Source organism: Hirundo rustica, chromosome 2, assembly GCF_015227805.2.
Source record: "Hirundo rustica isolate bHirRus1 chromosome 2, bHirRus1.pri.v3, whole genome shotgun sequence".
NCBI lineage: Eukaryota > Metazoa > Chordata > Aves > Passeriformes > Hirundinidae > Hirundo > Hirundo rustica.
The window spans coordinates 58,435,817-58,507,905 of record NC_053451.1 but is presented as its reverse complement, the minus strand read 5'-3'; the positions used below and the strand labels follow the sequence as shown (position 1 = coordinate 58,507,905).

Here is a 72,089-nt window from a genome sequence, read left to right as displayed (position 1 = left end):
GTTCTTTTTATCCCAAAACCACTTTGTTGTTCTCTGAAATTATACATACAGAAAAAATGACAGCTATTCTTCATGGCAGTGATATGAAGAGAATTTGAGTATATTTGATATTAGACTGATTTCTGAAACATACAATATAAGTAGGGTCTTTCTGTATTTAATGAACACTGCATTTGTAGCAAGAAAAAGGGAAAACCTGCAACATGCAGCCATTTCCCTTAGTGCTGCAGTGCTATGCTTAGCCTGAATGGTCAGGGTTTAAAAACGTGTGCAGGCAAGTTGAAGAAAGTTAATATGCTAGTGCCCCTAATACACTAAATAAACTGGGTTAGACCAAATACCCAACGCTTCATCCCCAACAATGGCCAGCAACAGATGCAAATGGAAAGGAGTGAAATAGGTTAAGCATGCAATGATGCTTCCTCAGCCTCCAGCAACATGTGGCTCTTGGCTTTCCTAAGCCAGAAATGTCATTTTGAGGTGGTGTTTGGGGCCAGATTATTAAGAGCTGGGGAGCTGAGGGGGAAGAAAAAGTCTTTAAAATTGAATGTTTGTACTGCAAAGCATCTATAATAAATTTCTGTCATACTACTCTAATTCAGTTTTCTTGTAGATTGTTTACTACAAAAAAACTTACAGGAGCCTGCAATATTTATTGTTAATTGAGGGTGGGGAGGTGTTAAATTATGCAGAAGCAACTAATGTTTTCACTAAGCTGTGAAACCTCTATGATATAGCTCACAGTACCTCAAGAAAAATTACTCCCTTGCAAGTTGGTTGCTATTCACATGTACTGATGCACCTACTCTTGTGGGCTATTGAGACTTAGAAAAATTATTGAAAGAAATCCTGAAATGCCACAGATCTCCAAGTTCAGAGCACCAGAGCCACAAAACATTTAACAGGTGAAAAAAATCCCAACCAGCCAAAGAAACCCACAACAAAGCAAACAAACAAAACCACTCACCAAGGAGCAAAATGAAAATCAGGCAGAATGCTGGACACACTGTATTGTAACCCTTCCACCCAATTCTTAATTCCCCTCACACTCTACTTCTTCTGTGAAATTTTGTTCTATGTTACAACTTGATCACTGAAAACTCACCTAAGGGGAAGTGGTCTCAAGCTAGAATCAGCTTCTTGGAGACATAACCCCACAAAGGCATAGTGGGGAACATTAATAGATTGTTGGATACACATTACATGCAGGATGAAAAAGAAATCATAGTACCTTTAATGCTAATCAGCGGGGTTTAATTGGAAACAGATCTCACTGACAGGAGCTATGTTCTCTTGAGATAACAATTATTAAGAAGCCATCTAAGAGCACATAATTTAACACAGAAGTTCATCACATTCTGAATAATAAATTTGATATATTACCAAAAAAATTCATTGTGGTATATATTCAATGAATTAAAAATGGCTGATAATCATCACCTAATAGGATTATATTAGTCACATCTCACCATGATCTCTTCTTGCTTCCACACTAGTCATATTGTTATCAATTACCTGGAAGAAAATATCATTAATTGTTAAGGTCTATAGATTGCACAAAACCAGTAAAGTGGTAAATTAGGATAAGGACAGGTGAGTTTGACAGAGCAGTCAAGTTTACTTAGCAAGATGAGACCATCTGAGCACCATGCTTTCTAAAACAATTGAATTTAAGGACAAGCATCTGTGAAAATGAAATTTAGGTCAAAGTTGAAGGAAGGAATGGTTTTTGAAAAAGTGTTGGTTTTGAAGTGATAAATAGTGTTTCCAACATGACCTCCTGGTAAAAAAAAAACAAGCTGTATTCAAAAATATTCAGCCAGGCATATTCAGAAATTAAAAAAATAATACTAAGAGTAATTACAAACTATTTACTCCACTGTATATATCCTGTATAATAATATTAATAAAAATATAAAAAAAAAAATCAAACCCTGTTTTCTGCAAAAGAGGATCTTAATAAATTGTAAATGCTTACTTAAGATGTAAAAGGGCTACCTAAGACCTGGAAAATGTCACTTTTCTTAGGAGCCTAGAGCTGTTAATGTATGTGGGAAACATTATGAGTTGGTTTGATCACTCTGCAAGTCAGGGAAAAATTTCTGGCTAGCAAACAATGATAAAAAATCTTCCACTGGTTTAGAAATTAATCTAGACAAATTTAGAGTATCAATAAATGATTTTTAACAAATAAAGCTATCAGCTGGTAGCAAAAGGTATTTTGCAACATGGTGGAACCTTTGTTACTTTAAGGCCCCACCTCCTGTAAAATATATTCTCCACTCTACCCAAACTTGTAGATCCAGGTAAAAGTATTTACAGAAAAAAAAGCTCATCTGTACATGAGTGATCTGAGATGTTGTTATAGATGAAAAAAAAAAAAAAAATTAGAAAGAGAGAAAAAAGATGCATACAGTGAACAAAGAGAAAATACCTTTCTTGAAATATAAAATAAGATTACTTCACTAATGCTGATAAGATACATCAGGATAACCATTTCAACATTTCTCAACATTTTACACCTCAGTATTCATCTCTGCAGTTCTAAAAAAGGCTAGTAGCAGAGGGAATAACTTTAAGCACTACCTGGCCACAGGAGAGAAAGGGACTCATTTGTTGGAAAATGGATTGCTGTATAATTTTGGACAAGTTTGCTGCTGTTATGACACTGAGAAAATGAATGTCCAGTCACCTGTGGTTGATGACCCTCAGCCAGCAGTGCAAGTGAAAAGAAAGTGACACAGGGCAGAGCACAAGAGGGAAGAATCACATGCAGGACTGAGTCTACACAGGGTTGTTGTAGGGTTGGATAAACATTTTGCACAGTATGTACAGTATTGTCACTTCTGTGCACTTTGTCCAAAACACACTGAGCTCAGCCAAGAAAGAGAAAATTTGCACAGGTATTGAAGGGGTCCCCACAAGAGGTGGGCCCCTATAAGATGTGTAGTAATGCCCACCTGTAATAGGTGAGCGGCTTCTGATGATCCAATCTTCTCAATCAGTCATCAAGTAAAATGGTACCATCACAGAGACAAGTCAGAGGCTTGTGTATCTCATGCATCCCTCAACTTTCATATTGTTGCCATGTTTCTGGTCATGACTTGTGAGAAAATGTAAATACTTCCATATTCATATTCCACAGACAGATTAAATCATCATTTTATTGTGAGAATGTTATCTTGTTTCCTTTTATCTTCTAAATCAGAGTACCATGCCCAGATATAGGCATTCTACTGATCTCTAGGATTTTATTTTTCTGTTACTATCTCCAAATCAAGAAGTTTTGGTCTATTCACATAGTCTACAAGAGCCTTACAATTGGATTATCTTTGATGATATTTACTTAATGTACCCAATACAGGTCAAAAGCTCATAATAAGAAAGCAACCTGACTCTACATCATACTCCAGACAGCAGAACTTTGCATACTTCAGGCTGCACTGTGGGTTTGCATACACTTTCCCTGAAAGCCATGTATCAGCCAGTCGATGTTTCCAGCAGCTGCTAATTAACACCATTCCAGACTGGGCTGCATTATGAGTCAGTGTCACAGAACAGCTCAGGACAGCCTGTTTGTGTGGCAGGAATGTGTTCTCAGCAGAAGTGCAGACTCTGCCTGATGAAAGTTTCCTAAGTATTCGAGCATCAGTGTACCCATGGCAAATAAAGCCAGGTGAAGCTGTGTCCTGTTTATAGCTGCAATATATAAAGGTCAAGGAGCACAAGTCTTAGAGAAACCAGTTTGCTCATAACTGGACAAATACTTATCAAAGCAGCTGGTTTAGACAGACAATAAAACTCTCTGAGCATGACCCCATCTCTAAATGCCATAATACTTTTGAGAATACTACTCCAACTCCTGACCTAGCATATACTGAGGCAGCTACCCTGCTGCCTCCTACCTTGCTAGAGTATGTAAAGCTTTTTAAGCCTGCTAATGACTATTAGCATCGTAACGTGGAGGGAAAGAAATTTTTGCCAGACACTCAGATAAATATGTCTTTATTTTCAGGGCTAAGAAAAAGCACTTTCACTAACAGCATCTTCCTGGGGGTTTTCAGCCTGGTCGGAGTACAAGCTCAGCACCCAGAAAGGGAGTATCTTCCATGACTGTGAGCCTGTAACCTAACGTCACAGGTCTCCCAGCAGAGCAATCACTAATACATGTTGTCTCTTTGTGCCACATAAGTGCACACTCGCCCTTTCACTCCATTTTTCTGTGTTCAGCTTTTATTTCAGAGCCATCACTAGTAAGAGTGTTTATAATGGACTAAGAGAAAGTATCCTTGATCCATCACATAATTTCTATATGTGACTACTGAGGGTTTCTAAGCGATCTCTCTTTTTAGCAAAACCTGCCTTAAGCACCTCACTGGTATCTCTGGTAACACAATGTGAAAAACAGTGTCTGCCTCTGTAACACAATAAAATTGACCTATAGCTCAGCCTGTTTCTGCTAGCTGAAGGTTATTTTGCTTTGACATATCCTTGCAGTGTCCTCTGCTTTAATTAATAATGTTTCTGCCACGTATTATGAAATGTTGCCATGTATTATCACTCTTTTGCACATACTGGTATCTTTCCAAATTAGGCTTTTTAAAGTTTAAGTCTTAAGAAATACATGGAGTATTTTCAATCAAAAGTCCAATCTATTTACATGCACAAAAGCTGAAAGTTTTTCATGCAAGTGGTTGTAGTCTTAGGCTTTTATTATTTCTGCTTGAGCAGAAAGTAATAAATATGTCTTGAGACAAGGGAGAATGTTAATAAAATACTGTCCTTTTCTCTTTGTGCTAGATCCTGTTTTAAAACCGGCTTGTCTTTCATGAGCAAATTAATTGGATTAGCTCTGCTTCAGCCACAAAGGACAACACTGTGTCACGAACATATTTGTATAATGAACCGTCACTGCACTGGTATAGTAGGGGACTGATCCTGAAATTGTATTCAAACAAACAAGTATTATTACTAGCATTAACATTACAATTCTATTTGTGGGACACAAATAAGAAGAGACACAAAATTTTAAAAGTCCCTGCACGAGAGAAATAATGAGTGAAATGAAAAAAACCTGTATGGTGAATGAGGGTGCAGAAGGGAGTCTTATCCTACATAAGCCATCTAGTCAGAGGGAAGGTCCTCACTGTCAAAAGATATTAGAATAGTATCCCAAGAGATATTGTCAATGAAAATTTCACTCTGGTTGAGAAGATGTCAACAGAAGGAATAAGACTTTATAAAAAAACTATGAATACTTTCCCGAGGTAAAAATCAGACTGCATTCTTGGAAAATTATTTTTTTATTTTGAAAAGAACAAAATAGCCATCTATTTATTCTGTTTCCCTTCATAATGTTAATAAAATTTTAAGCTGAAACTACGACAAAGTTAGTTTTTACCCAACATTGCTCATTTTTTGTTTATGTAAATGGATTTACCCATCTCATAATGGTATGCACTCCAGCCTCTATCCTTTACAGCTTTCATTGATCCTCATTCATGTTTTATAAAAATAACTTGGGGGGGGTTTCTGAGTGTTTGAGAAATAGCTCAGAAAGGGTGTCTATCTGCTACTATAACAAGTAAATTAATAAGAAATAGTATAGTCATGGAGGAACCTAACCTATGAAATTGAAATGGCTGTAGTTTATACAAAAAATAAATTTCTCCTTTAAAATTTAAAGTGATATTTTGTTTCTGTTGCTGGTTATTCTAGGGCTGGCTGTTGATACTGTAAGACCTATAAAGGACTACTTTCCAGGGTATTATTATGCTATATCCTATGTGGACCATTTATCAGAAAACTTTATTTGATGCTTTGCTTAAATGTTCAATAATCAAGATGCTTAATAAGAAACAATTGGAATTTGTTCTTAATTGAGTTCCCAGTAATTTTTTTTTGGAAGAGGACTAACTTGTCCCTTAGTGGTCAATGAAAATTTGCCTGTGAATTAGACCATAAGGACAAATGTTTTCTCCAAAACATACAGAATGTCTGGTCATGGCAGATTTTGTGTAGTGTGAGAAGTTGATTTCCCAGTGTTATTACTATCAGTTACAGCTATTTTACCTTCTTCCAAGGGCAGCAGCTTAAAGCAAAACCATAACTTCTCATTCTGGGTGTTGTACAAACATCCACCAAGAAGTAATGAAGGTCCCAAGAAACTTCCAGCTGCAGATTAAGGAAGAGCATGTGTCACTAGTCAGTACATCCTGAAGTTATATATTTGCAGCTGCTGCTAGGTGGGAGGGAGTTTGTTACACCTACACCTGGCCTGAATAACTATTCACACATTCCACCATGCATGATGGAAGATACTGTACTGTAGTCCTCTGCATCCAAAGGAACAGCTCCACAGAGCTCCAGTCTGGAGCTGGGCCTGGAAGATTGGGCATTCTTTAAAGAATCTTTCTATGTAGTCACAACCTGAGGCTTGCATAGACTCTTTCTTTCTTCTTCCTATGTTGTTTGTGAAGAAAGCAGGGGTGATGAATTTCTAGCATCTGAATATATCCACTTGTAGAATCTAGATACACCTTTCAGTTATGAGAGGCATAAATCCTTATTAACTATTAGCTACTGTTATAGGTAGCATAAAATTATTCAAGCAATAAAAGAGTTTATTTTTTCCCTTGGTTAGTTTTAAATGAGCCTAGAGGGAGCCCAGGAGTTCTAAGTTAAGCTCATTTCATACTTGTAGCAATAGCTTTAAAACCTAATCCTGGATATGTTTATACATTTTTAATAGGACCCCAATTTTACATACAGTATCCTCCAGTGGCTTCTGCTGCTGTAGAATTCTCCTGAACAGTCTTTTTACTGTTAGGCTCAGCAGGTTCAATGCTTGATTATCTTCCCTCCAGTTCAATATCTTCTCTTTTCCCTTTGTTATACATCGACAAGGGGACTATATGCAGGTTCTCTGTGGAGGATGCCTTGTACGTGAACATGCAAGCAATGTGGAATTGATCTGGCTGAATCCAGTATTCAAGGAATTTAATTGAATTATTGAAATTCAGGGTTGAACCCCTGGGACATTGATCCTGTATTGTCAGCCTCAAAACCAAGGTGCACTGGCCGCTTGATAATGTGTTCATGCAGTTTGCAGTAGAAGGGGTGGTGAATCAAAGCAGTGACAGTATCGCTAACTGACAGAAAACAGAGGAACTGATGCTGAATGCATTTAAAAATAAATCAATATAGACTGGCCTGATTGAACAATTCTGGCAATGTGTTGTGCTGGCACGGCTGCTGACTTACCAGTTTAAGAGTAGGCTCAGGATTCATGGTAGCTGGAAAGCTGGAGAGGCCTGTTGCTGCAGCAATGCATTTAACTTCAAGACAGAGAATATTTGCTCATCCGTTTTCCTTGCCAGAAGCTAGAAACTATTGCTGCAGCTGCCAAGTGAAACAAAGCAGGATTAAAAGAGAAATTAAATTATAAAATAATGCCTAGAAAAAAAGTAAAAAAATAAAAATCCAAAGAAATAGCTTTCATTTATACTGATATAAGTGTAAGTGCTTTGCTTATTTTCCTCAGATATTAAAAAGATCATTGAGAATTTGAGGCTCAGGTCAACTAAAAGAAAAAAGAGATAACAAGAACAAAAAGAAAAAAGAGATAACAAGAAAGGAGTTTAAAAACATTAATGGAAAATAATGCTCAGCCTTTACCATCTCTACCGAGACCTAACCCACATCCTTCCTCAAGTACAACTGCTGGAAAAAGGAGATAAAGCAGATACAGCTGCAGGACTATTCTGCCCCATTGCATGTTCTTTCTTCCATCATTCTCTCTCACCAATTCACCTCCTTCATTCAACTTATCATTGCCTGCTTCCCTTGAAATAGGACCTGAGAACACTTCTCTGAGCTGGATTGCATGGTTGTTACTTTAGTTGCTGCAAGAGGGCAGCTTTATGGCCTTTCTGCAGCCTTATTACCTTTGGGGGGAATAGGCAATAGATGGCCCTTTCTTCTATTACCATGACATTCTGAAGCCCTGAGCCTGCCTGCCTTCCTTTCTTGCTTCCTTCCTTCCTTCTTTCCTTCCTTGCTTCCTTCCTTCCTTCCTTTCCTCAGCGTGGCCTGTGTATGTCAGTGGCAATATCAACTCCAGGCCTCCAGGGCTGATTCCTCCAAGGGATGTAATGCTCTCTATCCCTGTGGAGTCAAGGGGCTCTATGGGACATTGTGCATGTATTTCCCTGTACTCAGACTACTCATGGGCATTAGTGCTGTGCTGTATGTATAGGAACCCTGATTCCAGTGGGAGCCAAGGTCACCCAGCAGTGCACTGGATCATTGCCTTACAGAACGGCAGAGTGCGGGTATGTACCTACCTAAGGCCAAGGTTTTGAGGAATAGAGTGAAGTCAAGGAGACAAAAGTTAAGTTCTTGGCACCTTTCACCCTCAGAAACCGCCTTTCACTTCTCAATCAAAGGTGCATGTGGATGTATACAAAGGGAAAATTAATCTAAAGCCAGAAAAGATCCTGTCTCTGAGATCTTTGTGTTGTAAACCTCAAGCCAAAAGCCAAGTAGTTACACTCTCTCCATTAGGATAACTGACCATGTAACATGAGAGGTAATATCGGGTCAGAGTCCCTCTCTCCACACCCTGAAATTCCCCATCATGCAGATCCCTCTTTCCACCCATGAATCTAGAAGATAGAAAAACTCCACTGTTATTTTATACAGAGCATGAATTGCTCTGTATTTGTTGAGATATTGGGGCTGTCACTGCTTTTCAAGCAACACCACAAGCAAGAGGGTATTTTAAAATCCATTTACTTCAAAATGTATTCCCAAACAATTTTCAGTTTTCATCCTTTCTTGTTTGTTTGTCTGCTTCATTCTACCCTACTCATATTTTACTGTGAATTCAAAATAATAAATTAATTTATTAGAAAAATGACACTCTGTAAGGGCTGACAGAAGACAGAAGAAACAATGTTAAAAATTATTCAAAATAAATAATCAGTGTTGTGTCAGGGGACACTACCTTCTGTCCTGGCAAAGCATTTGCTATCTTGAAATGATTAATGTTATGCCAGTTTAAAAACAGGCAGCAGTTTTGGCAGCAAGAATGCAGAAAAGCCTTCTAAATGGTAAAGCACTTAGTTTTCAGAACTCACAGGGCATGTCCATACTGGTGTATGAGATGAGTCAAACTGTCTGCTCGCTGGTCATGAGGGGAAGTGGCAGTGCAAAGTCAGCACCCCCACAGCTGGGAAGGTTTCTTCTTGCGAATGGAATGGCTCCTCTGTCCTTTGCACTCAGGGCCACTCAGATCATACCCATGCTCATAATCAAGGAATGTTTCAGGGAACATAAAAACTATGGAATCAGGTCCAGAAGTAGAAACAGGACTTGTGTCCTTCCTTCAGCTCATGGGAATTTCAAACCCTCTTATTCTGACCCGGGTAAATAAACTGCGTGAGCCTCTGTAACATAGACATTCCTGCAATTCTGAGGAAAAAGAGCTTTGGTTTCAATGTATTTGAATTAAAACAAATTAAAACAAAACCAAACATAAAAACAAGCAGTCAAAGAAATAAAAATAAAATAAAAATTTAAAAAAAAAAAAAAAAAAAAAAAAAAAAGCAACAACACCTCACACAACAAACAAAATCCCAAGCAACAAAAATCCCTCCCAACAACCTTTAAGTAATTAGTAATTCCTGGTTTTTTTCTTTCCACATAGCTCTCTGGAAGGTAGGATTATACTTTTTATGGTAATAAGTTTTGTTTAATAAAAGCTGCTAATGAACCTCAGTATCTTTTTTTCCACTAAGGAAAAGAGCTACAGCTCAGTGAAATCAGTGGAAATGCTCCTGAGGAACTTAACAGGAAATGGATCCAACCCTCTTGATCTTTTCTTCCCCTGCAGCGTTTTTCTTTTTCTGTTGGTTCCTCTTTCTCTTTTTCACTATCATCCAATTACCATCTTTATTAAATAAATCAAATAATAACATATGATCAGTGCATTCAAGTAAATACAGAAAAATACACTCAGATGTATTCACAAATGTGAATTCAGAAAAATTAAATAGGTTGATTTGTAAAAGTTAACTTTGCTGACACCTCAGTAACTTTCTATTTAGAAGAGATTTTGCTTTTGGAGAATGCATTAAAACATTTCTTGCATGTTAGGATTTTTTTTGGTTTATGTGGAACCCATTATTGTAGTCCACATACAGGAATTCTGGGGGGTCTCTAATACACCAGAATAATCATGTAAATCTTCACTGGGAGGTAAAAAGACATTCTGAGAAAAAGATTTGGACTGGGACAGTGCTATAGCAATACACTGTTTATTTGCACAAATACAATTTCTTTTATTACACTCCAGGAGGGAGAAGAGAAAGAGAAGAAGCAAAAAATATCTTTGTTTTAACTTCGTTGGTCTCAAGCATTGGTTGCTGCAAAGGAAAATGAATTCCCTTTCCCTCTTTCGTGCAACAGCACAGAGGGAAATTACTAGGAATGTGAATCATTTCTGTACTGCATTTGCTGAAATAAGAGTGCTACTGCAGGGGAGCGTGGACCAAATAGAGCTATGTGGAATATTCAAAGCAAAATTTAAAACACACAGGACACACACCATTGTGGCTCCTGGGACTGTAGAGGAATTGCAGTGCTCTCTGCTAACCCCGATATATCCACCAGCACTTTATCAACACTCAGATTGTTTCCAGCAGTTCTGCATGCAAAGGAGCGCTTCAGCATATTGTGAAGTGCTTATGTCTTCAGTGATCCTAAATGGTTCCGATTGCATGCTCAGAAGAAACCATTTGGGTTTCGTGGGCTTAGATATTTTATGGGCTGGTATTGACAGAAGGCATCAATGACCTAGCAGGCATCTGACAGAGACTTCCAGAGTGCTTCCCAGCTGCGGGGCTCCTCTGTATATCCTACCCAGATCCAGATTCCTTGTTCAACAGCCCTCCTGATGCCCCTCAACACTGAGCAGAACTGGATTTACAGATTAAAAAGGACAACATCAAAATCTTCCTAGGTTCCCAGACAGGAAAATATTTTTCCCTTCAAAGAAGTAATACCAGATTATGAAAATATTTTAATTTCAAAGTTGCTCAGGCCAAGGCCACCTGCAGGGGAAGGGGATCCAGAAGGTTGGGAGGTGGCAGGGCAGGCACAGGGCGGTGTCCTGCCCATCACAGTCACAGAGCAGCAGTGCCTCAGCCAGGCCAGCAAAGTGGGAACATGGACAGACAGAGACTGTGAGCTGGCCCTCGGGCCTGGATAGGGAGTGGTGCCCGTGGGGCCCTGAGAATTAGCTTAGGTAGGTAAAACAGCGTAGAGGGAGATCTACACACAGGTATACCGCCCTACAGGTCACTGATGTCAACATAGCAAACTATAGTGAAAATTTCCCATTGGATAATTTCTTTAGCATTTTTATCCTTTTTGTTGCTTAGTCTTCTGCAAGGTTCTGTCTCATTGCTCGTTGTTTGCTGCTTTTTCCAGGTAAATATTACTTTGATTTCAACAGACCAGATCTATATGCATAAGGACAAGGAAGGTCTTAGTAAAACCAGTTCTTTTTTGGCTTCATTTTCCCATCTTCAACATGAATTCTCTTGCTCTGGGACACTTTTCCATCATAATCAATCTCATTATCAAGCCCTTTTCACTGATAACATTAAGTATTTAAAGTAATTTGGGTTTTCTGGCACCACTACTTCTATTATAGGATTTTTATAGAACATCTTTATTTTTCCAACTTTGTTACCACATTTTTTAAGTCCAATTTAGGTCAAAAATGTCCCTTACCTTTAATGGGCATTCTTCTACTTTTTTATGCTTTTATCATATCTTTATACTAATAGACCAAATAAACTCTGGTTTTTATTTCATTACATTAAAAATTTTATTGAGATTTGGGCACAAAATAGGCCTTCTGTTCCTACAGCACTACTATTAGCTCTTTTCCTCTCTCCACCTGCTCCATTAGGAGTTTAACTTGTTGAGTTTATATGACTGGAATTCTAAACTCCATACCAGATAATGTCTCAACAGTGCAACTTATAATTAATACTTAATGCTTTCGTTTTGCAAAGGCCTCACTGGATACATCTGAGAATTGTATTTCCATTTTTTACTGCTACATGCACCTAGGTGGTGCATAATAATTCTTCAACTGACTAATACCCCTAAGTCTTCCTGTTTCAACCAGTGGGCCTTCTGATTGAAGAAATTCTCATTGCTCCCTATGTTCATTACCTCGCATTTCAAACTAATTAAATCACATACCTTGTTCCAGTTCTAAAGCCTATCCATTTCTTCCCATGTGATATTCTGATCATCTTCCATATTGTCAATGTCTGCTACATTTGTATTTCTCGAAAAAATATTAACGCTTTCCTATATCTTGTATTCAAGACATTGCTAACATTTTCCATAACATTGGGTTGGATTCTGATCCTTGAGGAATTACAGCCAATGATTTATTTTTACTTTAGAATAAATTTTTGTAGTTCACGCACTATGATCTTGTGCTAATCTACCTTTTATTACCAATACACAATTATTTTCCTTGCACGTTGAGTCCAAGTACATTAAGTGCTAAAACAAACTCTTTAGCCCAGTTCAGTTATCAAAATTCAGTTAGATTAGCAATCCAGTTGCTAATTTAAAGGCCATTCTATCTTTTTCATTCATCTCCATATATTTAAATATAATACAAAAGGTGTCCTTAATCTTCATATACAACTAATGTAAGTTCAGCAGGTTTTATTGGGCCATTTCTAATACCTTTCTCAGACAGACCAAGTATGGCTTGGCTCTACCTTTATCTTTACCACAGGCTAGAGTTACTGCTTCCAGCTTCTTCTGGAATTTGTCTGCTATTCTCTCTCCTGAGGAGTCCCTGGTCCATGCCGGAGGGGTTCAGTTGTCTCAGCAGGATACACTGAGCACCAAGGCATCCCCTAAAGGCAGCCCCAGAAGTGCCAGGCTTTCTAAGGGGGAGCCATGAGTGAGCAGGTCTTGCTGGTTCAGTCAGGGATTAGGATTTCCAAAGAGGCTCAGCAGCCCTTATTACTCTAGACTGAATCTCCTAGGAAACAGCAAACTGAAGCTGTATTATCTTTTCCCTGAAGCCTGCCGATCTCCAGTCTTACAAATAGACACAGGCAGACATGAAAATATAGACTCTTGCGTGGACCACCCTGCCTGCAGAGATGCTGGGAGCACAGTGCAGGGTGAACCCAGCCAGACATTCATCTTATAGATGTTGGGTTTGCCTCTGGAGGGGGTGATCTAGCTCTGTGTTGTCAGTACAGAAAGGAAAGATAAATGCAGAGCGGAGAACACCTCATGAAAGGCAGGTCCTGAGAGCAAAGCTCTGTGGGAGGTAACACAGCTTTGTGGAAATGTTGTGCACTGAGTGGAGACTGCAAGCTCCAAGGATGACTATCCTATTTGCAGAGAAAGGAAATTCTATTGAAGCTTTTGCTTCAGCGTTTGGATAAAACCCATCTTTTTCAAAGCAGTTATTGAAAATATTGGAATATTTATTAATTAATATGGCTTTTCTGTTCAGGGATGTCATCTTATCATGGATGATAGAATGAAATAAAACAGAAAAAATATTTTAATCATATTTTTGTAGATTACATCAAATCCAAAACATAATTTACATATACCATAAAAACTAGATAGAATTGATATGATTTTATGAACAGGAAAGGCCAGTTTTTATTCTTTCTTTTAAAAATACTTGCTTTGTTGAAAAGCATCAATGCAGTTGTCACAGACACCTGTTTTTTCTCTCTGCATGTGAGTAATGACAACAGGGCCAAACAAGAATTTTCCAACTCTTTCATTTTCCTTGTGTCCACCCATAGTTTATGAATTTGTTCCAGTTGCACCTGGGCTCATTATGTGGTCCATAATCCAAAGACTCTTGGTGTCACATTCACTTGGCTCCTGAGTAAGGTGTATCCACCACTGTGCCAGGTGAACGTTTATAAACGGGGGGAAAGTAGGATGTTAAATAAAATGGATGGCATGTGCAGAGAACATAAAAAAGCGTTCATTTTGGATATTCCCTGCCAGGAAATCCTAAAGACCTTCTTGCTGCAAACAGCTTTGCATTTACGTAGCTTAACTGTGTCTCTACCCATTCCAGGATATAGCCCAGTCCATAAAATTATCCGTGTGCATAAGAGTTGATGGTTTTAGAACAGCAGAGGTAAATGACTTATAAATAGATCTCACAGATGGCAAAACTGTTCAGAGAAGGTTCTTTTTCTCCACTGGTGTGAAGTTGACTCAGAGATACATAGCTGCTGAAGCCTGAGAGAGGGCTAGAGAGAAGATAGGAAAAAAAAAAAAAAAAAGAGGTAGTGGGCATTTCTGCCTGGCAGCCTGAGCCCTTCCCGTGACATACAGCACACCATCCAGCCAGAGTATGCAGTAGGTGTAGGCTCCCAAACTGAAAATATACATAATTTGGAGGTGTTCAAAGTTGGAATAGTAGCTTTTACAGCAAGGTGATCCACATTCTGCATTTAATTTCAGGAATTAAATGCAGTTTTAGAGTGAGTTCTGTTGAAGAAAGCCCACTATGGGATCCTACAAAATAAGCATAAAAATTAATATTGTTCAGAAAGTGAGAACAGGAAGGAGGGAGAGACAGAGAAGCAGTACATATACATATGTAGTATATACTGATAGAGAATAAACATTGACTGTTCTTAGTTTTGCAGCAGAGTACCACAATCATTTTCCTGAAAATATGGTTACCACAAAGAAAAATAACATGAAGATGCAGTGAGATTTACAAATGCTTTTTTACCTGATTAGATTTACTATTAATTCCCCAAGGCCTCTCTCTGCTTTAAGGTCTTTTTACTTTCAACGATAAACCAATTGCATTGATAATTTAACAATCTACATGATTTCCTTTTCAGAAGAAATAAAGTCATATATACAAACTTGAGGTTTCATTACATTTAAAAATTATTAATAAATAAAATCAGGTTTGGAAATCAGAGAAAGCGATGTCCATGAACTCCCCTCATTATCATAAAACTTTATGTTAAAAAATAAAAAATAAATTGCAATGTGCAACACTGGAAATATTTCTGCGCTTTCAGTTCAAGTCACAAAATATATATTTCCTCATTTATCCTCGCTATTTTAACAAACAAAAGCTCAGTAATATGGGGAGAGCATTCATGCATGAGCTTGCAAACATAGCACAAAATAAGAAGATTTTCAATGTTCCAGGCAAGTATTTTGTCAGCTTCTTCAGTTTGCATGTTGTTCAGAGAGTTAGGCATTAAGATTCTGTGATAATAGGCTCTACATTGGTGGGAGGGGGAAACAAAAAAACTAAGAAACTATCTAGCTAACTTTGTGGGAGATAGATAGATAGATAGATAGATAGATAGATAGATAGATAGATAGATAGATAGATAGATAGATAGATATGGGGTTATTGATGTTTTCAAATACTTTTTTACTTTTGAGGCTTTTGTTGACTGTTCAGCTATTGTCATAATAAATGGAAACATACTGTTTCCAGTATGTGTTATGTTACAGATTTCTTAATTTGATAGCTTGCAGGTATTTTAAAGACAAGTCCCTAGGCCCCGGCACAACAGTTGAGAGTTAAGAGTAATGATATGACTTCTAGAATAATTTTGGCTTGAAATTATTCAAGGGGACAAACCGGATTTTTATAAATCTGGAAATTCTTTTTTCTACAAATGTTGGCAGTAGCCAAGTATCCATGGAAAAATATTAAACCAGAGACCTCAGTGGTATGGTTTCTCATACATCTCTAAATATACCTAAATCTTTTTCTTTTTTCTAAACTAAATCTTAAACACTGGTTATTAAGCAGTAATTACTAACCTAGAGTAGTTATCATATAAAAACAAGACCCCTTCCTCTTGTTGCAGTTACAAAAAATGCAACAGCCTGTTATGAATATGTGCTGCTGAACATCAGCACTTTTGGACGGTATCTTTGTTCAAAAATTATGGCTATTTCTGTGTAGCAGGATATCTGCTAACAAGAGTAGCCACCCTACTCTAACAGGCGAGCCTTTTGCATTTTTATACTATTCTTAGTGTGCGACAGCTAAATGAGGCCACCCCCTGGCCATTGTTCACCTTCAGATAAAAACATCAGTGATTTTTGTGCTTGACTTATATTGCACTGAGACATAACTAAGATAGGACAATCTATGCCTTTGGTCAGCCTGCTTAAGGCAGCCATTGGGGTGGCATACATAGTAACCACAGTGTCCTAAGGACACAAACAAAGCAATTTTTGTATGGACCAATATATTTTACTGCGATCTAACACACTTTGAAAAAAAATCCAAACCCCCAAGCAAGACATATGCTCATGAGCCTGAAACAACCTAAAGAAAGACTACTGTGCCTGGAAAGCTGCCTGTTTTGTCCATCTAATAAAGAATATTTTCTCTTCCTAATATCTTTGCATTACTTAGAAAGAGTGCTTTTAGTTCAGGAGTCTTCCCAATCTTTCCAATAGCTAGGAAGTAGTACCAGGTTTCATTTGTACCAAATGTTCTACCCCATCTTTTGTCTAAAACACACTGCATCTTTCTGCCAGCCTAGGCAAGATGTTATATCTCTTCTGGAAATTGCTCATATCCAAAAACATGGATCTAACATCCTTCTTGTGATATAAGCTTATGCTAAGCAATGTCTCCACACTTCCCAAAATTACATGTGCCTGTATCTTTATGTATTCTTTGATCACGTTGAAAAGATGAATCCATTGTGCTTGTTTATTAGCCCCAACAACTGTGTTCAGTACATGGGTGGAAACATTCTCTTCAGCACGTTAATTACAAATTCACACTAGGGGTTCCTTTGTGTTCTGAGAGAATAGCGTTCTTTGATTACACAAGACCTAAGTGGCATTTCAGAATATCAGCATTAATAACTCATTCCTACTGATCTACCAGGTAGAATTAAAATTAGGAAGAAGGGTTATAACTTGTCAAACTATGTTTCTAATTAATCGAGTTATGTTACAACAACTACTTGCTCCTTCACAGATTGCATTGTTTTCCTAAATGCTGTTGTTCTGATGTCACACGATGAAAACCTGCAGTTTTGAAAATCTACCACTATGAATTTATAGGTGAACATAAGCAAATATATTAAAAATATATAAAATCTGCCAAAAAATGTTTATTGCACAAAATTTTTAAATATCTTTGTGCAGAATGTATATAGACATGAATTATTTCAGATTACTTAGGTGGTATAATGTAGCTCTTCTTATATGGAATTAATAATAATTTCCCTAAAAGGTTTATGTTGAAAAAAAAAAAAAATTGTGATTCTTATGGAGAAGAAAAATATTCTCACAGACAGAACAGTGAGCTGAATCTTTCTGTGCTCCAGTAGTATGGGTGTGTTTTACTCAGAAGCTATTTAAAAAAAACACACCCTTTCATTGTTTTTTAATCATTTTATTAGTGAAGGTGGGTAATATAAATCCTCTATGGGTGAGATTTATCCCTTGTAAATCAGGTATCTAAACTCCTATTGTCTAAGTACAGTCTATTTCTTGCTTTCCTTGGAGTTATTGATGTGTAGTAAGCACATCCCAGGAAGTACTCAGCCTCAGACAAAAATCTAGCAAAGACCAGATGAATTCTTCCTTACAGATGTTTGTGTCTTTCTATTAACTACAAAAAGACCTTCGGGTGATGAGCTCAGGTTTTAACTTGCCACCTTCAATATGCATGGCAAACATTCCTTCACAAATCCACATAATTACTGTCAAATCACTATTTACAACATGACTCCCTGGTGAAACCTGCACGGCTTACAGACAATGGACAAGCTGTTAGCAAGCTCAGACTTCTTCCTCAATAATTTGTTTATTTTGTGGTTATCTTATCCACCCTTTTGTCCCTGGTGGATGTTTTACACACCTATGTGTACTTTGCAAATCCAAAAGCAAATCTTGACTATGTAGAAAATGGCAGGGCCAGGATCTTAGTCTCCCTCAAATATCATAAGAGGTACAGAACAGTTAGGTCTAAGTCCTTAAAATGGTTCACTAGTCTCTACATATTATTGCTCAAACCAAAAATCTACAAAGCACATATAAATAGACTGATCAAATAAAATAACTGTGACAGTAAGATCAGCTTGTTCTGCTTCTAGGGAAAAAAAAAAAAATAATAGGAACAAAAACCCCACAAACCAAGACAGAAACTATGCAGTGTAAAATGATCCTTTCAATGAAAATTGAGTTTTTATGGTTCCTTATTAGAGACTTCCCTTACAACTAATTATATTAAACTTCTACATTCTCTGCTTTTTCTCATCAGTAATCTCACAATCTCCAAATCTGTGAAAGTAAATGCTTAGTCAGTGTGTAAATTGAGGACAATTATCATTATGACCACACAGTAATACAAAAATAATTAGACCATTGCTTGCAGCAAAAATATAAATCAAATCAGTTTGTAATTGGAACATTAATAATTTGTTAAAGATACAATCTATTGCACATGAAGATGGGAAAGCAGCTGAGATGAGCTGCTGAGCTGAAGACAGCCCTTGTTTTGAAATAAAGAGCAAAGTTCAGTGTATGTGCATCAGTGATAATCTAAGGGTGATTGTGTTCAAGAGAATTTACAACCTATTCCAAATGCGTGAACTCAGTGGAACTGGGAAATCAAATGGCTGAATAGTATTTATTATGCTACCCTTATCTTTGCCAAGGTGGAGAGAAAGACTGGAACAGTTCACTTTGCCTCCAGGCATCCAGTAATGAGCCAACCAGTGGTGCATTAGGAAGTAGTGGGCAAGTGGCATTATCATCAGGTGCATTTTTAGTAGCAGAGTCAAGTAGCACTGGGAGCATTATAAGTAGTGCAGTCGAGTGCTAGAGCATTGGTTATTATAGCACAGAATGCACAATGACTGGAAAGCTTTGGGAAATATAACAAGCAGAGTTAGGCCCGAAACATCCACTTTAAATACTGTCAAACTTTGAACAGCAGCAGCTCTAAACTCAGACTTTCCCTTTGGCACCTAGGGATCAGTCTAACAGGCAAAACCTGGGTCTCAAATTCAAACTCTCCCAAATCCTAGAAAATCCTGGATGCATTTCTGATGAGAAGTAACATGGTCCAGATTCTTTCAGACCACAATAGAGAGTATAGCTGAATGCCACAGTGAACATTTCAAAAAAGAAACTATTTGGCGTGGTAAGCATTAGTAGTTAGGGAGCCAAGGAAATACCAAATGTGCAATCTAAAAATTATGAAAGAATTACTTAATTACTAAAGTCTTCCCAGACAACAATACCCAGAAAAACTCTTCACAATGTCAGGGATAAAAATAAACTCTTAGGCAAAGGGTCAGTAGGATAAGACTTGAGTGGAAGGAGGGTCTACTGCATCACAGTAAATCTGTATTATCAGGTTGTCAAGACCTGTTCTGAGGGAAATGCATGCCAGGTGGAAGTTGCAGCCCAAGGACTACCTCCCAGTCCATGTTTTTCTGCTACCTTTGCCCAGAATCATCCCTTTCCCACATGTTCTCCTCCAAGGACCAATTGACGTAAAATGCACAGTGGGTCTGCTCCAGCATTTCACTGACAAAGTATAAATTTTGTGCATCGGGAAGAGGATGAAGAGTTCTGCCCAATGCTAATCTATCTTTCTTTTCGGAGTGGTTATGAGAGGTACTGGGATGAGGGAATAATCACATGGTGAGGTGGCACGCAGCAAAGCTAGTCTAATAATAACAGAATAAAGCAAAACAGAATAAATGTGGTATTGTGAATGTTGTTACAGTATTGATATATATTTTGGGTAGGTAGCTACCTCACAGAGAATCAGACAATCAGTAAAGTTGGAAGAGACCTCTAAGATCATTGCTTCTGACCTTTAGCCTAACACCATCAATTTTACCATTAAAGCCTGTCTCTGATGGCCACACCTACGCATCACATCACCCTCCAGGAATGGTGATTCATCCAAATTGCATCAGCTTGAACAGCACGTATTTCGACTCAGGATATTTGTGCACTGGGGGTGTATCATCAACAGAAACAACAGTTGATTGGTATGAGATCTGGACTTTGGACTTCCAGTTCAACACCACCAGTAAGGTCATAGTAATGCTGTAAATTGTTGATATGTTCTGAATGGGAGGCATGGCAAAGTCTCCATATCTTTTGCTGTCCTCATTTCCAATTCTACACAAAGCTGTAACCCTTCAGAATATTCCTGATTCTGCAGCTCTAACCTGCTAGGTCAGCTGACAGTTTAAGGTCAGAGAGCAGGGTAGATGAAACATCTGAGTCCTCCAAGGAAAGTCTGTAAAGACTCTGAGGAGTTCTCCTCACTCTCTGAGGTGATACAGCAGTGAGCAGCAGGAGGGCTAACCAGGAAAGACTACTTAAAGGTACGTGCAAACTGTCTTTCTCCATGTCCTCTGACAATTAGTGGTATCTTGGTGTAAGTATAGATTTTGCCTGCATTAAACCCTGCAGACAGGGGTGAAAACTGTGCACACTGAGAATTTCAGAGCAAGTAATTGAGAGTCCACTGTTTATTAAGACTTTCCCCTGTGTTTGGTGACAAGAAAAGGCTTTGGTGGTGATATCAATTGTAATATGCAATGAAAATGTGGCCGGCATCTTCAGCTGGCCTCATGGGGAGATCTGTTTTATCTGATGTAAAAAAGTATATGCTAGCCACATTATCTATGCTCACAGAGCATGGGAATATTTCTCTGCAGGTAGCCAAGAGGTGACTCCCTTGTAAGAAAACCAAAGACGATGAAAACTAGGCACTGAAATCTCAGCCATTTAAGTGGGAACTAGAGACTGAAATCTGAAAATGCTAGCAAATTGGTGCAATTATGTTGAATCAAATCAGAAAAGCAGCTCATAACACATTAATAGAATTACTGTAATTGCTTCAGGAATACAAGGAGTCCAAAGGACATTTTCTTCTTTTTTCCTAATACAATAATATTTGAAATCTGTCAAAAATAGTTTCTCTTTTAAAGAAAAAGAAAACCTTCACTGTTGCAGCAGTTACTGCATTTCCCACTTTTCTTAATGTTCCATTACTTTCAGCCAAAAAAAAAAAAAAAATTAGAGAAAAACAAGCATGTCATTGGAGATTGTCTTCATATGAATGAAAATTTACTATTAATATGCATTACATTACAAGCAAGCAGCTCTTTTGCTCTCTATTCTCTCTATGCTCTCTTTTAGAGAAAATTCCTAAGAAATTTGCAGTTTAGTACAATGCTCTTCTTCTGTTTTACTTTTGTACTGGCTCATATAAATATATTTGCTCTTGTAAGAGGATTTCTGCAAGGCTGCTTCAGGGAGAGACCAGTGCCTTTGCCGTGCCTGGACTGACACTAAAATCCAGTCTGGATATGTAACTGGTAAGAAATTGAGCTGGTCCAGCAACAAATGTAGATTTATGCCAAGACAACTTACATTTTCTCATGTGGAATTATCATTTATGGGGTATGCTGCTTCTTCGGGTGTTGATCAAAACTAATAATGTACTGCAGCTCTTGTATTTTCTGTCCTGGAATTTTGGATGTTGTTTCCATTATTCAGCTATTTTCCACATTTGTGCTGTCTGCCTATCTGTTTCTGCTGACAGCAATTGATTAGGGCTAGTCCTTTGCTGTGCAAAATGGAGACCTTTCTCCTCTGAACTTTTTTTAAAGGGTGTCACTCAGAACACTTTTTCCTTATGGTACCTTTAACTGTCTGCAGAGTTTTTCTCCCATTTGTGGTGTGTTTTGACTGATGGGTTTGGTCATTGGAATCCCTTTGTTAAAATAGAGGTGATAATTGACTTTCAGCCATGTTTTTCTCTCTGTTACTTGGGCCTCTGTTCTCTACATAGATACCCACATTCATGAAATATGAGGGTATTTAATTTTTACCTTTTTTTTGCCATGTTAGACTAAAATTTACCAAAAAAAAAAAAAAAAAAAAAAAAAGGATATCTTGTCTTGAGAATGAAGTCTGAAATATTCCACCTCAACAAGCCAAAATGTGCTATTTGTCTCTGAGTGGTGCAGATAAACTTGCATATGTCTAGGCTCCTGCTATCCCTCATGAGAGTTTTAGTGTGCTGATTTCCTGTTTCTTTTATTGTTCTCCACTAAGCTTTATTCCCACAAGAGCAGGGGGAGTGGAGAAGACACCACTCAAAGCAACAGCCAGAGAAAGACCTGTCAGTGCATTGGGAAGTCTTGCCCAGGGGAGGGCATTACACTCTGAATATTAGTCATGCAGATTAGCCCTTCTCAGGGGGAACTCCAGGGAGACTAGCTTGCAGCAGTCTAACAAATGTTTTCTGGTAGTTCCACCACTAGAAATAATGTTGTCCTTTCAACTTTACAACACACAGCTTGAAATGAAGAAGTTTCCATGTTTTGACCAGGGTTAAATAACATAAGAATATTATGCACACCTCAATGTGTTAGTGTAAGCAATCATCTCCTGAATTAGGATTTATATTCTCAGTGAACATATACAAAATTCATTTGAGATTTTACACATAGTTTTTAAAAGAAGTTTACCGAGTTTTCCTTTCTGTTTATCAACATTTTTGATATTTGTATCTTTTAATTCAAAAACACTATCATCAGATTTTATTTTATTTCTTGCTATTACCTGTGTAGTAAAGAAACATATTAGAGAATAGTTCTGGAGAAGAAGAGTAAAGAGCAATATTTTCTGTATTTTTTAACTGCATTGTGTGAATAGTGGAGAATATCTAAGTGTCTTCATATATGGCTTTGATTTACACAGATATGTGGTGAAACAATCACAGATTGCCAAAACAGAAATGACACTACATTCTCAAAACATAAATCAATTAATAAACTTCAATTATACCCTAAAATCTTAAAATCTTGAGGACATGAGAGGTGTAATTGCTTAAAGATAATTTTTTCTTTAGTGAAATAGAAATATTTACATTTATTTTAATAAATTTCTAATCCAAACCCCATTGTAACCTGAGTCACTTCATTAACTTCAGTGAGATTTAAGGATCAGGCCATTTGAGCAAAAGGATGAATAAACAGACTTTGACATTTCTTCTAAAGTGCAGGGTATGTGAGTTTTTTCTGGGTCTTCCCCTGTAAATGCCCCTTTTGTGAAACCCTGAGATGTAAATTCAGGGACTAACACCTTCAGCGCTTTGTTTGATCTCCAGTGCCATGCCATGATTTAAGAAGAGGCAGTTTCTAAAGTGCACTTGCAGCTGACTCAGACAGGCCTTTACAGTATTGATTGCAGGTAATGTTTGCTTTATGTACTGTTCAGTACGGTAATCCTAGATATATTGAAAGTGGGATCAAGGATCAGCATAAAATGATGTGACAATGTTTAGAAAAAGGATATTCCCCTACAAGATCTTTGTAATTACAATACAGGGAAGTTTGATGAGCCCATTACTGCATTAATTCAGTCTCTATAAATGTTAAAGTTAAAAGGATCAACAAAATCACCATTTTTAACAGGGAAGACTTACATTTGGATCATAAGTTTCTTTAATAAGATCCCCAAGATTTCTCATTGATTTGTTTAGACGGATGTCTTGAGTCATTCAGAACTATTCCACTGTTTCATACATAATGAGGTCTATAGCGTCAATTATGTGTGTAATTTCATTAGAAGAAATGTTCTTTTGCAGCTACATTTGCTACATTTATTCACACTACAAGAGTTGCCACTTTTAAATCTATCAACATATATCACAACCATAACTGAATACTGCACTGTAAGAACCTTAAGCTCCAGCACAAATCTGCACTTTTTCCATCAAAGCCTGGTCTCCGTCATACTGATAATAGTCCTGATGTGCCTATTTGTACACAAGTCGTAGATAGCGTAAATTACTAGCAATCAATATATGGTGGAATTATTTTATTTTCCTCCAAGATTATGCTTAGAGCAAGGACTTGGTATTAAAAAGAAAAGATCCCAATAAGTCAGAAAAGGTGAATTCTCAGGAGGCAGAGAATCAACAATAAGTTTTATATAAAATTATGTCTATACTTCCCAGCAGACCTGGAGCAGAAACCTCCCAGTTCCTTCATCCAATGTGTACAGCTGGGTCCCTACACAAAAATTTGGTACCTGATCCATGAATAGAATGAGACAGTTGCAGCTTCTCTTGCTGTGAACCTGCCAGTGGAGAAAGAGATGATAGACGGCAACACTCTGTTAGAGCTATTATACAAGCTAATATGGCTGGAAAAATGCACAGTGGTATGTATAACATTTACAGAGCTGGTTTTAGTGTAAGATTACTCAACTATTCTAGGATTTATAGCTGTTGAACTACAAATATTCCCCACTGTGGACAGAGTTGTGTCAATATACCAATTCATTTGGGAGGTTTTAAAACCATTAGGGAAGGTTTGTAAATGATATACCCTCAAGATTCACTGTGTTTTACCACTGTGATTTACAACTTGAGATGCTTTAGCAGGGGATAATCCAAATGCTGTTTAAAGCTCAATCACTTGAAATTAACTAACCTGTTAATTCCTGACTGATCTATGTCTAACCCCTTTGCACTGCCCAGGATGGTTTTTCTTCAGGATCAAGAAATCGTATGGTCATAGGAACAAAATACTAGTGTGGCTGCTAAACAAAATGAAAGAGTGCCTAAATTACAAAGCTTTAAGTTGTGCTGGTATACACAGTAAAATGCTGGAGGTATACACAGTAAAATGCAACTACTTTTTAGTGGTATCCTTACAAGTAAAATTTCAATGTTCAAATGAGAGGATGAAATGGATATTTTCTTAGTTCAATTACATTGAAATAATTGATTGTGATATAGTCCAAGATTTGGCTTTATTTCTGCTTAGTCATTTTTTACCCCCAGTCTTCCTGTTAAAAATCTTTCTGTGACTGATTTTCCTGTGCAAATTCCAAAAGTCGTTTAAAATTCAGGTTGCACGCATTTTGATTAAGTAGGTCTTACTGTTTACAATTTCAGCATTTGGGAAAGAGTGCAAACCAAGTACAATAGGTTAGAAATGGTATTTTACAAAGGGGGTCTTTTCTCTGCCAGCAGCTCTGGCCTATATTCTTGCTCCCACATTAAGTTTTGGTGTGGTTTTCAGCTTCTGATGTCATTCATTCTCCATCTGAACATACCTGTGCTATTCCTACCAGGGAATGCCTGTTGAACACCCCCTGTGTTGTCATAAGTGTCCATGATAGAATGTAAAAAATTTAATACATTCTCCATATGAAACAGTCACTGCATTAAAAAAAAAAAAAAAAAAAAAAAAAAAAAAAAAAAAAAAAAAAGGCACGCCACCAAACCCCTGAAGAGCGTCTGTTAAACCCTGGGCTGTACTAAATTAATTATGTTTGCTGTCCCATGGATCTCATCACCTTTAGCAGCCTGGTAGCACAGCATCAGCAGCGAATTGAACTCAGTTCAGGGTACCTCATACCCTGGAAATGAGAGGTTTTTGCAGGATGTAGGTGCACATGTGCCCGGCACGGGCACTTGGGCTCCAATCATCTGCATATTTGATACCTGCAGGGATTTTGGAATTGTGTCAGCAGCTGCACTGTACATGCACACAAGCTCCAAGCTCATCTTTTCCCCCAAGTCTCTGAGGAAGAAGAAAAAATTTGATTTCAGGTTCCTGTTGCTCTACCTGAAAGACCTAACCCACCTGCAATACAGCCTTCAGGATCAGAAAATACAGGGTGAAGTGCTGTACTGATGGAACTAAGAAGCAGTGGGAGTGTTATACCCTATATTTTCTTTTGGGAAGCACAGCTATATACACACACTGGCTGTTCAATCTGGCAGTAAGGCCCAGGCCCTCGGGGAAGGCAACCAGTGCCTCAATCACCACTCCAATTTGCCATGCAGAAACTCTCTCAGAGCTGCTGCCTGACCACACCTTCATGGTGGTTCTGCACAAGATCCAGCCAGGAGTACCACAACTGCTACAGGAGAGCAGAGCTTTACCTTGATCAATCCTTTCTTCCAAACTACCCAATGTATTGTAATAAGGCAGCACAGAGATGCAGTGGTGTCTAGAAAATCCCTGAATTTGAGGACAAAGGTGATTCCTCGCATGACATGCTTCACAGAGGACCTATAACCCCACTCACAGGCAGCAGTCCCCTAACACATCAGGGAATCTGGTTTTACCCACCAGTTCACTTGCCAAGCTCTTTTCTATGCTTTGAAAGGACAATTTTTGTTTAAATGAGTAATCAAACAAGTTTATTTGCGAAGCTCTCCTCTCCTCAAATGCTTGTTGCTTTGGAAAATGTATTTTATCACAAGCTACAGGGTATAATTTGGTGGGATCCCCCATACTAATCTATTGGCAGTGTATCACTGAAGTGTATTTAAAATTAGGCTCCACTATGAAAAGCCGTGTGTTGTTTAAGCACTGCCAGCGCACTTGCCACTGCCTTGAACATAAACAAAGCGAGTCCCTGCCCCAGCGCGGTCACAGAAGGGGCATTCCAGAATCAATCCCTGTGCGACTGGTGCTACTATGCTGCAATCTGCAGTATGCCAAAGAAGGTGCGTGCCGTGCACGACATATTGGGAGAGGGGTGCCCCACTTTTCTCACCCAGAAACTTGTCAAACCCTACGATGTCTCTAACGAGGCTGCAAAGGGAGCTGCAGGCAGAGAGCCAGGCAGTGACTGAACGCCGCATCCCCAGTCACACACGCACACCAGATGTAACACACGGGCACGGCGGTGAGAGACCACACTGGCAGCTTCTCCCTGCGTCCCTTCTCCTAGCACCACCACTTACAGGAGCCTTTTATGTCTCTGCATCGAGCTGTTTCTGCCGGGGTTTGGGAGTGGGAGTGATGAGCGTAGCCCAGCTCCGTACCTGAAGGGGTCTTCTCGCCTCCATCACCGTTTTTCACTCTGGCCATTTCTCCTGCTTGTTTTTACACGACTCTTCGCCCCGGCTGCAGCGGTCCCGAGCCAAGCCCCGGTCTCGGCCCATGCCCATCTTGATCCCGGCGCCCATCCCCATCCCGATCCCGATCCCGATCCCCATCCCCGGCCCCGGCGCGGCTCGGGGCGAACTGCGGGCGGGCTGTGCCACCTTGTGGCTACGAGGGGGAAAAAAAAAACAACAACCCGCTGCTCGCGTTACAAATTAAAATCTCCTCTCATAAATATCAACTTGTTAAACTCTGACTTCGGTTTTAAAAGGCAGAAAATTAAAATGTATACCTCTGTCTCAAAAAATTCGGTAATTAGACATAATCCACAGGTGTTATTTTAATGATGCCAGCTCTTCAGACGCACGGGCTGAGCAAATGCAGTGTGTTGTTAACTAATTATGTCGTCTTAATTTGCCAATTTAAAAAACTTAAATGTCCTGAACAAATAAAATCATTATCTGGGATTTCTTCACCGTACCCGCTGCCTCGCACCATCTGATGCCTGGCACTCCGGGTTTGGCAGCACGGAGCAGCATTTGGAGGGTTCTGGGAGGCTCCAGCAGCCCTCCAGCACCAGACAGCAACTGGGTTTGCAAACCGGGGATGCTCACACCATCCTCACTAACAATATCTGATAGTGGTTTTAAAAGCCGGCTTGTCTCCCTCTGTTACTTTTCCAACCCATATCTTAATTGACCAGGGGGAAAGCGTCGCTCAGGCAGCGTCTGCTATGGCTGAGCTGAACTGTGCTGATTCCCCCACCCTCCCTGCTTTAGACAGCAGGCAGGCATGGGCGGCATCTTCTCCTTCAAGGAGACACTTTGCATCTCTCAGTGCCGCTGTGGCCAGTGACAAACTTCCATCTAACTTTCTCTTCTCAAAAATGTAAAGTAAGAAAACAAAATCTATGCATCATTTAAAGATGCCTCAGGATAGCTTTGAATTATGCAATCCACCGTTATGTGAGCTGCTGTTTAAGGGATTCTTTGGCTCTTTTGTGACACTGATCAATCCTCTCTTGGTTTTATTTAAAAGACCCAGTCACTGAAGCATTCAAACCACATTATTCACATCTTTCATTCACATGCCTGGAAAATAATGCAAATAAACACATAAGGAAGAATGAAATATATGCTAACTAGCTACACTTTTCACAGGTTGGCCCCTCTGTAGAAATCATTTTGAGAGGAAATAATGGGAGGATTAAAACCAGCTTTTCAGTCTATTTTAATCCAGGTTCAGGTCATCGCCCTTGTCATTCAGAGGATTTGTTCCTAAGGTGCAATCAAATTGCACAGGTTGAGGCTGTTGTGCAGAAAGGTCTGTTGCTTTGTGAAAGGCATTCCCTTGGCCTGTGTCTGAGCACTCCACAGACTGTTCTAAATTACCCTGGCCTTTAACATCCTAAGGTGCCCAGAAAAGAGATCAAGCACCTGTTTAACAGGGCACATCAGCCACCACACCATTTCCTCTCTCATATCTCTGCTTACCAGTAGTCAGCAGCAGGACCCAGGAGTGGAGTGGAATGCCAGGACCAGCCCTGTGTGACAAGGATGTGCCCGGCCCTCTGGCCACTAATTATCTCAGTACACTTTAAAGTGATCACCAGAGAATGTGCTCCCAACAAGGCTGTGTGTCAAGGACTGACAGTTCAAGCAATTTTCACAGCAATTTCAACCCCGCAGCTGGTGTACTTATACAGGAGGATTTCAGAGCCATATTAAATTACCTGCCTTGGAAATCCTGGTGCAGAATACAGACTAGGGTTATTGATTTTGGAGGACTCCAAACACAAATTCTACAGCCCACCTTCAGTTAGCCTCCTCCCCTGGGATCAGACATGGAAAATTATGCTGTCAACCCACTGCCCAGAAGCAGCTTTAGCCCTTTGCCTCTCTCCTCTCCCAGCAGCAATCTGACTTTTCCATTGCTCATCCTGCAAGGTTATTTACCACTGTTGGAAGGACAGCTGGGAAAAATTCCTAAGAGGGAGACTATGTCCTAAAATCCAGATTCAACTCCCCATCCAGCAAATTTTAACCATCCTGAAAAGACAAATGCCCTCTCACAAACATAACCAAGGCAAATATACGGCAATGTACCCTGGACTGGTATTCTGTGGACCTGGACTGAAGCCTTGTTCTGCCTCTGGCTTACTTTGTATGCAGTTTCTCCACCTTGCAGTCAATTTTACAGTAGCTTCTAGCTCAGGCACTTAGGTATTTGAACTGCCAAATGAGGTTTTGAAAGGTGTGCTCACATTTGCATATATTTTCCAAGAACACGTCTTTATTTATGCCTCTCTCTAGTACTAAATTTTAATTCTGCTAACAGCAGGAATAAATGTAGTGGGCAGAATAAAGTAGACTCTAGGAGTCTGACTTTTTTTTTCTTATTCTCTTCAGACAATATATCACCTTTCAAGCTTGCCTTTAAAGGACAAAAAAACCTTTACATTGAAAAAGGCTTGCCTTTTTTTTTTTTTTTTTTTTTTTTTGCTAAGCCATAGACAAACTTATGTCCCTCTGCAGAAAGGGAAAAAGAGATTGAAACAGCCTTAAGACAACTGAAGTATCTTTTATTTCCTATACTATTTAACGATGGTTGCTATTACTTTCAGAATCTAGTATTTTGCAGGTAATAAAAAGAGTGAAAAATCAATCAAAACAACAGAGCTCATTCCTAGAGGACAAAAAAATCTTCAATATATAACTGACTGCCAGAAAGCAAGTGTTAAAATATCCTGCATCAGGTAGAAGTGCTGCAATAAGGAATGGAGACAAAACACAGAACTAGAAAAGAGACAGCTCACATTTTAATTGACAAGGCTCTGTGCTCTGCTCCCGTGGACGCTTTCAAAAGGCCGAGCTGCAATGCATAACACCCAATTCAGGCTGCAATGCTCCTGAGAGGGTTCAGGGACACAAACTGCTTTTATTATTGTCAGTTAGGCATCAGCAATCCACTGAAAGTGAAAATCAGGCTTTCCCCACCAGGCACGCTTGGGAAGCTGACACAGAAATCTTACTAGAGAAGGTACAGAAAGGAAAAATAAGCAGGAGGTTTTACAGAGTCTTAGTGAGAAATTATTGTCGTTGCTTCTCAAAGCGAATGAGGCTGTCTTTAAAGCCCCAATTCTAATGCCATTAAAGTCGTTGGAAGTTTTAGAGATACTGGAATAGAAGAGGGAATGTTTTCCCTTCTTCAGTTTTCCTTGCAGATCCAATTAATACAAAAAGAAATTGACTGATTCACCTATTGTTCAGGTCTCGCTTGCCTTGTCGTATGTAAAGCTTGCTCCTAAGGTCTGCAGAGCCGTATAGCATTATCACACTTGCGAGCACTCCATAAATAAGTAGTATGAACTGTAATGAGAATACTAATGAAATGTGTTGCTTTGTAATTGAAAAATCTGCTTTCTTGAGTTGTATTTTTAAAGGAAAATTAAAGGGATGATTTTTAGCACCTGATGTCACAAAGCCTCCCAAGCTAATATATTGGTTGCCGAGACACAATATTATGGAAACATTGATATTTTCTATGTGACACAGCCTTGTTATTCGAGAGGTATTCCACTGCCAATTAAAGATTCAACAGCTGCCACTGGCTAGGCAAAATTTCATTTAAAAAAGAAAAAGAGAGAAAAGATGTGAAAAGGAGAAATGTAGCACACAGGCAGAGGTAGTTTCAACATGCTTCAGAGGAGCATAGAGGGGATCCAGCAGGGCACATGCAGCTGACAGAGGAGGCTGACAGAGGGGGGAAGGCAGAGGGCTAAAAGAGCTGCTGATCCCAAATGCTACCTTCAAACTGAAAACAGGAATTGCCATGTGGCATATCTAGTAAATGAGGCTCAGAGGATTAAAATATCACATCTGAGGCTCTACAAAGAATTTCTCTGGATGGAATTAATGCCAGAGCTTCTGAGCCCTCGTGGTGCTCTGCTGTATATCTTTCTCATGTAGCAAAGAAAAGGGTTAAATGAAATCATAGAAGCAAGTGACTTCAGCAGATGTCTGACCTACTGCAGAGATTGCTGTGGAGATCTGCCATGGGAAAATATATCAGGGCACACAGATGAGGCTAATTGCTCGATGAGGGACAGAAGCCAGAAAATACACATACATTAAAAAAATATAATAATAAAAAAAATTATTGCTTTCTCATATTCTAAATCTGGCCAGACCCAAGGGCCAGAGTTTTCCTGGGAAAAAGAAAAGGGAGTCTGTAGAAAATCCTTTTGCCTTGCATTTGTTTGAACTCGGGTTTCAAGCAGCTTTTTGCATCTCTTTGAATTCAGGCTGCATTAACAAGCACTTTGACTAACATTTAGGCAGGTAGCCAGTAGGGATCCTGACATATTTAATGTCCCTTGTTCCTTATGTATTTTTCACTTTTTAAATATAAGCCTATGAAACCAAGCATGTAAGTATTTTGTGCAATAAGACCATAAAGTCTTATTATCTCTGCCTTCCATTGCAGAGCCTCTTCATTTCATGATGTTGCTGTGGTTTTGGATTATATCATAGTGGAAAAATCTTTGGAGCAGAAACACCATTGCTATGTGTTGCTAGGCTCCTCAGCACAGTGGATCTCTAATTCCACTGTTATCTCTATGTTTGAATTTTTGGGACAGCTTTCTGCATATACGTGTTGACAGGTGCTGCTCTTGTCTTCCACCCCTGTTGAGTCATAGCCATAAAATAGATATTCAGCTCTAAACAGCTGGATGCTGATGGGAACCCATGTTTCACGAAGTGTTTTTGGAGCACAGTTTTAAATTATGAGTTTAATAACATATAATGGCATAGGACTTCTCTTAGTTAAACAACACAGCAGAGGAATTAAATGTATCCTTCTCAATCAGCCCTACAGCAGCAGAAAGCATTTTATATTCAAGTTTTAAACAACCTACAGAAATTATCAGGAGATTCTATTAGACTTGGTCAGGAAGGGCTTCGGCACTCACTAAAAAGTTAGCAAAGCAAAATTTAACTGATTTAATAATATTGCAGTTCTTCCTCTAAAACATATGTTGTTTAACAACTTTTGATGCCAAATTTTATGAAAACAAGCAACTTTTATTTTCATGAAAACATGAAACATTTAATTGCCACATTTTTCTGTGAAAATTTTCACTTTGATAGAAAAGCAGCTTTTGGTTCAATGAAACTTGGGAATGCCTCAAAACAGATGTTTGCTGATAAATTAATCTCTATAACTGAATAAACCTTCTCTAAAGCTATTGATATAATAATTAAAATACATAAAATCCTATTATAAACTGTTCCTACATTGAAAATCCTTCCTCTAGCACAGTCTACGTTTTGTTTTAAAAACTTACCAGTAAAGAAGGTGGGTGACATGAAGCAGCTTTCACTGTCATTGTTTTCCATTTTCTCCCTTTAAGATTGAATGAGAATGTTCCTTTCATGCCAGAGCAAAATTTTCCTGTCACCATTCTCTTGATAATCTCCATACTGTCTGTTCAGTGACTTCAACACTAATTCTGTAGTTGCTTCATTTCTGGGACTACCTCCATTTAATAAAGCTTCTGGGACTGTGGCTGCAAGAAACAAAGAAAATACAATAAAATTACCAGTAAATAATTAAAACTAAACCTGGACTTAATACAACTAGACTACCATCTTCTAAATACATCTATAAGCCATAGTTATGAAAAAGTCACTTCTCATAATGCAAAGGAAAGTAAGAGACTATTTAAATGTCCAAGCTCTTTACTAGAACTATGTGTATAAGGGATTACAGCTGTGTAAAATTATTCACAGGTGTAAATTTTACTCAGGTGGAAGCTTCATATTATTCTTGATCATGTCTCGTTCTCTCTTTCATTTAGAAATCTCTTTTTAAGATTCATTTCAATGATCAATCTTTTTATTATAAAAATTAAAGTATTTGCTGTAACATTAATTAATTTTTCCCTGCTGTAATTATTAGAACTGAGCAAATAATTCACAATGAATAATTCATCTGCTGAATGTAAGCTCATTTTCTGCTTGCTGAATATCCAGTAGCAAATCTACTTTCCAGTTTATTTGTTAATCAAAATCATCTGATCATTTTGGTAAATATTTTTTTTTCATGGATTGAACCTGAACATTTCCCTGTGAGCCTTTGATATACAGTGCTTGCTACCTGATCTGCATTGGTAGATCATAATTGGTTTGGTAAAGCATGTGACTTTGTTTAATTTTCTCACTTAGGTGAGTGTTGCACTCTGGGCATGCATACATCCATATGTGAATTTAAGTACTGTTTTCCAGCCAGTAGAACTCAATTATTCAAATCTCTTTGGGGGAAGGACCCCCTAAAGGAAACGTGGATATGTGAGTCTGTCAAATGCTGAGCCAGTATCTCCAACAATTTACTTGCACTCTGTTTTGAGCAACTATTACATAATTGAAAGAGAAAATCAGTAGTATCAAATTCTGCAGCCATATTTTCTGACCTCCAATTAAAATGGGAAGTGTTTCCACATCATGGTGGTATTAGGGAACACTTTGTTTGTCTGAGAAGTCCTTGCTTGTCATAATGAAAGAAATTGTGCAGATGATGAATAGTGCATCTCTATAGATTTATTGCCTAAATTGGAGGAACTGGATAACATTTTGCCAGAAGTGAGAACATAGGATAAATGTTAAGAGGTGACTTCTACTTAAAGCAATCTATTCCTGACTGAAAGCCAGTAGGTACTTTCAAATCTCCTTATTTTTCAGTTATGGTTTTAAGGTGACACTCCTTACCTGAATGATGAACCGGATGAATCTTATCTGTACAGTGGTGGAGGCCCATCTCCTGTGTACCTGTAGGGCATGAAAAATATCACCTTTCCAACAAATGCGCCATCCTCAGCCATACCCTGACACCCAGAATAGCTGGGTGGCTGATTTGTGAGGAGAAAAATATCTTCTCCTCTCAGCTCTGCATCTTTGCTCTCTGCTTTGATGGGTTTTGTTGTTGTTTCTTATCTTGAAAGACACATTAAAGAAATAGTGTCTCTGCTCACAGAATTCAGAGACACCCTGTGAAATAATCCAAAGGCCATTTTCTTCACTGTTACAAAACGGAAAGGAGCAGGTCATTATGACATTAATTCAAGAAAATGCTCTACCAAGCAGAGTTATAAGCTCTTCACAGGAAACGGCAGAGGATATTGGGCTAATGGGCAATGTGTAGCTGAGTTCTGCCTACTTGATTCCACAAGAAAAACTGTTGTTATGCTTGTTAACTGGATTAATGAGTTTTTCTTGATTGGCACAGAGTTCTGGTAAGGCAAGAATTTAAAAAGAAGTTGAAATTAACATTACCATTTCTTTAATGCAATTGAAACAATTGCCTTCTCATTCTCCCAATAACCTCTGAATATTAGCTTTAATACAATAAGATTCCAAAATTTTAAATAGTGTTGTATTACATTCTCAGTTTAATAAAATAACTTGGCATGTAACAGTACAGAAACAAGGAAGAGAATATAACACCAGCAGGGTTTCTTGTTCATTAAAGAATTGACTTTTTAAACACTCAAGGAGATAAATTTGCAGCTTCACAGCAATAAAGCAAAATGGTACATTTTGTGCTTCAAGATTATTATTATTTCTCAATAATCTTAAGTCACATAATAGGACATTTTACACAGCTGAATGTTTATTTCCCTTTCTGTTTTCTTCTTTTTATCTTCAGTTTTTTGTTTTTCCACTACCTTAGAGTTTCTCAGAATCAACGTTCTGTAAAGCAAACCCTTCCATTGCCTTGCTAACCTTCTGTGCTCTGAACAGGTAACAATAAAAGAGGGAAAACTTATGAAGATAAGACACTTATAGTTCAAAGAAATTTTAAGAATTATATCTCAGTTGTCAGGCAAAAATCTTAGGGGGGCATCCTGGCATAAAATAAGTTTAATTAAAATGGTTCGAGTACACCTGAGGTACTGATGCCTACATTTGAGCCGAGAACAAATGTTTCCTTGAGAGTCACTGCCAATGCACAATCCACATCAACATATGTTAGATATCAAACCACCAAAGGTCTTCCAGAAATGTTCATTTTTGTGCACTTTCTTTAAAGGTAATCTCTATGACTAGGTCAAATGTAGGATTTCACATAGAAGATTTATTATAAAAGGTGTCATATCAAGGTCCAGGTAGGTAACTGTAGTGCTTTCTAGGTCTCTAGTCCTATTCTCAGGCATAAATTGACCATGAAATTTCAAAGGGCTATTTTTCCTCAGGTTAAATTGTTAGGAGCCACTGCTGTTTCTCCCTTATTCTGAAGTGTGGGCAGTAATGCCAAGATGTAGCTGTCCTGCCGTCCCTCAAGAGCAAAAGAGTGGAAAAGGACTGTGGAATGTTATAATCTGGGCCTTTAGCTAATATAGGGTTGTTGGGAGGCATTTTTGGATGACAGGTATAAAGATGTGTGTGCACCTGTTCTCTGGACCAGGCTTCAATAGTATAATTTCATTACTTGATATGACTGATAATGAGTGGACTCAGTGACCCACACAGCCTCTCTCAGTCTTCAGGGTGTTGAACATGTGTTCTCCTAAAAATATTTTGCATTGAACTATTTATTGCAAAATAATTTTTCTGGAGCTTGTTATCTGTCAACTTTAAAGACTTTTTCATATTTTAAATAAATTCACTGGTATACATACTCATCATTTGCTCAGTGTGCGTTTTAAAGGAAGTCTGGGATATCACTTACAGGAGAGCCCAGAATGGAAAGTGACTGTCAAACTGTCACAATTTTGGAGACTTTTCCTTTGACATGAACTTAGAACTTCTTTCTGTTTTTTCTTTGTTTTTTAGAGCTTTACATCTTCAAAGTTCTTATAAGCATTTTGTGATCACATTTATTATTTCTATTTATAAAATATGACTGCATCAAGTCTTACAAGACTGAAATTGGATGGGTTTTTTTAATTCACATACGGAAAACAACATCATCAAGTTGATAATTTCCTTATATAGCCTCTCCTTCACTCCACTAGTACCTAAAAAAATATTATCAAGTTAAATCTAGGAGCTCTGGATTAACACTAGACATTGCTTTGGTGTCTCTTTACACCAAAAGAGGAATTTGGGAACATCTGAAACCATCTGTGGCTCCAGCTCAGCTTAGACAAGCACTGTTGATCAGACAAAGCAGCATAACATTTTATAAACTTCACCAAAACACTGTGTCAGCCCTGTGAGAACCACACAGTGCGGACTGGTGCGGCCCCTCAATGAAGCACTTGCGGCTGGAGGGCAGGAAGTTGTTTACTATTTCTCCTATTCCCTGTGTGCATCAGAGTTTGATAAGTCTCCCTTATTGCCAAAAAAGTACTCACACCATCAGGCATTCCAATATTTCTAGGAGTGAAGCCTCTTTCCAAAGCCCCGTAGGCAGAAGAAGTGGTTAAACCGTTGCTGAAGCAAGGGCTTTGACTGACTTTCATACCTCCAAGCTAAAATGTCATAACCTGCAAACTAAAGAACCAGGCTTTCACATTTATTTCCCTGTCTGTCAAAATGAATAATCAATTATTTACAAAAAGTGGAGCAGCTTCAGCAAGCAAGACTTAAATGCACCAATAGGCATGTTTGAGAGATAGAAAATTTATATTTAAAATCAGAGAGAGAAGGGAGTTAAACCTGCAGCTTGCACTTCCCAAAGTATTCCCGAAACACCAGGATTGAAGAGACAAGAAAAAGGTGGTAAACTGAAGAATATAGCATGATACATTCATTTTTTTAATTAATTTCGCTTGTCAATTCAATACCTGCTCCCAAATTTCCTCTACACTACTATAGTGACAAAAAATTTATCCAACATTTTCTGGAGTCAACCAAGATATTCCCTTCAACATAAAGTGATTTTTTAGTTTTGATTCTCAGGAGCTGGGAGAGAAGAAACCAAACAAATTTTCTTTTCGGGTTGATCCAAAATGACTTTTTGGTTGTTGTTTGAACAAAGAACAAAAAAAAAAAACCCAATCAAACAAACAAACAAAAATCTCTGTTTTGAAGGTCAAAAAGACTCAGCAAGGCCACTAGAATGAAAAAAAAAAAAAAAAAAAAAAAAAGGAAGCAAAGGATATTTTTCATATATGATGTGATTCAATCCCAGGAAAACAGCTGTGAGAATTATAAACTTGAGCAAATAACTTGTTCTGAAACTGCCAAGCTAAAGAAATACAAAGGTGACCTGTAAGATGCTAGTAGTCTAAATAGTTAAAGGTATCACAGAGAAACATGAGCACCACAAACTTCTGCCACAACTAAAGACAGTGCACAGTTTGGAGTACTCAATCTTAATTAGGAAAAGCTCCTATTCCTAACTAGTCTCATTATTAGAACTAAACTAAGATCACTTTGGACCTCCTCAGAGCACCTAATATTCTACTTGGAAGAAGAAGGGAGAAGAGTAGGATAGTATGTGCACGGAGAATAAATGGCAGGTTTTCAGCCAGAGATAAGTGGGTGAAATAAAGTCCCAGCCCCTAGTCTTTGCTGACAGAATATTTTCAGCTCAGTAAGATGATTCCAGAAATAAGAGGTTGAAATCCAGCAAAGCACTGAATTTGTTAACTGTAGTAATTTTTCTGTCAAAAGTATCTGGTTTGGGAGGATAAATATCCCCTTATACTCCAAACTTGAAAGTTGTTTTCCCTGGCCCATTGATACTGCTTCTGACAGAAGCTGAATTTCCCTTGTATATTTCTCATTCAAGTCTTAATTTTTGCTGTACACAGCCAGGAGATGCAGCTGTCTCAGTAGGAAATTATTGTGAAGTCAATGGAGCAACAATATTTATGCCATATGGATATCCAACATGCAGACTAGAATATCACACAGGAAGACAAGCTATTCTACCCTGTCCCTAGCAAAATTTACAGGCATAATACAGCTCTGAAGGATCCCAAAGGAAAATATTTAACATATGTCTCAGAAGACTCATATAATTTCAAATTGCTAAAGTTGCTGCTAAAGGTCCATACAGATAAGACCTGGCTAGCTGTTCCAGCTACTGCTTTCATTAAAACAGTCCAGAAAATGGCAATGCTACTATACCATCACATTCGGGAGGCAAGGATCAGATTAAGAAAATGGGCTGCAGCAGGAATGCAAGTAACCCCATGGTGGCCTTATTCAATACCCCTTATCCCTTTGTATTGCGAAAGCCCCATTCAGAGGAATGAAATTCGGATGTCCCCAGAGGGAGCAATGGCTCTGCTCTTCCATGAGCCATGCCAGTCAAAGGCAATCTGTCTTTCAGCAAGAAGCAGTGTTTTTACAGAGCTCAGCAGCAGCCTGGCGATTATTGAACTCGACGTGTTTCACATGCTTAGCCATCGGTTATTCCTGAGGCTCTCTGGAAATAAAAGTCTGGCCTCCCCAGGTCACTCTGGCTGTCAGATCATTCACACCAGTGTGCCTGCACCAGCAAAGGCAATGTAGGGAGTGTCTCCTAGGGCTAGAAGGACAACATACAGAGCACAAGAAAGGCACAGGGCCAAGTGCTACATTCCATGCATGTATCCAGTTTGGAAAACCTCCAATACATCCAAACTTGAACAAACTTGGGTTATAAAGAGGAAACCAAACTGGGAAGCAACTTCACATCTGCAGTGCGTATTTCCTTCAAATGGATCCAGAGAGCATCAGGAGGTCCAGTCAGTGTGAGGAGCTGTAATTCAGATGGAAGAACTGACTTCCCTCTGGCCTTCACAAGCTCATAAAATGGTAATCCCAGAATTATGGGGGATGGGCTTGAAGTGAACCTGAGAGATCTTCTCTCCCCTCTTTGATTCAATTACCATACTATATCTGTTTTTTCCAACAGGTATTATTCATATTTTGTTGGGGTTTTTTAACACCCAAAAAACTGGGGACTCCAAACCTTCTCTAGACACTCAATTCCATCATTTCTCCTCCCTTAGTATAAAGACAGGTTCCTTTCTTTTGCAGAAATCCCCTGTGTCCCCAGCAAAGTGCAGTCTTGTACATAGATACTGGATTATTCCTTCCCTTCTTATTGCAGCTTTGCATAATTTCAGTTACGATATCTTTCTTATGTAGAACACCACTTAATCTCAGCAAGCCTTTTTGCACACCATTGCCAGGATACGGATGCTCTGCAGATTACACGGGAACACAGAAATATCAAAACCATGATCTACTGGAAGACCTTCTTCAAAATTCTCCTTGTCCTGGCAGAAGACACTGGAGAGTGATTAAGGTACATGTGAGCCAAACCTGCTGCTAATAGTAAGGTGGAATTTTGTCCTTGTGTTCCTCATCTGATCGAGAGGTCTTAGGGACGGAGGCTATACTTGTTCTGTGCCCCCGCCACAGGCAGCTTGCAATTATCTGCCTGCAGTGGGAGCAGCACAAACAGCACTGAGCAGTTTGAGGGGATGGTAGGGTGAGAGGTAAGACCCAAAAAAAAAAAAAAATCATTGTTGAGCAGCGATGAAAATTCCCTCTTAGGAACTGGTGGTATCCTATGGTGTTATCACAAGGACATTTGTGACAGAGTAAGGTTCACTACTTCAATTATTTTTGATGCTCTCCCCTTACCAGTTCAGTGCTCTACATAGTCAAGGCAATGAAAAAGATAAAAAAGTTATACAGCAAAGCCATACATTTCCTAAAAACATAAATTTGAAATACTCAGAATATACCTGTGTGAATGGACTCTTGTGGCTTTTATATTGTTAGAATGACTTGAAGTACAGCTTATAATGAATCAAAGTAATCACTTTATTTTTCCTCTTTATAATCTCTTCTCCCCTTTGTGATATATTACAGAGACAGAATGGGTAACTTTTATTTATTTATTTATCTATTTAGTTATTTTTTTTTGATGAACCGACTGGTCTAACAGATAATTTCTTGGCAGGTATTTTTTTTTTCTCCTTCTACTAACTGACTTAATCAGTGAATAGTGAATAAAAATTAAAGTCAGTCCATGTTTCAAAAGATAAAACTTTTCCCTGGTAGGATTGAGAGCAATTCCCAGCATCTCTCAACAGAACAGTTAATTTTCTATTGCCACAGCTTTGAAAAGCTTGCAGGCCTCCAAATAAGAATATGTAAGCTGCATGTCAATATAGTGTTCTGTCCTGGTTTTTTATTCCTTGATTAGTTTTACTTTAACCATAAAACAGGAAAGTAAACAAATGAAATAATGAATCTAAAGATCAGTGTGTTGTAAAGGAAACACAGTAATCCAATTCAGTAGACATTACCTGTTCAGCAAATGTTTCATGGATAAACTCATTATCAGAGCTTCTCAGGGACATTCCCAATGAGTCCTTTTCTATCACAATATGCAGTACCTTCAAAACCCTTGTAAAATCAGGCCAGTTTTCCCAAAATTTCATTTTTGGAAATTAAAAAGGAAGGAAATTCTCCAGAGGGTTGAATTCCCTTTGACAGTGTATACAGATCAAAGTATTTTATTTTTTTAAAAAATCTATCATAATTTGAATATTTTATTTATGTATTACTACATTTTGTAGTGCAAAAATTGTCAGCCTCAGAATTAAATACCTCAGTATTCTTGAAACAAACTGTTTCTAGCCACCTAATAAAACTTCAAAGTAAATTTCCTTCAGAGAATTTTAAAATACTTTGTTTCAAATCTTGTACAGAGTGCAGCCCAACCGTAAAATTTCAGAATATATCATGTAGTGGCACTTCCTTTCAAATTCAATTTGCAGTGTTCAGGAACATGATTTAGTACTGGACATGGCAGCGCTAGGTTAACAGCTGGATTCAATGGTCATAAGAGTCTTTTCCAGCCTAAGATATTCTATGATTCTAACTCTTCTACTCATTATGGGATACAAATCAAGACCCTCCTTGCACCACTTAACATCTATTTTTGTTCAGAACCTTTTCCTCAGGAGGACAGTGTGTGAGCTGTCACATCCACTTCAAGATAGTGCAGGTCCAGCGATCACTTATAGGAACTGATTTTTGAGGTGCTAAGAAATGCCTGAAAGTCCCAGATTCTGCCAAAGTTCTACTATGATTTCCTGAAAAATCATGATAATTTTTCATGAAGAGTGCAACCAGGCTAAAAGGAAAAAATTAAAAATTACACAACCTAGCATTTCTTTAAATGGTGTTTTACATCATTTGTCTTGCTCCCATCAGTGTCGACTTCCTGGGAGCCAATACTGAAAATCAAGTTTAGAAATATGATTCTCATTTGAGATTGAAACTGATCCAGTAGCCAGAATCAGACCATACCAGTCAAAAGACAATCATTTTAATTTAATATGTATTCCTCGTGTCCTAATAACGTTTTCCATAAGGATGCATTAAAGAAGCACACGTGGCGTTTCTTTGTCCTTTCTTTGTTCCTGTCACTCCATTTTGAGGATAAAGTAGTCTTTCATAGGTTTGCTCAAGAGACTCCAAGTTTCTTTAAGCCTCAGTCTTCATTACTTTTGTCTTCCCTATGGAGTTTTCAAAACCATGTCCCCACATTTCCCATCTGTCACTTTGGGGAAAATCTACACTGAAAACTTTAAATAAGGTTTGCTTCTTTTTAAAGAGAGTCATGGTGTGCCAAGCAAGTATTATTTGGCTTCACATGAAGAAGAGAATATGGAAATAAACATAAATATTCTGGTTTCTGGGAAGGGCTGTTAGTAACCTCGGTGGACTGAGTGTAGCAAAGGTGTTTAATGTTGAGATAAGAAAACGAAAAATATTTCAAAGACAGAGAGAATCTACTTGAGATTACTTTAAAGACTACACAGTCAGATGAAGCAATCCAAGTCCTGGATTGAGGAAATATTTTGCTAATGTAAATGAAAGAAAAAGGCATGACCAGAAAAAAACCTATTCTTGTAACAAAATAATGAGAGGACTTCTTGTTACTTTAAAAACACACAAAATGCCTCTACCATAAATTTTTTATAAAACTGATCAGAATTCACAGTCTCTACACAGCAGATTCCCCAAGTCATTTCACATGCTCTAAACACTAATTAAAATCTGCCATTTAAAACTGAGATGCAAAGAAACTATATATTGTAACATTTATTCTATTTTAAGAGAATGTTTGGGTTCCTCCCCTGAAAGAAAATCTGCTTTGAAAGTAAGTCTTTATTACTCAGCTGTTCTTTTGTATTTTAAATCATGACAATGTAATTCTTCATCTATATTCACACTCAAGAGGTGTGGATATGTCCTCTGTAGATGTATAGGGCAGATCATATTTTCCAGCACATAGGCATTTGAACATATACCACACAAAATTTGTCAAATTCAGTAAAACTGATCACTTCAAATCACAGACAGTTTAGGAAATATGTGTGTACATTTGTACTTCCAGACACAGCAGTAAATATCTTACCACCTTATTCCATACATCGGAATCCTGAAAAATCCTGAGTAAATTTCAGATTTACATAAATATGCTTTCAAGTTCAAAAGTGTAACTTCCTGAATCTTTCACCATATAACTTCTCTGGAGTACTGATTCATTTACATCCATTCCCCAGCCTAGTCAGCTTCCCATTGTATTGAATCTGACTTTGACTCTGTGTGATCAGATGCGTGTCCAAGAGTGAAGCACTGAAAAAAGTTTTGGATGTAACTGCTGGCAAAAAAGAAACAAACCCAAACAGACAAAACAAAAACCACCTCTCATATTTTATTTTAGTGTAAATCATTGATACCATTCAGGTTGGTTTTTCCCTTGAATAAATCATAGAGTGATGATCTGCAGCCTATGTGTTGTAGGACATCCCTTTCCAGGTAGCTGGAAGTCTCTGTGCATTGAGTCTGAAGTGGGGCAGTAAAAATCCAGTGATTTTTTTTGCCTTTATCCTTTAAAGACTGCATTTACCCCTTTGGTCCTTGTTCTTGTGTAGAGTTTCAAAGTATATATCTATTCACATTCCCTCCAACAGTATTGTCAAATCAGATTTTTCCAACTCTTTTCCCTAGCATGAGCATTGCTTTATCATTTCTCATTTCCTAATGCTAGCAACCTTGCTGTGGAAAATTTGTGATATCTTTCAGACAGGACAGGCAATATGTGTCAGGAATCTTGCCAGCTCTAGGTGACTCATCACATATGGTGGCACCAAATGAAACAGTTTTTTATAAAATTAATCAGAATTTGTAATCCAAACACAGCAGATTCCCCAAGTCACATTTCACATGCTCTAAACACTAATTACAATCTGCCATTCAAAGATGAGATGCAAAGAAACTCTATATTGCAACATTTGGGTTTTTTTGAAGAAGAGATTCTCAAAGGCAAAAGGACTGTGATATGCTTGTCTCACTAACATGCAGGAGGTATTAGGTGCTGCCTGGCTGAAAATTGCCTCTGAAAGAAGGGAGTTTTACTGTGTTTCATATTGCATCACAAATTTTTCATCATGTAATTGCAAAGCCATAACTCTGTTCAAGTTCATTCAAGAGGCTCATGAACTCTGGCAAACCTTTTGACAAATATCTGAGTTTTAAGGCAAATTTTATTTTATATCATCAACATTACCAACAGTTTTAAGACACCTCAGTATGTTGAGTCTGTATGTGGCAGCATATGCAATCCAGGCAACCAAACAAATCACTGCAGCCATTCATGCAGGTCTGTGAGCCATTGTTATTAATGCAATAATTTTGTACTCGTTATTGGAATAATTTGGTACTGTTATCACCAAAATGTAAATTTCTTATGTTTTTCACTTTCATTCATCAGTTCTAGTCCCACAAAAACCATTTTTTTTCTTCTTTCCGTTCCTCTTCTTCTCAGCCTTTCTCTCCCTTAAAAAAGTTGAAGATATTCTTTCAGAAAAAAAGGTGACATAGACTGGGTCACGTCCATCTCTGGCCCTGACACACATATTAAAAATTAATCAGCTATTGGGTTTGCATCTAGTTTTTGATGCACAATACTGCACACAACCCTTTTCTCTCTTGTCAAAATTGAAGTCATTCTTCTAATCTCTTCTGACCTTCATGCCTACATGTAGTACAAGTATAATTAATTCTGTTAGTTCTCTGATTATTTTTGAATTACATATCTATATATGATACATGTATGGATACAGCTTATATATGAATATAATTAATATTTGTTAAAATAAATATACTGGAAGAGAAAGGCAAGAGGGAAACCCAGTTATGGGAGTTTAGCACTGTCCCATGTTGTTATCTATGGTGAGTTATATGCCAGCTGTGTGAACAGAGGTGATCATGAGAGGAAGGGCCAGCCCACAGAACTCCCAGATTCCTATTTAAGCTACTAGTGGGTTTTTAATATGCATCGTGCCTACAACAATAAATAGTCTGAGTAAAATGAGCAAAATGCTTCTCCCCTGCCACATGTAAGCAGTAAAATCAGTTTACCCTCAAAGTAGACTTCATAGCCATTTCTGTTGTAAAAAACAGCGCTGAAATCCACTAAAAATCAACACCTATGATTGAGAAGTTAGTACGCTTCATAATGAGTATTCTTAATCTCACTAAAACATCCATAAAATTCCTTAGACTAATTGTTAGTTATCAGCAAGGTTGGTAGTGGTTAAACAAGGCCAATAACATTAAGTCTAAGAAGATTAATTTTTCTACTTAAAATATTTTATGTTTAACAATACTTTCTGTACACCTTACACTTACCATGCTTACCTGATTATGTGTATCTTTTAAACTTTGTTCTGAATGTTTCAAGCACACCTCTGTTGAGGACAAGGCATCTCACCCAGGAGATGACACAAACACTGCATGCTGTACAGAAGACAGCTATGGAACACGATCAAGCACTCACGCATAACCACTGACAGTGCTTCTCCACTAGCCTTCTCATCTGCTCAGCTCCTCAAAGATTCTTCCCAAGACAAAGGAAGAACTGGAACATCACACCAGGGTCAAGTCCTGGGAGACAGCATGGATGATATTGTACTAGACTTGGTTTCCTCCATCTCTGTTCCCCTGGAGGTGACACAGTCCCCATAGCATATGAGGTCCTTTATGAACAGTCATCAGCAAAAATGTGGAGGTTCCCAGTTTTCTCTCACTGACCTGTTGGCACCTGAGGTACTGAGCTTTGAAATGTGGTCTGTAAATTAAGCAAAACTAAACAAAAACAGCTATAACTAAAACAGCTCAGCAGGCTTTGCACTCTCAGGTACAATGTGTGGTACAGTGAAACCTGAGCAGCAAGTACCTATTTCATGCTATAATAAAACAGCACTCTGCTGGATGACAGCGGTCTTCACATCATTTCAGTGCCTTTGAATTGAAAAAAATCCCAAAGTAATTCACACAACATAGCTACTTTTTCTTAAGGACATCACATGGGCTACAGATGTGGCCAAAACTGAGTGCCATGCCATGTAGAGAGTCTACTTGGAAAAGACTGAACTTTCCATGAGCCAGGCCATGCTGACCCTCTTTCTTAGCAGCGAGAGGGCAGCTGAGGGATTTTACTGCCTCCTACCACAGCTGATCACAGCAGATGATCTGATTCATAAATTCATCATCTTCTGTTTTTAAACCTCTGGACACAGACGGGAGAGAGTTTTGATGTCACCAGTCGACTTGGCAACAACCTGCAATGATGTTCTGAAAAATTATTACTCTGATCAAAAACACTCATCTAGCTTAGAGCTCAGTTATTCTTAGCCAATTTACATACACCTGTACTAAGGCCAAAATTATTTCTTAGGTTAAGTAGCTCTTCTCTTTTTTTTCCCTGCTGCTTACTCCTGTTTGAATCATTCATCTGAGCTGAAGAAGTTTTAAATGTTCTCTTACAGGTGATGAGTACTTTGTCTCTTTGGTCATCTTAGCAGCTCTTCTCCAACCCCATTCTAATTTCTATTTATCACCACTTTAAAGAATGGTTATTTAATGCAAAACATGTTCTAAAGTCTTCCATCTGGTGCAATTACATTAATGGCACAGCAGAAGCTTGATTTCCATCTCTTACAGTGAGCATCTTTCCTGTATTCATCTGTACTGTAAGAAGTCAGACATGACAGATGCCTCTAAAATCTGGATTCCTACCCTTGCAGTTTTGTGTCTTAAAAACATTTTTTAAAATTATTTTTAGACACAGAAAGATGTATTTGGCACCATTCTTTTCATTTTTCTTTGGGGGTTCACTTTAGCAGCCTCAACATAAGTGGCATAGAGTCTGGGCCTGTGCAGCTGTCATCACAGTCTTCTGTAATTCCTGTTGTTGGATATGCCATTTCTTTGCTGTTGCATTGGATTTGTGTGGCAAGGTTTTTGCAATGGGGGTACAGGGATGGCTTCTGTGAAAAGCAGCCAGAAGCTTCCCCAGTGCCGGGCGTGTCCCAGAAGGACACTCCACTGGCCCAGCCCAAGCCCATCAGTGATCACGGCACTGCCTTTGGGGTATCAGAGCTACAAAGGAGAAGAAAAATCTGAACAGCAGCAATTGCAGCCAGAGGAGCAGCAACATATGAGAGGAACAGCCCTTCAGACACCCAGGTCAGTGCAGAAGAAGAGGGAAGAAATGCTCCAGCACCAGAGCTTCCCCTGCAGCTCCTGGTGAAGATGATGGTGAAGCAGCTGTGCTGCTGCAGCCTATGATGGCCCTTGAGGGGCAGAGATCCAGACAAGAGCAGGTGGATGCCCAAAGGAGACTGTGACCTTGTGCGAAGCCTGTGCTGAAGCAGGCTTCTGACAGACCCATGTCCCTGTGGCAAGAGGATCCCAGGCTGGAGCAAGTTTCCTGGCAGGATACAGGAACCCATAGGGGACCACACTGCACCAGTCTCTTCCTGGGGGGCAGCACCCCATGGAAGAGACCCACAATGGAGCAGTTAATTTATAACTGACACCTACACGAAGGACTTAGATTGAAGATGTTCATGGAGGACAGTCTGCCATGGGAGAGACCCCACACTGGAGCAGAGGAACAGTGTAAGGAGTCTTCTTCCTGAGGAGGAAGGAGCAGCAGAGACAACGCGTGATAAAGTGAAAAAAAGCACCCTTTCCCCATCCCCCTGTGCTGCTTTCAGGAAGGAAGTAGAGAAATCTTGAGTGAATTTAGCCCTGATGTTTTGAGCTTGGCTTTTATTTTCTGGTAATTGTACTCTGATTTGATTGGTAGTAAATGAATCCCTCAAATGGAGTCTCTTTTGCTCATGACAGTGATTGGTGAGTGACATCTCCCCACTCTTACTTGGACCCACAAACCTTTTGCTATATTTTCTCTCCCATGTCCATCTGACAAGGAAAATGACAGAGCAATTTTAGTGGGTACCTGGCATGCATCCAGGGTCAACCCATCGGTACCTTACAGGACATCATATGGCACTAGACTATGTTTAGGCAGCTGAACCACGTCCTAGATACCTCTACTGGAGGTATTCTCATCTGAACCTGTCACCCTATATAATATATAAACATTTCCCTTTGGTGAAATTAATTCCATAATCCAATACTCACAAAGATGTGTCCAAAATATTCATTTTGACTTCTGTAGTTTTAGCTTTTATGGAGATATTTCTTTAAAATATTTTTCAAAGTTTATTTTGAAATAAACTTAATGGCAAATCAGATTTTTTAACTTATTCATGTATTTCATGGTACAAACAGCAACATGAACTACAGAATATTTATTTTCAGTAATATAAGTAATGACATAACATTGCTGCTAACATTCCTTAACAATCTACATTTCTGCTAACATTCCTTAACATGAATAATATGATAATTAAAATGTTCTAACTTTTGAAGAATTATTATGAATCTTTATTACCCAAGATAGATAGAAGCATCTTATCTTTTTCGAATATTCTATGTTGTAATTTAAAAAGTCATACTTCTGATCTAGAAAGTTAGATGATTGTTTATTAATCAAGGAACAGCTTTTTGCAGTATCCTAGGAAAGTGTTTATCAGCCAACACCAACATTTTGGAAAGATCTTCTGCACTAGTGAGTATATTGGCCCAGATCCATCCTGCTCTGCTTTAGGCACCAAACTGAAAGTCCTAAATTCCAATCTGGATTAATCTGTAATTTCTTTCACAGATCTTTCAACCAGCAAGGGCCATAGACAGAAAAGATTGCAGAGGTAAAATAGGATTCTTTAAAATTATTTTCTCCTTGAACACAACAGAAAAAAGGAATGCAATGTCTGAACACCTGCAGAGAAAGATCCCTTGATTGCAGCAAGTTTTTTTCCCACAAATCTTTTATTTTAAGCAGTTCAGCTTATGAAAGTTGTCAGACATGTTTACTATGAATATAAGGAGCCCATACAAAATAGTAACTAGTCTGATCTGCCTATCTCTTTGTTTCTCCTTGACATAAGAACAGATCAGAGCAAGACTCCCTCCTTCCAGCTAATTTTCTATGATTCTTGCTTTACTGACAGTGCAGGGACTCTATTTCAAAAGCTGCTTCCAGGGTGGTTACAGACCTTTCTGCAACAGGTATGATGGCTTAAGGAGAGCCTGTTTTCCCTTTCTTACTTCCATGATGAATGGTCTAACTGCTCAGCAGTCAGGCAAAAATTGATGGTCAACTTATCTAACATTACAGATTTCTCTAGCAAGTTACTTCTGTAATATGGGTAGTGCTTAGGTGTCTCAACAGGGCTTGAAGAACAGTTTGAGTGGGAAATTAGTGCTCAACTCCCAAGTATGAACATGCATAGGTCCCAAAAGTTCAAGCTAAGTACACAGCTAACTAGCAAATTTAGATGCCATTAAGCTTAGACAGTCCTGAAAATTTGGACAATTAAATTGATGCCTGGGACTTTAAAAATTTCAAGAAACTCGCATATGCAGGGATTTCAGCTCCTATATCTTATTAATCCATGCTACCTGAATGTCACTAGAAAAAGAGTTACCTCCAGAGGATTATTCAGCCAGCTCTGTGAATTGTGAATTGTGAATTGTGAATTGTGAATTGTGAATTGTGAATTGTGAATTGTGACTATGACTCTGGAGATGCTCACCACCATTGGTTACAGAGTCAATTGAGGTTTTAAGTTAATTATCAAGTTAATTTGATGAGTTAATTTGAGGTGAGATGAGATGCACATAAACCAAACCTGATTGCTTCCATTATTTTCATACTCCAGGTCTTGGAAGAGGATGCTCAAAATATGAAATTATGCTTGATACATATCAAGTACCACCAAATATGTAAAGTAGTAACTATACTTCACATTTATATTTAAATACTTTGATCATTATATGGTGTCATAGCTGGACATCTAAGGGGCAATTTCTCTCACCTCACCTTGACACCTACAATAATTACAATATTTACATATTACCTAGATTCCTGTTAGAATCAAAAGGGTGAGGTAGGTGTTTCATGATTCATCTGGCATATTGAAGTTCTCTAGCTTAAGTTGACAGGTGTCACATATTAGAAGTGCCCATCTCCCTTGCCAGCTTCGAAGCAATTCTAGATAGCTAGCTCTAATTTGGATGTCTAAAACTCAAATATAGGAGAAATTAACCTCCTCCCAATTCTACTCAGTATACAATAGCATAACATGCAATTCTGTTTTTCTGTTATGAAATAATAAAAAGATACAAAAATAAAAGCATATTTCTGATGCTAATTTTAATTTCAAAATGAAATTTTGTAAAATATTATCATTTTCTTTACAAATGGCTTTGGGGGAATCTATCTTTTAAAAAACAGGCTCAGAGAAAAATTGAAAATCTGGACATCTCCTGTGAAGTAGAAATGCTCAGTTTGAACAATTTTTTCACTTAACACAAAAGTATTTGCATAGAATATACTAGGGAGTGTTAGAAACACTTGTTCCAGTTCCTTAAAACCAATCAGTTGATGATGTCTAGGTACAAAAAAGAGTCTTTATGTGTGGTTTGGAATAAAAGAGGCCATGTAATTTTATATTTTACACTTTACACTTAAGGACACTCAGCTGAGAATGCCATGCACACATTACCATCCATAATTTAATTTTGCATGTAATTTCATGCCCACTGTGAATCTATCTCAAGCCTACTGTGTGTACAGAAATCTCATATTTTGTAGGCAAATATCACTTAGGCTGCACACCTCAAGTTATTGTTAAGATAACCAATCAAAAGAATGCAGCCCAAAGACATATGTACTAATTTGATAAATTACTTCCAGAGATGTATTTATCCCTTGACTAATGAAGATTTTAAGCCCCTAAATAAGTGAACAAAGTAATGTTCCCAGAAGCATCTGCCTAAAGTAATTTGAGTTTATTTAACAACCAGCACAATGCACCAAGTCACTGTAAATTCAAGATTGCATGCTGCATTCTGTTCAGACTTTACAGACTGGCAGGGAACTGAAAAGGCAGTTCATCCCCTGCTTCAGTGATTTCTTACGAGGTAGTTTGCCATGGAGCTTGCTGGATTTTTAAAAAGGTTTTAAACCAGAAAAAAAGTTAACCTAGCAGGTGACATACATTGAGGAAAGCACTGAAAAACATTGTGCTGTATCTTCCTTTTCCTTCCATTTATTTTCACTTACAACTCTAACACAAGGCTTGTATTCTTTAGTAGATAGGCTTTGTAAAATATCACTTGCCTTGAAACTGCAGTGCAAGGTTACTCTGCTTCCAGCTCCCACTCTCTGCTTAGATGGAGTTTAAAAGTGTTTAGAAGAGAACTGCTGGTTAATCTGTGCAGACCCATTGGAGTGGCCCAGCAGGTCAGGACCAGACTCTACCTGCCCACAGGTCCAATACCATATGCAGCCTTGGACTCCACATGGAAACCCACTGAGTCACTAGATGAATGTTCACTGCACCATCCCAGGAAGCCTGATGAACACAGCCTAAGCTTCTCCTACTGCACATGCACGACTGCCTTGCAGCCACCACATATTTGTCAAGGTGAGTGGAAATTCACAGAAGACAAAACGAGTCATCAGAAGTCCTTGATGTGGGAGCAGGAGGCAGAAAAGACAGTTTGCAGTTTCTGGTAGTTAAGATGTGAGGTGGCTTCACCTCAGAAATGGCCTCACTTTGCAGACTAACCACCAGCTTCTCTGCAGTTGGAAAAAGATTTGAAATGTTCAGAGAACTGGAACTAAATAAATATTGTGGGGGTTTCCTCGTTTCTTATTTAGACGTGTTTAGGGAAACTATTTAGATGGACTAATTATAAATTAAATACTGCTTCATCAAGGTGTTTTTGACATAAGGGAGATGTGGCGGTGCATGTTTTATTTTGTTCTGTTTAATGCATATTATATTGGATGTTGTAACAGTTTGTTCCAATGCACCCCCCCCTGGTTTTTCCCCAATGGTTTCCTCCCCACCTGTTATATGATACTTCGTTAGTTGTCAATCGTCCCTTCCCTCACCTGCCCCTGTCAATCCCCTCTCTCTCCTCTTGGGCGCCCTGTCTGTCACTCTGGGGCCCTTCTCTGAGTTCTGGAAAGTTCCAGGGAGGGCATTGAGTGATAGGCTGGGGCCCGGGAATCCCCCCACCCACCTCTTGTGATTCGTCCCCAGTTAAGAAGTTGACACCCTCTGTTACGCCCCTCCCTATCCTGATTAGCTGACCCATTGTTGCCATGCCTTGGTCCTCCCCCGGTTAAAAATTTGTGTTCAAGCGCTGATGGGGGCTCTCTCTCTTGAGTGGCTTGGAAAGGTGCAGAGCTCCTTGTTGGACTCTCCCTTAATAAATCCTCAGTTATAACCCACGCAGAGAGTCGGCTCTTTTTCTGTCAAGAGTGCCAACAGGTCCACTCGCTAGTGAAGGGATTCAAGGCCCCACAGGGAGGAGGTCGCCTGCTCAGCCTTGCGACCCTAACCTAAGACGCGTCAGCCACAGTGAAAGATCTGAGCTAGCCTGTGGTCTGCACCTTCCAGGCATTTTGGAGACTGTGACAGCAAGGAAGTTCTGATGCAGTCTGAAGTTATTATCAAGCATAATGGCAAAATTAAGAAGACTACAGAGAGTCTTTCAGTTGTGAACGTTGGAAGCTGCAGTGTTATGTCACCTGAGCAAAATAGCCTCTTGTAACATCTTCACATAAAGAACTATTTAAAGGACTGACCTTTAGCTGAGAGGAAACAAAAAAGACCTGCAGATTATAAGACTGAAAAGCATACATGAAGAAATCTGTGGTGAAAAAAAAAAAAAATAAGGTAAGAAAAGAATATTCTTGGAAACCTGTTCATTGAATACCAACTAAATAATAGAATTTATTTAAACAAAACATTAAACAAATATTTCATTTATTAAATAAAAGTAGGCTTTTGACATGATAATTTAAAAATTGTTATCAGTGTGTGAATTTCCTGTGAAGCCAATTTAAACTGTCCTCACAGGTATAAAAAGGTTATGTGCTCAAAGTAGGCAAATACACACTTTCTTTAGCAATCAAAAACCATTTCCAGGTTCACAGTTTTACATACCTATGTTAAAATGCTCACAGTCCAGTGTAAAAAAAGTGTGAAAATAGGTAATTGTCTTTTTTTCCTCTATATGAAATCTATTCTGTAGGGTGCAAAATTCAACTAAAAATTAGGTTAATATAATTGTAAATGAAAGTAAAGCTGTAAGGATGTTAATGACACATTTTGAATACACGAAATACTTAATAACATGGAAAGTAAGTTTCATTTGTCAGATGCTGCCAATTCATATGCAACATTACTGCTTCCAGTGAAACAAACTGGCCAAGCAGACCTCATCTCTTGTTTAGATATCTATAGTATTTTCAGTGAAGAGAATATTTCTTCATCTTTTGGGATGGAAATATCACCCTTAACTTTAGAAAACCAGGATGTACAAGTTTGTGGATTGCACTTCAGGCTTTGACTGGCATTGCAGCTCAGTTTTCTGAACCATACAGTAGACAAATTAACGGTGTGTCTAACATGCAACATTTTAATAAACAGGGAAACAAAGAAAAAAAGTGCTACTTTGGTAAATATAGGAATTCTTGGTTGGAAGATAGTTGCCCAGAGAAACTGTGGGTGTTCCCATCACTGGAAGTGTCCCAGGCAAGGTTAGAGGGGGCCCCAAGCGACCTGATCTAGTGGATGGCATCTCCCGTGGCAGGGGGATTGGAGCTGGGTGATCTTTAGGGTCCTTTCCAACACAAGCCTTTGCATGATTCTGTGATTCTACAAAGGAACAGCTCGAGATAATTAAAAACTCTGTCCATGGGCTAAGTCTTCTTCAGCACACTGTTCTGGTGGGAGGGTGGCATCAGTCCTTCTTGACCCTCCTGTCTATGAAATACTTTCCCGATGAAGAAAATGTTGTGCCAGAGGTACCTGGCACAAAGCTAGTGAAGAAGACCATGTGTGGCTGTAGCCTGGCTTCAGTTTTACAGACTGGCTCACTGCTTTGGTGGTGCCTTGAGAGCCAGGACCCCTGAAGTACCCCATTCCTTCATCAGCACTGGAGAGAGGCAGGAAGCTTTGAAGGCACTGTAAGTCAAGGCATCCAGCTTGGAGTCTTCCCCTAGAGGTTTTTAAAGGCCCTCTCTTCATCAGAAGTACTTCTCTAGACACCTAAAAATTTTTACTAAAGCTCAAAGTCAATGTTAAATGAGCTGTTTTTCCCCCTGGCCTCGTCTCAACACCCCTCATTAGCAAGACACAAAAGTATGGATAATATCTACTGTATGCATGTGTTGGAGATACTGCCTGCTAAAATCAAGAGAAGACCTTGAGAGCTGAAGGAAAGCTATAGAAAAAAATATACATAAATAATGTAACAGAGAAAGTGGGGATTTAATAAGTAGAAAAAGTCTTAGATAATAAATTTGACTTTTAAACAGGAACAAAAAATGTCACTCTTACTTGAGCTGGATTTTAATGCAATCTTCAAGGTGTAAGAAGTGTGGAAAATCAATAGCAAATCCCAGTGTCCTTATGCTGAGATATTCAAAATGTTAGCTCTAATGGGAGTCATATAAAAGCAGCCATAAACTAGTGCTGATCTGTTCACACATGTGCTGTAAAGAGATACAGTTCAGAATTTAAATACCTCATATATCTTTTGTAAAAACCTTCTCCCCCGCCCCCCTACAATAATAAGTTTAAAAAGCATTGCAGTCTTTCTCAAAACTGAGGCCACAGATGTGAAGATAGATAATTTTTGAGAAATTATTTTCTCTTCTTGGGTAATTATCATTAATGAAAGGAAAAAAAAAATCTTAAATCCTAATAAATCAGAGACAGAATTGACTGACCATGCATCCAAATTGCTGCATTATTCACACTGGAATTACTCCAAAGATTAGCTACAAATTGAATTTATGGTTTCATTTTTCATAACTACTGTGTTGTGACAGATGAGAAGAATCTCTGAGAAAAATGACAGTGATGGACAAAATTTCTTAGTGTTTTATCTCCAAGACAGAGCTAAACCATCTCTATTTACTGTTAGGTTTTCTACAATCTCTTTTGGCAAGCGTAAAGTGCTTTTATGGAATACAATATATCCTATTTTATACATCAGTCAGTAAAAAAATCAGAGAAAACCTCAACATTTCATTTGAAAAAGGAGGCCAATCAAATTAAAGCAAAGTTTCACAGACACGGCACAGAAAAAAATACCACTTTATACCTATTTAAAATCTTGTACTCTGTCATCACTGTGCATTTTACTCTCTTCCAAGGGGTCCTCGATGTCTGTGAAATACGTAGAATATGGAAGAAAATTAACATACCAGCGTGTCATGAAGGGGCCACATCACACCGGGGTTTGGGAACTTTCGGGGAGTAGTTTATGCTTTTCTTGTACTGTACCGACCAGAAATGGAGCTGGGTCCAGGGTATTGTGGAAACACAAACTATAAATAATAATTACAACAATAATCTCCAAGTTCAACAAAGCTTCTGGGCTAGTACATAAAAACTGAAATACTAGACTTCCAGATATTAGAGACAAATGTTTTGCTCTGAAATGGCTGTTATGTATAACTTGTATCAAGCAGGAAAAATAAAAACATGGGGTTTTCTCAGGTTTTCAAACTGGGTTTGTATAGTCCAGGCCTCTTGGGCTAGAAATAATTGAAAGCAAGTTTGAGATTACGCTTAGGTCACAAACACAGTTGATGCCTGAAGCTTTTCAGGGACAAAAAAAATATGGGAACATTTATAATGTAAGTTAGATAAAGTCAACACAAGTGCCACAGAAAACTGCAGTTTAGGTATTTCTAGTGCACTAACTGAGAACCTGAATTTTTCTTTCATATTAGAAAAATATGGTTTAATAACTGCACTAACAATGAAAGGCCAGAATCTTTCACACTTATTCATATTAACACTCAACATCCTTTCCAAGCAATATCACTGTCTCCGGTACAATCTCCTAAGTCTGAAAAACAGGAGAGTCTATCCCACAGCATCCAGTGTTTGTTTATGCAGGAATGTTTTTGGTGTGTTTTGCTTTTCTTTTGCAGTACAGAGACTTATCTAATGACGCCATGATGAGTACAGGAATTCGAGCAGATCCGCTAGCTCTCAGAATTTCTAGTCCTTCTTCCATAATTCACCTAATAATGTCACCAGTAACAGTGACATTAATGAGCATTTGATAGAGGTTTTCATTATTCAATTCTCCAACTGCATTGGTATTTGGCCATTTTAAAAATACCAGAAAACAGGTATAGAAAATATTTTGCTCAGAGTAATTCTGCCAGACAGAACCCACATCTCCTGAGTCCACCACTATCTGCCAGGTTTCCCTAAAAGCAGATATGAATATTTTATCCAGAAATTCATCCTAAACCATGGCGGTGATGAACCCCATCATGTGTTTCAAACTTTTGGTTTTCTGACTCAATCCATGTTGAAATAAATGCATCTGTTGAAGTTGGCTTTCTTTGTACCATGCAGTCATATTTCTTCATAAAATAGGACAGAAACCTGGCGAGAGAAAACAGAAGACAGAAGAATGCCTGCTAAGGCCTTGCTCAGATGTGTAATCAGTCCATGATGTGCACCCTGGTCCAGGAGCAGGGGAATCCTCCCTCCCCCTGAATACCCCAAAAGTTCCTTGCCAACTCCAGTTACTTTAAAAAGAACCAAATTCCATTTGCTGTCCTGATATCATGATAAAAAACAATGGCATAAATATGCAGCAGGATAGATCAAGGAAGAAAAATTACCTGCTTTTGATGATCATTATATATAACTGCCAAAAACCTGTACAGTTTTCAAAGCACTGCACAAAAAGTTAAACTAATGAATCAACACAACGCCATCCTAGTTATTACAAAGCAATTTAGGTGATGTTAACCTTGTTTTACATAATAAAAATAGAAAAGGAAGGACCTTATGTTTTAAACTTGGCGTTATTAGAGCAGCAGCACATTTATGATTGCATACACACGCTCTCTCTATGGAAAAAGTGTCCTAAATTGTTTATTCAAGGTCACAAAGAAAGTTTAAGGCAAAACAAAGAATAGACCAGTGCTCCACCTAATTTTAAGGCCTGTATTTTAAATGAAAGGCTCTCCCTCAATATGCACACAAGAAATTGCTGGTCTTATTCTTTCAAGTTTTTCACTTTGGCAGATACACAATCTATATGCAAATAGTTATGCACTTATTTTTCTGTAACCACATAAGCAATTATTTGAACTGGCTGCATTAGGGAGCAGCATGAATTTGGCAAAAGAAATAATAGATGTGAACATTTTCATGTCCACTCTGTCACAGTCTTCTGACCCTGATTTGGCACAATGAAACCAATGGATGCTGAATCCAAGTCAGAGTATGAGATGGACCGTCTCTTATTTTTCAATTTGCTTTTGTAACAAAGCATTTTTCATGGAAGAAACATGGTCAGTTTGAAGCAGGGATAACATTAGGTACTTCTAACCGGGGTCTTATTTGACCTGACTGCTCTTTGGTTTGAACTTTGAAAATGTGGTTGTGTCTAAACTGAACTCTTTTACGGAATCATAGTTTGCAAAGAAACACATAAAAAAACTTACACATTTTCTAAATTTCTCAGTTAATTTCTACTGTATCTAAAAAATTGGTAACATCATTAACCATTTTATTCATTTACTTTGCATTCATTGAATTTTCTATAATATTTTTAGAAATATTGAATATTAAAGTGTTATTAAAGTAAGCCATAAATTACATCATTATATGATTGTACACAGTATATTGTCTACTGTGATGTTTCTCTATGCTGACTAACAGTAACATTACTTGAAGCTACATATCTTCATATCCAACAAAAAATTATGGAATGCTCAACAGTTTAGAAGAATACTTGTTTTTGTCATAGTTTTATGAGAAATTGTCCGGTTGTGTCCCCGCTCCGGGTGGGAGCTAACCTCCAGCTAGCTGGGGTCAACACAGACACAAAGTTTCCAGTTCGTTTTGGCTTCTCGGCTTGGCAGCGGGACCCAAAGGTGACAGTCAACAGCAGCAGAAGAGAAAAGGCTGGCTCTCAGCTTAGCAGGTTAAAGGATGTTTATTAGCAGAGATCTCCAAGCTCCGAGGCGAGCGGCTCGGAGCTTCCAGGCTGAGAACCCCGTGGCTGAGAGCTTCTAGGTGGAGAACCCAGCGGCTGAGAGAGTTTCCAGGCTGAGAACCTGGCGGCTGAGAGAGCTTGCTCCTCCCTCCCACCCCCTATAAGCGGGGGAGGGTCCCAGGGAGGATACAAAAAAAAGACCACAAATCAGGGGTTTCAGGGGGTAACAAGGTGTGCCCACCCCCAAGCTTCAGACCACTAAAATCCAGAGCCAAAGGAATTTCCCCCAGGCTACCTATCACCTGAAGCCCTCTGCCGGAGATTTCACAATCTGGGAGGGACCCCGGGAGTGATAGGCAAGCTGCCCCAGAGAGGGGGGTTGGGGCAGAGGGGATGTTACATGTCATGTGAGGTATGGGATGATTGACACAAGACACCTTATTATACAGACAACACAAAAGGGATACAGAATTGGGGATACAGTGAAACGAACCATAACATAAACTTCTTACAAAAATCTAATAAAACAGTTCTGCACCACCACATCTCCCCCTTTTTTGTTTTAATGACAGGAGGAGGGCTGGAACGGAGGAGGATGATATTCGAAGTCCGGGTAACTCTCGGTGAGCCACTCTGGCTGAGTGGGCCACTCCATCTGAGGTTCATCCTCTGGGTGTCTTCTGTCTTCTGGGTCTTCCTCCAGTTCCACGTCTTCCTCCCATCCAGGCACAGATGATACAGCAACATGGTTCACAGAGGGGGCATGTGTGGTGCTAGAAATTAATCTACTTAACATTTTTTGATACTAGAAGAACTAAAACAAACAATCAGCATTCGAGCAGGGGTCATTCAGGAAAGCGAAACCATCCGGGAAAAAATCTTCCCTCCTTTTCCTCCTAAGAGCTGCTTGAGTAACCTGTGGCAGTTTCTTTTTCTCCCCCGAGACCTTCGGGACATAGGGCCTCACCCATTTTGATGGTAACCATCTCGGCCCCGTGGGGGTGGACACGCAAGCGTACCCACGGCCCCACGTGACTAAATCATGAGGTCCCTCTGTCCTTCCAGTCTCAGGGTCCCGGACCATGACTGGCGGTCTCTCTTTGATGTTTAGCTGAGGGTTTGCCCCGAAATGACGAACAATGGGAGGGTTTAAAAACTCAAATGTGCTGTTTAAAAAATTCAAAGTGAATAGAGCCCTGGCCAATCGGGTCTGTGGTGTTTCTGTTTTCAACACCGGTTGTTGTTGGTTAAGGACCCTTTTGATTTCTCTGTGGGTCCTCTCCACTACAGCTTGGCCTGTTGGGGAATGAGGGATGCCGGTTTTATGACCCACTCCCCATTGTTGCAGGAAGCTGCAGAATTCCTTGGAACGGTACGCTGGGCCATTATCAGTTTTTAATTCTTTTGGGATGCCCATGAAGGAGAAAGCCTGGATGAGGTGTTTAATTGCATCCGAGGTCTTCTCCCCTGCGTGGGCAGAAGCAAAAACTGCACCGGAAAAAGTGTCCACAGACACGTGCACATATTTAGATCGGCCGAATTGGGGGATATGTGTCACGTCAGTCTGCCACAGCTCACAGCTGTTCAGACCTCTGGGGTTTACTCCTGCACTCAAGGTGGGGAGTGCATGCTGATTACATGAGGGACACGTAGCCACAATTGCCTTGGCCTGTTCCCGGGTGATGTGAAACCGGCGAACAAGGCCAGGCGCGTTCTGATGATGAAGCTGATGGCTGAGCTTTGCCTGCTCAAAAATGCTTGGCAATGGGGCCATCGCTGCAGGAGCAGCAAGAGCATCAGCCCTTCTGTTCCCCTCAGCTATGAACCCCGGCAAATCGGTGTGTGATCTTGTATGCATCACAAAAAATGGCTGCTCCCTGTGGGAGACAAGCTTAACAAGCTTAGAAAGCAGCTCAAACAGTGCGGTGTTAGACACTTCCTGCAGTATTGCCTGATCTGCCCTCGATACCACCCCCGCTACATAAGCGGAGTCTGTTACTAAATTGAAGGGTTCGGGGAACCTTTCGAAAGCCCTGACAACAGCGGCCAACTCAGCAACCTGAGGGGATCCCTCCACCTCGGCAACATCTGCCTCCCACTGCTGAGTCTGAGGGTCCTTCCAAGTCATAACTGACTTGTGGGACTTTCCGGACGCGTCCGTGAAAACTGTCAGGGCCTCTAAAGGCTTCCTGCTCCGAACATCTTTCAAATTCAGTGTAAATTTGGCATCCTGATTAAAAATTTTGTGGGCTGGCCGATGAATTGAGATTTGCCCAGTGAAGGAATCTAGAGCAAACTGCAGTGCTTCATTTTCCTGAAGCAGGTGTTCTAACATTGCCTTTGTAATCTGGCCCGATCTTAATCCAATTGGAATGTGAATGCATTCAAAATCACACCCTGCCAATTCCCTGATCCGAACTCTGGCTTTTCGGATCAGTTCAGCCACCAGTTCCTGTGGACGTGTCATTCTCTTGGACCTTTGATGGCTGAGAAAGACCCATTCTATGATTAGAAGTGGGTCCTCTCTGCCCTGGTCCTTTTTGATGTTATTTCTCCATTGGAAAATGACTCCATGGAGGTGTGGCAATTTCCCCATTATTATAAATTTGAAAGGCAGGTCTGGATCACACCTGTGAGCCTGCCGAGTGGACATGAGATGCTGTACCTTTTCCAGCGCCTCCTTCGCTTCCGGGGTTAGTTCCCTGGGAGAACTCAGCTCCTCTCCCCCTTTCAATAAATTGAAAAGAGGGGCTAGGTCCTCAGTTGTGAGGCCCAGCCAGGGTCTCACCCAATTCAATGCCCCACACAGCTGATGGACATCCGCAAGGGTCTGAATTTTGGCCTTGATTTCCAATTTTTGCGGCACAATGGTCCGCTTGCCAATTTCCAGCCCCAGGTACCTCCAAGGTGGCATCCTTTGAACTTTGTCTTCCTGCAGCTCGAACCCTGCAACAACCAATGCATTAATTGTCAGGTCAAGTGCGTGGAACAAGACATCATCGGTGGGAGCACACACAAGCACATCATCCATATAATGATGGATGATTGCTTTCTCTGCGGCTACGCGGACCGGGGACAGCAAGGAAGCCACATACCACTGGCAGATGATAGGTGACACCTTCATCCCTTGGGGAAGAACCCTCCAATGGTAGCGTTTCCTCGGGGCCTCTCGGTTAACAGTGGGAACCGAGAATGCAAAACGTGGTGCATCGTCAGGGTGTAGGGGAATATGGAAGAAACAATCTTTTATATCTATAACAGCCAATTTCCAATTTTGTGGGAGCATGGTCGGGGTAGGCATCCCAGGTTGAAGAGAGCCCATGTCTTCTATCACGTTATTAATTTGTCTGAGATCTTGGAGGAGTCTCCACTTGTCCTTCCCCGGCTTCCGGATAACAAAAACCGGCGAATTCCAAGGGCTGGTGGTCTCTACAATGTGACCCTTAGCTAACTGCTCCTCCACGAGCTCTTCGAGCGCCTTCAATTTCTGTTTTGAAAGCGGCCACTGTTCAACCCACACTGGTGCATCTGTTTTCCAATTCAGCTTGTGGGTAGGGCGCTCCTTAGCGACCGCCGCCCAAAAATCCTGTGGGGGGTCTGGGATGTCAATCGTGACTCCCCACTGGGCCATCAGGTCTCTCCCCAACAAGGGTTCCCTATAATCCAAAACAAAAGGGCGTAAACTGGCCAACTGCCCTTTTGGCCCCTTAATTTGCACCACACTCTTTGATTGTTTGGCCAATTGCATTCCCCCTATTCCTTGCACGTGTCCTGCCACGTTTTCCAAGGCCCAACGTGACGGCCAGTGCTTGGCTGGGATTACAGTCACGTCCATGTCCGTGTGGAGCAGGCCTGTGATGTTAATGGCCTCATCACCCACCTGTAACTCACATCCCACCTGGGGTTTCACTTCTGTGATGTTGTGCACGGAACAAGCTGTTGGTATGTTGTCTTCTTCCAGGTGTTCCCAGGTGGGTATGATCTGGGCAACTGTCTGCCCTTTAGGTAGGAATGTTGGTGGGTGAGTGCAGCGTAGCCAGAGAACGAATTTTCCAGGATTGTTATCAAATGTTCCTGGAAGAATTTCGATCTCTTTTGGGGTGTGTTTGCAGTCTCCCACAACGATGAGCTTACCTTTGACCCTTGGCCAGGTACCCTGCTCACTGTTGTCAACTGACACAAAATTCCAGTTGTCGTCTTTCAGGTGCAAACCCTCCGTGAGCTGCAACCTGTAGGGGGTATATTTAGAATTGGTTGTTAAAATTGGTTGTGCCATGTCATGGTCCGTGTAAGTCATTTCCAGTGTGTTATGTTTGCTGCCACCCTGAATGGGGCATTGCAGCTTCTCCTTCTTTTTCCCTTGGCTCCCTTTCCCCTCCCCTCCTGCCCGGTCCACCCCATTTTTTTCCTCACGCAGGGCGGACCTGCGCTCTTTCACCAGTTTTTTTTGTGAGGGTTTAAACCCTCTCCCTTTTTCCCCTTCCCCTCCCCCTTTTTTGTTTTTGAGGTCCTCTACTTCTTTCTTGAGGGGGCATTTGGAAACCCAATGCCCCAAATTCCCACACAAAAAACACTTCTGGGAGCTTTGCGCAGAATGCTTCTTCCCGGTGTTCGGTGTTTTTCGGGAATCTTCAGTTTCCATGGCTGCAACTTGATGAGGTTTGGGCCGTAGACCTGTAGAGAAGCTCATACAAGGCACCTTTACGTGACATACCTGAAGCATGTCTGGTAAGGTTGGTTTGGGGTGTAGGGGTAAACTTAAAATTGCAGCACGACATAAATCATTTGCATTTGAAAACGCAATCTCCGATAAAATGTGTTCCCGAGCCATTTCATTTTTGACCTGAGCTTCAATAGCTCGGGACAGCCTTTCCACAAAATCTGTGAAAGACTCACTTTGGTCCTGCCTGATTTTCGAATAAGAAATCGCAGGACCTTGTGTTTGCATGCTGAAGAATGCAGTCAGGGCTGTCTCTCTCACTACGTGGAGGCACTGGACAGGAATGACCACTTGGTCAGTGGCTTCTGCCCACTGCCCCTCCCCAGCCAGGTGGTCGAGAGTGAGAGGGTTTCCCTGAGCATCAACCCTGGTGTTAACATGGTTGAGGAGCCCTGGTAAGGCCTCCTGGAGCAGCCCTTTCCAAGCTGTGACCCATAGGATGTACTCTGTTGAGTTCAGCAAGCAAGAAAACAGGTACTTTAAATCAGCAGGCACTACCTCCTCTGCAGAAAGATCTGCTCTGAGAAGCCCTCTGAAATATGGTCCATCACGGCCATATATCCTGTGAGCTTTGCAGATCTCTTTGATGGTGGCTCGGGGAAATGGGTGATACTCTGCCCTGTTGTTACCACCACGGGCATTGCGAAAGGTAACAGGGGCAAGGGTGGGAATGGAGCAGGAGCTGGCAGCTGTCTCTGCTCCCTGCTCGGGCACTTCCGGGTTTGAGGGCGCTGGGACGCCTGTGCCCTGAGGCACTTGGTTGCCTGGCAACCGAGTCCCTGCAAGGGCCGCGGCTTGCCCGGGGGGTGACATCATCGAGGAGTGGGGGGGGCGGGGGGGATCCCGGGGGAGCGGGGTCGAGCCCCGGCGGCCCGGGACCGGGACCGAGCTGCTCCGGGGCGGGCGGCGGCGCGGCGGCTGCGGGGCGGAAGGGGTGCCGCAGTGCGCACGCGCAGCCACAGGGGGTTGGGGGGGGCAGCGCGGCCGCGGCACGCGGGGCGGGGGCGGGGCCGCGCGGGCCGGGGCCGCCACCACGTGGGGTGGGGGTGGGGCCGCGCGGCGCGGGGCTGGGGTGGGCGGGGTCACGCGGCAGGCACCCGACGTCACAGGGGTAAGGCGGGGCGGGGAAGGGGGCGGGGCCGCGCGCTGCGGGCACCACGTCACCGGGGTAGGGAGGGGTGGGCGGCGCTGAGGGGGCGGGGCAGTCCCCCGCCATGCGGTCTCCGCCATCTTGGGAACCCCGAGAGGACCACGCGGACCTGGACCCGATTAAAAGCGGGGAGGGAGGGTTTTCCCATGCAGCATGGCCAGTGCTGCTTGAGACTTCTCTCCTGGCTCCACCGGGCCAGCACCGGCGCGGAGGCTGGGGTGCCCCGAAGGCAGAGCGGGCGGGCGGGACCCCTGCCGCTCCATCGAGAACGCTTTCCCGGGGACATGGGGACCGGGGAAAAGAGGTGGGGGGAGGAGGGGGAGAACACGTTTCTCCGTTGGGCTCTTTCGGCATTCCCTTTTGAAATTGAATTGCCGAATTTAACTTCATTGCTACAGTAAAATACTTTGTAGCCTTTTTGTCCCCAGTTTGAATCAACCTAATTAATTCCTTTTCTACAGTGCCACAGAAATGTGGGCTGCAGAGACTGTCCGGAGAGACTTGGGGAAAATGCACATGAACCCAGCGAACAAAACTTCTTAACTCGCCTTTTGAGATTTTCAATTTGGCATCGTTAACTACTGACGCATAATTATAATACAACCTTTTCTGAGCAGTCGTGAGCTTTCCGCCCATGTTTTCGATACTAAGTTGCTTTTGAACCCAAACCCAGATGAAAAGCACTCCCCCCGCGGACCCCGTTCGCTCTAAATCACAGGAGGTTTAACCCTTTAGCTGCGCAGCTATTTTTGGAGGATTTTTTCCTCCCCAATAGATCCCCCTCCCTCGGGGGAACCCTAAAACCAGTAAGTATGTCCCTTTGTGGGTATACTTACCTGTTCCTGTGCCTGGGGGGTGCGTGGGTCTGGATATTCTGCTGCAAGAAGGACTCCGGTCGGGGCTCGAAGCTCCCCTTCTTTCCCCTGGAATTGCCTTGTTTAAAAGTCAATTTCACAGGGGTGCGTGACGCCCAGAGACTGTTCTTCGGGCTAAATCAGCCCCAGTCCGTTCGCAGGGTCCGCCTCGTCTCCGGGGGGCCCTGCGTGGGCGCTGGACGCTCTGTCACCGTGGAGCCGTGCTCCACGTGGTCCAAGCTGCTTCTGCCGGCGTGGTGTGCTCCACGTTGGCGCGCCAATTATGTCCGGTTGTGTCCCCGCTCCGGGTGGGAGCTAACCTCCAGCTAGCTGGGGTCAACACAGACACAAAGTTTCCAGTTCGTTTTGGCTTCTCGGCTTGGCAGCGGGACCCAAAGGTGACAGTCAACAGCAGCAGAAGAGAAAAGGCTGGCTCTCAGCTTAGCAGGTTAAAGGATGTTTATTAGCAGAGATCTCCAAGCTCCGAGGCGAGCGGCTCGGAGCTTCCAGGCTGAGAACCCCGTGGCTGAGAGCTTCTAGGTGGAGAACCCAGCGGCTGAGAGAGTTTCCAGGCTGAGAACCTGGCGGCTGAGAGAGCTTGCTCCTCCCTCCCACCCCCTATAAGCGGGGGAGGGTCCCAGGGAGGATACAAAAAAAAGACCACAAATCAGGGGTTTCAGGGGGTAACAAGGTGTGCCCACCCCCAAGCTTCAGACCACTAAAATCCAGAGCCAAAGGAATTTCCCCCAGGCTACCTATCACCTGAAGCCCTCTGCCGGAGATTTCACAATCTGGGAGGGACCCCGGGAGTGATAGGCAAGCTGCCCCAGAGAGGGGGGTTGGGGCAGAGGGGATGTTACATGTCATGTGAGGTATGGGATGATTGACACAAGACACCTTATTATACAGACAACACAAAAGGGATACAGAATTGGGGATACAGTGAAACGAACCATAACATAAACTTCTTACAAAAATCTAATAAAACAGTTCTGCACCACCACAAGAAATGTACAAGTGTAAGCCTTTTTATTTAGTTTGGCGGTGAAAACTATATGAAAGGATCAATAAGACTAGAAGAATGGAATACCTTTCTCCCGTTCTCTACCCAGCTTCCTTTCAAAGTGCTCCTAAGAGTGCTCTTTCTCACTTTACAAGTTCTCACAATGAGTAAGAGCATCTGTGGTACACGACGCTGAGGATGATAACACATTTGCAGATCTGCATTACCCCATCCCTGAACATTATGCTAGAACACAATATCCTTCATTAGGAGAGAAAAAGGAAAAGGTAAAAATAGAATTATTTAAGTGGAAAAGTAAGCATTGAATGGTAGTCCCATTACAAGTAGGAGAGGGGAAATAGACTTGAGTAACTTTACCGCTGCATTTACAGTGTCTAGACAGTGAAGCATTTCAAATGTCTAATGTAGAATTATGCTCAGTTAGAGGCAGATGGCTCTCATGGCTCTCTGTTTCTTGAGCTGTGTTCCTAATGGTTTTTGCAGTTTGTAGTATTAGACTTTTCTCTTTTGTTCTGTTTGCAAGTTAGTGTGTTTTTGCTGTATTTCTTCCTGTTCATGCCAATAAACACTGAAATGTCATGACAGTGGTTCCCAATGTGACAACATTTGGAGCTATCAGTTAAAAATGTAACAAAATCTTAGATTAAAGCCTGTACCATCCAATCTTTGAAACTCGGAGGATCTGTACAATTCAGATAAATCACACAGACATCTCAAGTCTCTGTCTGTGTGTGTCAAAAATGAATGTGAATTGCAAAGCTTTTTCAAAAAATTACTCAACTAAGAGGTTTCATAAACTAGCAGATTTCACCCCACAAAAATATGGTCACTGAAACGGACCTAATTCTGAAGGTCATATGTCTTCCTTAGAGCAGAGTAGTTTGCTGTAAACACCAATACTGAGTCAGGGTAATGTAGATTAAGCACTGTAGTTCTGGAGTGCCCCCAATTAAACCTCCATTGTCAGTAAAAGTAGTAGTTGCCCCAATAACAGGATTATTTCCATTGGTTCTAAACTCTAATTTTGAGGTAATTTGTTCTTTCAGACCATTTTCCATTTCCTCTTCCTTTAGCTTCAGAGTTATACATGACAAAAAAAAAAAAAAAAAAAAAAAAAAAAAAAAAAAAAAAAAAAAAAAAAAAAAAAAAATCCATCTCCACTCAGAAAGTTCTCAAAATTGTTTGCTACATCTCTGGATAAGTCCCTGTGTGGAACATAAACCACATATGAAGCCTTGAGTGAGCCATCTTTTTTGGAGGAAATTCACAGTGAGAACAATGTTCTGGGATAATTCTCACAAGAACAAAAGTTACTGACTTTTTATGTGGTTCTCATTTTCACATATCCTGTCTTGCTTCAGTATATCACAGCATGGAACTCCACTGTGTAAAATACTTTTCTAGTCAGTGTACACACAGTAGTTCATTAATTAGGAGCTCAGGATCTTCTTTGCCCCAACAGAATACAATTTTAGAATTTTGTACTATGGAAATGTGCTAATGAGAACTATAAAACAGCAAATTCTGTAATACTCACTGTGCTTTCAATTTTCTTGCATTTATTGTGAACTAAAAATACATTTTAGTCCATAAGAGTCTGGTTTTACATTTATTAGGCCAAGGAGAGATTGGAGATTGACTTCAGTGACATCAGACTTATTGTCAAATGTGAACAAAGCAAAGATGAACAAGTTGAACCTTATTAATGGTAATTCACCAATAGAGAATTAAATATAGTGCATTTTATGCATAAATTCGCATTTTAAATGAATTATAGCATGTGATAAATAGACTACTTATGTGTGGACCATTTTTTTTCTTTTTGCAAGGGTAATCAACCTCTTAATCTCACCATTTCAAGTAGTTTTGTTTTTTTCCATCTAAGAAGAACTGGAAAAAATGAAGTCCTTTCTATTAGGATCCAACATGCTCTGCTATAGTTGTGCTATAATTGAAACTAATGCTGAGTGAGGGCAGCACTCTTAGGTTTTGCTGCACAGTGTTATTCATGGATCAATTAAAGTTAGCAGCAGAATATTTGTCAAAAACACATCCAGACCAGTAGAGATTATGTGTGGGGCAGAGGGGGAATAAAAGCAGTTTTCCATTTTTTAGGGAATTAATAATCAATTTTTATATCTTCAGTTAAATTAGGAAACTGATTTTTTCCAATATGTGTAGAAGTCATTTTGACATATAGAAGCATGGCAAAGTAAGACATATTGTAATAATTAGCTGAATTATTCCTGGCATGCCATGAACAATTACAGGATTAATAACTACCAAACCAAATAGTGTTATGTTGGGATAAATTGACCGACAAGGGTTTTCAGTTAGGAAATGAAGCTCAGATGGATCATCAATAAAAACTACTGCAGAGAGCAGACTTTTGAGAACTTCAGTGTTTTGCATTTACAAAATATGGATGTGATAACTGTGCTTAATGACTGGAAGAAGCAATTTAAAAATTCATTTAGATTATTTTGCTCCCTTTAATTGCCTGGTGAAAGCTACCGCCTTTGACAGACACACTAATGTGCCATGTAACCTATATTTAATTTTGTGTCCTGATCAAAATAAAAAACCTGATACAGCCCCTAATTAACTCCCTGCCTTCTGTACAGTTTTTACAGTTGCAATTCTGCTCTGTTTACTGCATGTGACAATGGGTTACTCATGGCGTGCAACACCCTGACATAGGATACAACACGGTTTATTAGGAAGAGCGTAATGCGCAAATTCAGACTGAAATTCAGCGAAGTATTTAAGTACATTTTTAATTTAGTACTTGCAAGAAATACTATTTGCTACAACACAACTACTACTACTTCCAATGCAGCCCACAGTTTACTATGTAACTGAGTCAGGAAGTTAATTCACAATACTGGACCTTTTCCACCCTTTTTGCAAGAATTAAGATTTATATCAACAGCACAGGAGGTTAAAACACATAGGAAAGCACGGATATTGGCACAGCATAAAAACTAGAGCAATACAGCTATACTGGAATGCTCGTAAGGACTTAGAGCAGTGTTTTAATTGTTTCACTGAAGATAGCAACAGGAGTCTTATGCTAGGTGACCATAAGTCCAACCCTATAATTTTATAGGCCCTCCTAAAAGAGGGCCACAATTAATTTTTCTGACCATGGCTTTTTTCTTTTTTTATCCTATGAAAGAACACTCTCCAGCTTTTATGCTATTTTCAAAGTGCACTCTTTCAGAAATGAACAAAAGCAAACTTCCATTAATTCTCAATAGCAGGTAATATTGACCCATTATGTCAATGAGGAGTCTCTGAAAATGTTGTGTTTTTGTGGGCTCAGAAAGCTGACCCCCAGCAGGCTCTTGCAATCCTTAAATCTGGTTACTATGCATCCTGTTAAATGCAAAACTGTTGGTGAGGAAAATGCAACAGGGTCGCAAGATATGACATTAGGGGGCTGGGCATAGCCTAAGGCCTTGCCAGTCCAGACTTTTGTGGAGGTGGTACCAGGTAGACAGCAGCATGGACCACAGAGAAAGAAGGCAGTTGGACTGTGAGGCTGACTTGGGAAAGTTTCCCTGATAGCTGTTCTGTTAGGGATGTAAAAAGGCCTATAGAAGGAGGAAGGGGCATGACAGGAGCTACCAGTGGACAGGTGGCAAAGCCAATGCACAGGTAAAAGCACTAGTGTCAATAACTACATGCAAGGACACGACTTACATCTTTACTTTTTTTCTGTATTTTAGATCTTTTGGAAAGGAAAGATGTGCAGTCATAGATCAATTATTCCTTGAATGTGTCTTTCTCCCATCTTCTTAGGGTTCTGCCCCAGCTCCCTACCTAAGTTTCAGGCAAAAGTTAACTGTCTTCATTAGTCAGATCAGACTGAACATTAAGTGCTTCATCACATATTTTCTTATTCTTGTAAGAGCAAACTGTCAGACTATGCCATACAAATAAATTTGGATACTTTTCAATTTATTCAAAGAAGACTTCCATAGGCAGCTGCATTGCTTGTTTATTTTTCTAAGCCCACCTGCTATCCCAGCACGATGTAAATTTGAAGTCTATATGAATTTGATTCTTTGTGTTTTCTATGTTCTTTGGAGCCATGTGTTGCCAAGATCAATACACCTTCTAATCTACTATGTGACTTCCCTGAAGTTTAAAGCTTCCTCTCCCCTGTGAGTCTCCTATGCACTCTTCCACATACTGGGCAACAGATAAGTAACTAGCAACAGAAAAACAAAATAAAAACAAACAAAACAAGACAGAATTAAAAAACCCTGAAAAGAAACCACCACCCACAAACACCCCATTAAAAAAAAAAAAATTAGTTTCCAATTTTGAGTGGGGAAGAGGCTGGAAGATCACGTGTTTTTTTGAAAAAGATTTTCATGTGACCTCCATATTGCATCTGCATGCTGCTATCATGCAAATAATAATGAAATATTACACCATTCAGCTAAGAATCCATTTACTCCAGCAAAGGTCAAGTTCACAATACCCTGCAGACCAGATATATATAAAACTGCTATCAGATTTATTTCTCTCCTAGATCAGTCCATTGAATCTACATACTTAAACAAACTAGCATCTAAAATTTGTCTCCTCATCATTGCCTCTTTTATAGTCCTCAAAGGAAATTATTTTAGTTTCACATTTTATCCTGCATATCCAAGCATATCCTCACCTTGTTGCTGTAGATTTAGAGACCATTATCATGCTTGGTTATATACCTGCTAAATTGACTTTAGTCTTTCAATGTGATCTAAATCGTGTTTAATCTGCTCCCTTAATACTAATAGTGTCTGAGAGGTGAGCACTTCACAAGCTGAGGAACTTTAATTTGATGCCTTTCGTAGAGCCTGATTCTTCAAACACATCTGTATATGAATAAAGACACTGTACTTTCTGCATCACTATTGTAAATGTATGTGTAACTTTTAGAGGAATCCCCCTGCAAAATATTTTTTTCCCCATAGGAAAGACAAATCACTCATTCAGTTATGTGTTTACCCACTCAGAATTGTCTTAAGCTGTGGCTGTATAACACAGCAGTTTTGCCACATCTAGCATACTTACTGGTGGGGTTTTCTGGAGAGGAAATGTTTTCACAACATTTTTTTTCCTTTGGGGTATTCCTACTCTGACAGATTTGAGAATACTGTTCCCAGGTTTTCCAGCTGTAATCTATTTTGCTGTTAACGTGAGGGGGGTAATATTCTTTCCTCATTTTTATTTCTGTCCTCTTTCATCATTTATAATGTTTGATGAAACACCAAAACACCCATGTGTAACATTTAAAACCCTCAAACTTAACACAAACCAGAAACACCAATAACAAAGTACAGACAGCCAAGCAAAACAAAGAATTAGAGAGTACAGGGAAAAAAGCTAGCTGTGAATCAAGTTATCTTTTGCTCTGCAACTCAACAAGACTACACTAATTGTTTTAAGTCCCCTGCTTATGTGTATTTTACTGTTTGTATGACAGCTGTAGAAAGAGCTCTTAACCAACAAGAATCTACTGCATACATATGTACCAAGAGGGACTCTTTTGTTTGAGTCATTTACAACTGAAGTGAAAAAGATGGAAAAAATTAAAAGCTGACATGGAAAATTGTCCCTGGTTTAAAAAAAAAAAAAAAAAAAATCATGCCCTATCTTCGGCCTTTTCTACCCTAAAACTTATAGATAGACAGATATAGATATAGATAGATAGAGATATCGATAGATTCGATAGAGATAGAGATAGAGAGATATAGATATAGATGGGTAGAGATAGAGATAGATGATATAGATATAGATAGATAGATATAGATATAGATGATATAGATATAGATAGATATAGATAGATATAGCACTCATTGGTGAGATTTGTGATGTCAGAGAAATATAGTTTTCTTTTCCTGGAAAGAAGGGACACCACCACCAGTGGGGTGGTGTGAGCGGTGGGTGACTTTGGAGGTATGGGGAGGTTGCAACTGAGATATATATCACTGGTACTGTAACATGCCAGGGAAGATCAAATCTAGATCCTAAGACTGGAACCCTGTTGTTTTAAGCCAGCAAGCCACAGTGCCTGGTCTACCCTGAAACATGAAGAGAGAACATATTTGGTCCAGCCACAGATAAGCTCTGGAAGCAATTGATTCCTTGTACTCTTGGCAGAGTTTTTGCCATAAAATAACAACCCTTAAATAGTTACTTAAAATTTTGAAAAGCTCACTGCCATTAATTTGTTCTAAAATATGCCTAGCTTTGACTAAACAAAAGGAAGCTTCCATTGGCCGCCTTTTTTTTTTTTTCTTTCTTGGCACTCTGAGCCTGGAAACTTAAATTTTCAATACTTTCTGCTGTTGCCATATCTGATGAGTATCACCTGCCTTAGCATTCACCACACTGTCAGCAGTTGTTAACCCCCCTTGGCAGATTTTTGTTTGTTAACTTAGCTTGTCATTGCCAGCCTTGAGGTTATGCACACACAGATGGCTTATAGGCCTCAGTTTTCCTTTGTGTTTATTGTAATTGGAGCTAAAGAAGAAACTTGTAGCAAGCAATTTATTTTACGAATTTCATTTTTTTTCCTACTCCTTCTCTTCTGCTTATCCAGTGATCTTGAATCTAGCCATCATTTAAATTTAACTGAATAAGTTCAGGGGAAAAAAATTGTCCAACAATTGGATTGTAAACAAGTCACTGGCACCCTTTGCTTTGCTAGGTTTGAGTTGTTAGAGAAGAAGTCTGTTCAAATATTCTATTGTTACTTGTTTCTTAGGTTAACTTCAGGACTGAGTGCCTGGAATTTTGTGTAAATGCTGCCATTAATGGATGCAAAAATTTGCTTTTTCATGATTTTTCTATGTGTACTTAAGCTCTCTTGGCCTTTATTCTTTCCCTACAAAAGTCTTACT

General features: G+C 39.8%; 1 long non-coding RNA gene across 1 annotated transcript; it reads right to left on the bottom strand.

The window, feature by feature from the left end:
- Window positions 1-28,723: 28,723 nt before the first annotated feature.
- Window positions 28,724-32,681, bottom strand: LOC120749478 (uncharacterized). The gene is made up of 3 exons (XR_005699665.1): window positions 32,642-32,681; window positions 32,341-32,562; window positions 28,724-28,824 (listed from the first exon to the last, which is right to left on the bottom strand). It is a non-coding gene; the product is annotated as an uncharacterized LOC120749478 (long non-coding RNA).
- Between the last annotated feature and the right edge of the window lie 39,408 nt (window positions 32,682-72,089).